The sequence below is a fragment of the Magallana gigas genome, chromosome 2, assembly GCF_963853765.1.
Source record: "Magallana gigas chromosome 2, xbMagGiga1.1, whole genome shotgun sequence".
Classification (NCBI taxonomy): domain Eukaryota; kingdom Metazoa; phylum Mollusca; class Bivalvia; order Ostreida; family Ostreidae; genus Magallana; species Magallana gigas.
Genome location: NC_088854.1, coordinates 49,265,016 through 49,337,104, shown reverse-complemented (window position 1 = coordinate 49,337,104; position 72,089 = coordinate 49,265,016). Strand labels below are relative to the sequence as shown.

The 72,089-nt window shown below is 32.0% G+C and overlaps 1 protein-coding gene across 1 annotated transcript; it reads left to right on the top strand.

Annotated features, from left to right (window-relative positions):
* Positions 1–23,351: 23,351 nt before the first annotated feature.
* LOC117686226 (uncharacterized) lies at positions 23,352–62,177 on the top strand. The gene is made up of 7 exons (XM_034460940.2): positions 23,352–23,404; positions 40,564–40,757; positions 56,687–56,829; positions 59,901–60,015; positions 61,249–61,408; positions 61,507–61,696; positions 62,009–62,177. The coding sequence occupies exons 3-7, from the start codon at positions 56,736–56,738 to the stop codon at positions 62,062–62,064; spliced, it is 615 nt and encodes a 204-aa protein (XP_034316831.2). The 5' UTR covers positions 23,352–23,404; positions 40,564–40,757; positions 56,687–56,735; the 3' UTR covers positions 62,065–62,177.
* Positions 62,178–72,089: the final 9,912 nt, after the last annotated feature.

Sequence of the window (72,089 nt, the reverse complement as noted above, 5' to 3'; positions counted from 1 at the left end):
TGCTTCAAACATAAAGGGTGTACCAGAATATCTGATGCCATTTAAAATTGGTATTAATAAAACAACTTCTAAATTGTATTTTAAACAAAAAGTAAAGTCATCTTTTATTTCTACAAAAAGTTTAGATAAAAACATTTTTCCTGTAATCATGGTCAGTCCTAAGATATTTATGCAGCACATTTGGCCGCTTTTAATAAAAATACACATACATGTGAAAGAAGTGCAATAGAAATCGATGAAAAGGAAATTTTCCAAGATATCTTCATAGACACCATATCATTTTCACTCGGAAAAATTATCAGGAACGAATACAGAATTCTAGCAGAGATTAATAATGGGGAAATGTTTACATCTTTTCTTCATTAGGAAGTCACTCGGATTACCACGCGCAATTTTTCAGCGTTATCATCCGGGTTTTCTTCAATACAAAATCCCCGTAGACATCACATTTTTAGCCGTGTATTGAGACCTGATAAGCTAAAGGGGGTGTTTCAAAGCAGAAATCTTGGAAGTTTTTCATACTTTTGAGGAACATCGATTGAACCCTGAGGTATTCATTAATGTCGAGTAAATAAGCAAAATTTGCATCATATTACTTTGGTTGAAATTGATTATATTCAAGATGAATCTGTCAAGAAAACAACCATATTCCGTTTTAAAAATGTTATAAACAAACACAGAATTCAGTCATAATTGTACAAATTAGGCAAAATGAATACTCTGGGGAAATACAAACTCAACTAGCAATGTTCAGATTATATAATTCAAGACCCGTACAGCTGCTGCTGTAAGGAGTTTTACTCATCGACTTGACATCGTGTTTACGTCTTTTGGAGCACTGACGTTATATGTTTTTTCATAGTTGTTCAATGTGGTAAAAACTTTGGAATGTTTCTGAAATTTGTTGAGTAAAGATTTACATTAAATGCATCTATGAAAATCCTTTTGTTTTCTTTATAAATAATAAACGTCATCAAAAGTTATTTATAAGGACAATTGTATTATATATCACGGGATACCATGAACAATGCATAGGATATTAAAATAGATTCCATAAAATAGAACACATATTTAATTTTTATATGGCCAAGTGACAATTTATCTTAAAGTCTACAAGATGAAGGTAAAACTGTAAGTTTGTTAACGGACGAAGCAAGATCAACGGTAATGCTATAGTAGGTTACTGGAGGGACTCAAACGACCTTAAAAATAATATATCAGAACAAAATTCAATATTTTATACATTTTTGCTATGTGGCTATATTGGCCTTACCCAAGGGCCTATATTCGGGCAAAACTAAGTTGCATTCAAAATCGTTTCTAGTCCCACGGCAGCCAACCTGGTACTGTCCAGGTGCAATTTAACAGGTCTACCTAGCTGCGCATTTGCAGAAAATTTTGGGTAACCCGTATACACAAATTAAAAGGACAGTAACCTTAGCCTAGTACAAGTATACAAGTAATTGCCACACGATTCCTCTCAAAATTATGAAATTCATTACACCATTGCGTGGATTCTGGTTGTAGTTCGGAGTTGTATTGGTTAAATTGTGAAAATGAAAGTAAAAAAATTCCCCGAACAAGAAAAAAGAGGGGTTTAGCAGACCAACGGGTACGCTTACTTACGTGTACGATACAAATTAGAACTGCGCGAACCAGCTCACATAACTTTTCTCGTTTAGCGGTTGAAACTTGTACCTGTACATGTAGATGTCAGTTTTAAATATAATTATAGATGCTCTCTCCTACTTATCTGAGAATTTTTAAACACAGTCGAAAATTGAGAATTGAATGTTTTATTTTTTTTAACATCATTGTTTTATATATGTATATTTTTTTTTATCACAGATGAATAAAATAACAGCTAGAGCCATCGCATGTTTTAAAGGAAGAGATACGAGTAATAAAACTCCAAGAACATTAAATTTTAATGAAATTCATGTTGTTGATATCAGTATTCGCATCAAATATTCACACTTAAGAAAAATAAACATTTTGTTTAAACAGATAGCTAACAGGGAAACATAAGCTACAATAAGTACAAGTTCGACCTTACGGGTACTTTGCATTTTACACATATGTTCAATTGGTACATACGTGTAGAAATAGTCATTACACAATCTGATAATGTAATGCTCATATATATTTTCCTTTCTACACGAACACGTTGGTTTGCTAATCCTCTATACAAAGTCTGAAATATTTGGATCAATTATCAGGGGATATGTTTGATTGAATACTCAATATATAGATTGAGTATTAATAGTTATTATAAATGAAAATGGATTTATTAATAATTTCATCCGCTCTAACAAACAATAAGCAATCCAATTACCAAATTTTATTAGACAAGGTATTTATATCCAGAAATGAGAATTAATTTATATTCACAGTTAAATGCTTTTAGATTTCATAACCTTTCAGCACTTTTGACTTTGTGCACAACATACTAAAATGGTATACATTTGGAACATCTATACTACTATATTAAAATAATAGATTCGAATTTTTGGTCTTTAATACCGAGAAATCGGAAGAATACTGTCTTTTGTTTTATATATTTTAAACATCATTGGTACTTGAAGATTACCAATTTGTTTTTATGTTTTCTCAATTAAGCTTCGCTAATTAATAATTAACGAAAATTCCTCAAAAAATCCCGGAAATCACCTGAATTTTTTGGATTTTACAATCTTGCGCTTGCGCAAAACATTCACGCTAACGGGATCTTTAGTTTATGTTTCCACAATATCATATCTGCATGAATAAACTCAGAAATGGTAATACAAATACGGGCAAATTTTCATTGGACTTTTGCTATATATTCTGTTCTTATATATAAATGATTTCTTATGAGAGAAAGTATAAAATATCAAATATACATTTCAACTAAGTACTTACTTTTGTCTTCGTGATGACAAAAATGTTTGATTACATGCAAAAAAAGTTACATATATTTTTTAAGGAGAGTGAAGATAGAATACGTTTTATCGTAAAAATGAATAATGTCCTAATGACCCAGTTTTACAAAGAAAATACGTGTACGTTGGTAAAAAGGTGTTGAATTCTTCCATTCAATGGATTAACAATTTTACTCGAAAGGTATTTGTAGTCTCAAAAAGGTTTGTTGCGATGAATTTGACTGTTATTTTCAAGGCAACTTCATTAACTTTCTCCAAAATCGTTCCGGAGCGATTCTGCAATTTTCTGCTACATTACGGGTATAAGGGTATAATTTTAACTGTGGTGAGGGCCTTTCCCGAGACACATATTATTCAAACTAAGGAAAGTGTAGTAAAAATTAATAGCATTATTGTACGTTTATAGCTTTGTTATGTAAATGTCAATAATAATTAAAGTGTTTCGATGTACCTATTTCGTAAATGTCCGATAAGCAATGTCAACCCGTGCACGCACGGGTCAAAGTCTAGTATTGTATATACTTTATCTACTGCATTCCCTCAAAAAACTTCTTTGTTGAACTACTTGAAAAAAAACGGAAGCGTACAGGTTTTCAAACTTTAAATGTATTTTCCAACTTTAATGTTGAAATTTCCAACTTTAATTTTAGAATTTCTAACTTTACAGTTGATTTCTCCAACTTTACAGTTGATTTTCACAACTTTAAAGTTGATTTTCACAACTTTAAAGTTGATTTTTATAATTTAAGTTGAAAGTTTAAACTTTTCTAGGAATTTTAACTTTAGTTTTGGAATTTCCAACTTAAATCTTGAAATTTCCAATATTAATCTTGGAATTTTTAACTTTAAAGTAGCGTAGTGGACAATGCACTCGCTTTTCACCGCTGCGGCCCGAGTTCGGTCCCCGTGATCGACAGTGGTTGTATGTGATAGGGTATGGCGGTCGCCCGCTTGGACACGTGGGTTCTCTCCGGGTACTCCGGCTTCTTTCCACACCAATGACCCCCTCGCGCTAACATCCGTGCCAACGAGAGATATTAATATAAGTTGTAGAACTTGCTTTTCAATCGTTGTAAAATAAATAAAGGTCAGTTTTTTTTAACTTTAAAATTGACTTTTCCAACTTTACAGTTGGAATTTCCTTCCAACTTTAAAGTTAGATTTTCAAACTTAAAAAATGGAATTTTCAACTTTAATATTGGAATATCAAACTTTAAAGCTGATTTTTCCAACTTTAAAAGTAATTTATTTTATAAGTGATTTTTAATGAATGCCATGTAGATACAAATTCCAAGGCTTTTTTGTTTTATCTTAATTGTCGCCTTGTGTACTTCTTTTTAATCCCGCATTTACGACACCCTTAATAACGACACCCTCTTGTTTTAAATTTTAAGGTGGAATAACACATCATCGCAAAATGGCTGACCTCTGATCGAAACGACATTTCTTTTTATCACAAGGATTTTATTGACGGAAACATGAAACTTACTCCGTAGCTAAGTGGATAAAGTGTCGGTCTTCTGATCCGATCATCCCGAGTTAGAATCCCTCAGGGGCTTTTATTGTTATTTACTGAATTGAATTTCTTAGATAATATCATTCATTTTTTATGCCGAAACTGCACATTTTTCGCTTATTTGACATGTACAGTTTATTTATCATCATATCTTCCATAATTAAATAATTTATCGTTAATTTGAGTGACTTTTTCCAGGTGTGTTATTCCACCTTAAGGTGGCTCTATACACCTCTTTTTGATGACGCAGTACGCACAAAAGTAAATCTGGAAGCATGCAATTCCGGTACTGGCTGATTTAAACTGAGGCGAATTGTATGGGGACCGCTCTTTTGAAAAATTTATTAAATGAATAGATTTAATTTGGTATGTGACATCGTCACGTTGTGTGGTATCATTCATCGAAATAAATAATAAAATCAAGTATAATTTTTTAAATAGTTTCTTTCCCATCATCGATATATAACACTGTATTTAAATGCACATTGATATCGACACCTGATGGGGATGAGAGGGTTGCTTTGAATTTCTTACAGGTCGGGATACATAAATCCTATTAACCAAGTCAATTTTCCCCTTTATTTGTTTGACTTCGCATCGAAGCAAATATATTTACTTATTAAAGGCATATAATATAATATGTATGTATTTATCTTTCCAACATTATAATAAGGAAATTTTCTTCAACTCAGAGAAGAAAAGTCTCAAAGATATTTGGGCCTTGGCCAGTTGGGACTTAAATACGATAACATCAAGCAACTTTTTCAGATTATTTGTCAACAGAATAAGAAAATACGAAAAATTATGTTTTTGGGAAATACTTAAACATTGCAATAATAGCATATTGGAATGATTAGAAGTGTTAAATTTTGTTTATATGTCCGAAGGAAATATCCATCATATGATAAAAAAATTTCTCTCAATTTGTTAATAGCTGTCTTTTTTAAAAAAAAATATTTTACAGAAACAGGAAAGAAAAACATTAAAAGATTCTTTAAAAATTCCTATAGTATCCATATCATCATTTTAATATTTGATAAGTATATGTTTTGTTGTCTTCTATCGAAAATTGGAATAAACTGTGGGTGTATAGAGCCACCTTAAGATAACATTTATTTGATTCAAAATTTCAATATTTGATATCTGATACTCTGATACATCTGAACGTTTTACTCATATATTTATATGAAAGCTTCTAGTTCAGACAAATACAACTATAAGTTTATGCACAGTTTGCCTGTAATATAATGTATACTGTTATATTTATATTCATGTATTTTATTCAAAATTATTTCGATATTCAATATCTGATACTGAATGTATTTAAACCTTTTAATATTATATGTTTATATGAAAACTTCTAGTTCAGACATATACAACAATAAGGTTATGCCCAGTTTGCCTGTAATATTATTTATACTGTTACATTTAGAAGAAATGAATTTTAAAAAAGAGTTGGAAATTCCAAGATTTAGGTTAGAAGCTACAACTTTAAAGTTGGAAACTCCAAGATTAAAGTTGGAAATTCCAACTTAAAAGTTGGAAAAATCAACTATGAAGTTAGACATATTCACTTTAAAGTTGGAAGTTCCAAAATATGAAATTGTTTTCCTTAGAAACGTTACCTATGATGCATGATATAATGAGAGTCTGTTCAGGGGGGAAATAAATCTTTGACGACATAATTCATTTTAAAACGTTTAAGTTCGGGAAAATAGACTTAGACAAAAATTTTAGGGAAAATAATGAAATATTTCTCTTTCACAAGTATCATGGCGGTTGAATCGGTTTTCAGTTTATGAAATGCAAATACTTGATAATCTCCCTTAGCGCATCTGTCAAAATGTTCACTGCAAGGGGAGTTTCTGGTGCTGGATTCATTTTTCTGTTGGCGATGGACGCGCATGCGGGCGGTAAGTTTTCTGGTGTTGAATTAAAATTTGCTCTTGTAAATATTTTCTTAAGGTTTGGTGATTGTCGTTGGCTATGAAGTAGGTCAGATTTTTATACCCGCACTTTCAAAAGAAAGTTCGGGTTTATTGTTGTTACCCTGTTCCGTCTGTCTGTCCGTCCGTCTGTTACGTTTTGCTTTCTCAAAGATTTGGATTTCATCCAGGGAGTCAAATAGTAGCAGAAAATTGACGTTTATCACTCCAAAAACCCCTTACATTTACACTTTTCTTAATTGTCGAATGGTCTATTAAAAACAAAATATAATAAGGGGTCTTAAAAGTTTTAGAAACTGGTAAAAAATGTTTTCTAGAACAAATAAATCCCATTACACGTTGCATAATTGACAAATGATCTATTGAGATTTGATCAAAAGTCATATTTCTTTCTTCATAAAAACATTTTCATGGATGTAGTAGGACATCTTAAGACATTTTAAAATATGGCCCCTTGGCTCCTACTTTTGAATAATTACAGAGTTGTTGCCCCTTTTGTACGAAATGCTTGTTATCGCTACTCCTCTGAAACAATAAGATATAGAGACTTGGAACTTTTACTTATGTCTTCAGTACACTTAGAGGATTTTTCAATCTATTCATACCGAAAGGATCTGAGGCCCCCTTCTTGCAGATATTGCCCCTGAAACTTTTTAACATTCAATAAAACACTTACAACTTTTTTGTCATACCTCATAGAGACATCAGACCACTTGATATGGTCAAAGATCAAGGTCATTTGGAAATCTGTTAACTTATGAGTTATTAAATCTCTTTTGTTTAGCGTGGTAGAGAAGAACTTGTTCATGGATGTAGTAGGACATCATAAGACATTTCAAAATATAACCCTTCGACCCCTACCTTGAAACAATTATAGAGTTGTCGCCCCTATTGTACATAATGCTTGTTATCGCTACTCTTCATAAACAATAAGAGATCGAGACTTGAAACTTTTACTAATGTATTCAGTACACTTAGAGGGTTCTTCAATCTGTTCATACCGAAAGGGTCCGAGGCCCCCTTCTAGCAGTTATCGCCCCTGAAAGTTTCTTAAGTTTGTCTTTAACACCTATAACTTTTGACCCTACATTGTTGGGTCTTCCAACTACTTCAAAATGAAATGTTGACGTTTTTTCCATTCAATATGACATAATGGTCAAAGGTCAAGGTAAAAAAATAGCATATGTAAGCTTTTGACTTTTTTTCTTAAGTAACGAAGAATAAATGTTTTATTAATTAAAGTGAAACAAAACATAAGAAATAATGGTGGAAAGACCTCTAATTTGTGTTCGAGAACAATTAGTCTACTAGTTTTAAATAATTTCTTTATTGCTCTTTTTATCCCAAAGCACATTTACACTTTTGAAATTGCTAAATTTAATTTCTAAGATAAACAAAATGGTATATGCATGTGTATTCGCCTATTTTGGGCAATTGTAAATGTCTCCTAAACAAAGCAGGGTCATCATTAGGATCAAACACTACTGGCGTGCCACCAGTTCTTGCCAAGTACCATTTCTCGTCAGTGCATTGTTACGTCATGTTTTGTATATTATTTTGTATTGATAAAATGACGTAAGAATGCATTGGCGAGAAATGGTACTGTGGTTTTATCAATATTCGTTGAATACCAATTTTTGTAGATTTCGTTGTTAAGTTTATCCATGAAGTTGAATGTTCATTGAAGTGCAATTTCTACTAATAATATGTATTGATAGAGTCATTGACCACGAATTTATGTATCTTTGAAACTGTGATTTTCACTTTACCTACGAAAATTGATACCCTTGAAAATTAATAAAACCACAGTACTCGGCGAGAACTGGTCGCACGCCAGTACATATGAATAAAAAAAAATACTTTATCATTTCCAGTTCTAGAATATCAGGGTAACTCCAAGGGGGTTTTACCTATATACCATTTGATGCACAATGACACAATTCATAGAGCAAGAATAAATACGGTTTAGGGATGGGGATCTCAAAAATTATCAAAATACATAGTGTATCATCATTTCCTATTTCAGAAAGGGGGATGTTAAAGACAACACCTGGGGTTATGTACTTTACACCATTTGATGCATCACAATGACATAAGTAGATATTTTGCATTTTGCAGTTCATGGGGTCAGAACAATCCCATAGGGTCATGGCCTACATCGTATTTGATGCATTATAATACATTAAGAGAGAAAGACCCCTTCCTTCCAATAATATCTCATATAAACATGATAAGTCTCTACACTTACTTACATGTAATACACAAATGTAAAACAAAATTGTAACAGGGCAAACTTGAAGATGGGGTCAACTCAATTGTGTAAGTCTGACAAAGGAAAAAAATAACTTTTGCAATTAAAATGGCAGAAACTTTAAAAATGCGATAGGATAGGTTACGATAAGCTTATTTAAATATTAAAAGAGGATGTTATTATATTACCTATTGAATTAAACAATAAAGTATAAATATAATATTTTCCCCCCAAATAATGTTACCTTACAGTGAAACGCAATGGATTAGAGCGTTTATATGACTATGAGGGCATTGGGATCCGAGGTGTAATTTTGGTAATTTTACTACATTATGTATTGATATAAATAAATAATCTGTGCGCACGTTGATGTACATATAGGCACACAGAAGCAAATCTAAAGCAGGCAACCGCCGAGGGGAGGGGGTATAATTTGATTTTGTTTGTAAAAATCATATAGACCATTATACTTTCTTTGACATGAAATGTTAAGATTATTTATTAACTTAACATTCACATGCGACCAGTTTAATTCCAATTTGTACATAAGGTGCCGCTCATGTGTATTGTCATATGGTAAGGGGTCTCATCCTTTCTGAAAATTGTAATTTTTAAATATAATATGTTTCACGGTGCGACCGTCGGGGCGAGCACAGCATGTGATCAAATAAAGAATTATGACAAATCAATAAAAATAGAATTAACAACGTAAATGAATTTGATTGCAAAATAAAATAAAACATATCTATTTCCATCAAATTTTCATTATTCATAGTTTATAAGATTTGTTATAATTTTTTTATTTATACATGTATGTAAAACAACATTTTAATCTCAGATACATTGTTGTTTAATAATAAAGATTTTAATACAAATGTTCGTTGCACTGTATCTTCTTTTTTAAAGTGATTGTAGCGTCGGTTCATCCCCTTTTTTTGCAGTAGACATTTTTTCTTAAACTTACACATAAAAATTGAATCATTATAGAGCATCCCGACACCCCCCCCCCCTCCCCCGTTAAATTTTTTTTTTCAATTTACACATAAAAATCGACTTATTATGGATTTGCCACCTCCACTTTTTAAAATAATAATTTTTAATTTTTTCTTTAATTTACGCTTAAAAATATTTGCTTATCATATTAAAAGAACATGGAATTGCGCCCCCCCCCCCCTCCTTTGGAATTTGGAGCATGTAATAAATGGAAGTGAAAATAAAGAAACCATTGAACTGCTAAAGACCTGAAGGATTAAAGTTTTCATGATTTTTTTCTTTTTTTTTTTTGATGAGGCTGCCATTCACCCACCCACCCCATTAAAAAAAAAAGGCGATGCTACGTGTAAGTTCCAGGATATTACTGTAATTATAGTGAATAAAATAAATGTGAGCATTCATTCAAATGAGTGCAAGTTACAACTGTTTCCTGTATCTGCAGAAATGTTGTCATTCTTAAGCTTTGCAAGATTTTGATGGAATTTTGGTAGTTTCAACAGATTTACAATAACTTCAATTAGAGAAATTTCCCCTTATTGCGATGTCAAAATTCACGATTAAGTGTCGTCTGACTCTTTAAAACTCCCCTGAGAAATAAAAGTACGCAAACTACACTGTTTTATTTACTTAAAAAGCATGATGTTCTTAAAATCACACATCTTATAATCTTCTCAAAATTTTTACTTTGATTATCGCGAGAACGTGAGGTTGGAAACCATTGGTACTATGAATTGTGGCTCAAAATTTACTGACGCCGAAAAAAAACTATCGGATCAATGTGTAAACCATTGTGACGTCACTCGATTGTTTTTTTTTATTGAGAGTGTACTGATGTGAACTTTAGAGGTAACAGAGACTGTATGTCGTAAATTGTTATTGTTTTTATACTGTCTCGTGAGAGTGTGAAGTGATAAAAATTGTCATGATTACAGGGAACTACTGGGACTATTAAAACAATGCATTACTGGTCCGATTTACTGACGCCAAAAAAATCCGTTGAACGAATGTCCAACTAGTCCGAATTATCTATTCACACACTCCTTGCCGGTAGAGCTCGCTGCGCTCGCTATTATCGGAACTTGCATGTGGCTTTCATTTTTACATAAACTGGTACAAAACAGTGTTATTTAGGGGCAAATACTTGGTGCGGGTATTACGGTCTCATGACAGCATATAGTTTAAAGCAATATGAGCTGCAACTTTCATGTTGAAATTTTTTAATGAAAATGTTATTTTCTGCAAAAATGACAGACATGCTATGGCTTTTAAATTTTTATTACCCTTTTTTGTAGTAAAAGCCGTCAAGAAGCCTTAATTGTTACAAAATTGAATCATTGTCGTCCTGTACAAATTTGATTAGCTATATATTCTTTAAAAGAGAAATCTTTCTTTTGACAAAACTTAATGATTTGTTCAAATTCCATTTATCATAAAAGTAAAAGTTAATAGCAGACTTATCATACTAACAGATTTTTACGGAAGCGTATTAGTGCCACATATACACTTCACATTATTTATTTTCTTTATTTAAAGTGAAAATTTTACACTTTAATCTGTAAAATTTACACTTTAATCTGTAAAATTAACACTTTAATGTGTAAAATTCACACTTTAATTTGTAAATTTTACACTTTAATCTGCAAATTTTACACTTTTATCTGTAAAATTCACATTTTAAAGTGTCAAATTCACACATTAATGTAAAGTGGCACTAATACGCTTCCGTAGGTTTTGCACCAAAAAATACAGCTCATATTGCTTTAAATAGTTGCTGAAGTTCTTAATCCCGCTCAATGATAGAACAATTCTTTTTAGCTTCTTGATATGTATGAAAATGTTTGGAATTGTAAGTTGAAACAAAAGGCATTAATCAATTGTTTTTTCTGTAAGATCTCATCTCCGTTTTTTATCTATTTAACTATCTATAAATATGTATCATCTCTAATGTAAACATGAAATATCGACAACTCCTTGACTTTTCCTACAAAAAAAAACTTACAGAAATCTCATATACCGTACTTATGATTTCTGCAGAGGTGAGCTATGAAGAAATCATATAAAATTATTACACAAAACTGACGCATACATGTATGTATAGTTTAACAATATCAATAAGAAAACAGCTATAATGAAGCGGGCCGGTTTCAAAATGGCGCCCTCTCTTGGTATTTTCCTCCGATGAACTTGCGTTTTGTACACAGAGCCCTGTGCATAAACATCTATTTTTCTCTTTGAAAGATAAAACACATTTGTTCAGGCTATCATTAAAAATGATGGTATTTTCATTAACGACCCTAAATTTTGAAGCTGGGTAGGTAGGTAGGCAGGTGAATATTTTTTCTCCTAGGGCATAATTGAAAATACATTATAGATCTAAATTAAAAATGAAAAGAAAACAATCAATTCCATAGCAAATTACAAAACTAAAAAAAAAATATGACCAGGATTAAAACGAATTGTTGTACTTATTGAATGTAAAACAAATTTAATATAGATTTCACAATTTGATATTGATTACCTTAAAAATTTAAACATGTTTGAATCAAAGACGAGATGTGCATGAACGGATCATTTACATGTATCATTTGTATGTTGGTGCACATGTTAACCTATATTTAAATATCCTTTCAATGATAATGTACATACTTCAAAGTATCAATTAATTTTTCAAAATCTGGCTAATGAAATGTCTATAGGCATATTGAAAAAAAATATTTGATAAACTTAAGGTTATATAATAAATGTTAATGTTTGCGAAGTCATATTTAAAATTCCACAATATCAAGTTAACAAGAAATCACTACACTTGCAGAGAATATCCTTTTTTGACAAGGAAATAGGTACATGTCTTCACAAAGAAATATTTAAGGTATCCGATCCATAATTCAATAAAATTTGATGCCTGGAAAGCATATGAACGTTTTGTTGGATATTGATGACCACCCTGTAGGGTATACAAAAAGTAGGTCAACAAGGGTGATAACTCATCAGGGGAGATAACTCTGAACTTTTTCGAAAATTCAAAATCGGCTACTCTTAATTCATTATATAACAAAAAATGAATAAAAACATAAGAAAAAAAATTAATTATCTTGTGTATTTTATTGTAAACATGTAAATACTTCAAAATACAAATTATTTTTCGGCAACTAAAATTATGCAAAAAGCAAAAAATTTGGATATACAAAAAAATAACTTTTTTGGTGGGTTTGAATAATTTTTATTTCGGTTACATATCTGGAAGCTATAATATTTTTTGTGTTTATTCAACAATGCTGCTATTATAGTTTAGAATAAATAGGTCATCGTGGACGACAACTCACAAAGAGATAACCCATGGCAACTTTTCGACAAAAAAGTTTTTTCGAGAGTTTGATCAAAATATTGTCAGTACTATGAATGTATTTCGCTTATTTTTTATGCCAATAAATAACAGACATATTTGTCTCCACAGTTCATGTACTTCAAAACAAACACACAAATTTCAAACTTCGATTAAAAACACAGATTAATAAAATTCATTTGCTAAAATATGCACACAATTTTGGAATACATTCTCCTAACACTTTTTAACTGATGTAACTCTTGGATTCCCTAAACTATTTTTCATAGAAAAAACATCTACTAGTCCATCTTCACCACTTCTCTTGAATATAAGTCTCAGGTGTCCCAAATTAAGTCCAGATCTAGCAATATTTTCTGTTGTGCAGGATTTCATGATTTTTTCTCCGATAAGAGGCCGAAGGGAAGCGATGTTTGTAGACTTACAAGAATTGAAATCTTCATGAAGAAATTGGCATTCTGTATTATAAGAATGTTTTTTACAGTCTTAAACAGATAGAAGTGCAGCTTGCATGATTTCATCTAGCATGATGACATTATCGAGAGCATTAGGTGCCTTGTAAGTATGACCACAAAAATGCTGTGCTAGAAATTCTTGCTTATACTTTTCAAGTTTTGGGAATTTCTGTCTAAAAGAGTAAGTGAATCACAAAATGCTTAAATTTTAGAGCAAAATCTCTCTTGCAAACCACGGCTACGAAATGCGTTGCATAATGCTCGAAAATCAAATGTTGTGTGCTACAATAACTACGGTAGGAAATTTCTCCAACCAAGAAATCCACAAGTACAGTCTTTATTCTCACAAAATCAACAGGCTCACCATGGTACCAAAGAACTCCACCACTCCAGGAAATGTTGGTGACTTTTTCAGCCATTTGTGTAATAGGCAGATCTGGAGCCACATATCTTGAGAACTGCTCCTTGTTATTGCTGTTAACAGTAGCTATCCGAGTGATGTGGGGCATAATGCCATACTTAACTGAAAATATATAGATGCAAATGCTGATACTAATATTTGAGAAAAAAATATTTACTCAGGCCGGTGGTTTCCGGATCTAAAATAACAATACTGGGTGCTGAGCAGTTTTTCAAATTTGAAGAGGAGGAAAAGCTGGGCTTTGGCACAGGATCTAAATTTTTCTATATCCTCTTCTTTCACAGAAAATAAAATTTCTAAAACAGATATGGTATAAATAATATACAAACTTGTTCATACTAAAATAATTGTGAAAAAATATCTGTAACTGTCAAGTGACAAACCAGATTGATAAGACAATCCTTCAATTGATTTATTTCCTCCCTTCGAGGTAGACCTTTTTTCCTTCAATTATAGTCTTGTTCTTTGCTCTCTGGTAATCTGGCCTGATCCTTCCTCTTCATTCTGTCAGCATCCATCTTCTCTGCACAAGACTCAAAGAAGTGTCCTGGAGATAGGCCATTGCTGACAAATGTCTGAAAGTTTACAATAATAAAATGCATGAGTTCACAACATTTCATGGAATTAAATTTTAAACATTTAGGATCTCTAATGAATTAATTATAATTATTTTATTTTCCAACATATTCTGAGTTTTCTGTCTGTGAGTCATAGTGTCATTTTAACAATAATGCAAAAAATGTAACATCATCACAATGTCAAATCAAAAATGTATTACTTGCGAATTAATATTCACAGCATATCATTGTAAACATGTTGATGTTTACAATAAAGAGAGTCTATAATATCAATGCTTCAACAATACGGAATCTGCAGGGTCTGAACAAGTAAACACAGAAGGGCAAAACAAAGCAAATTAATCAATGACAAAATTTCAACTAATGCAAAAAGAAATATCAACAGCAGAACAGAACAGATCTGCCAAAATTCCAACTTGTACCACAGGAAATATCAACAAACAGAGCAGAAAGAATTGAACATTCATTATACCTCTGACAAATACTTTCTACTCTTATCAATATAAGCTGCAGTCGCTTAAACTCTGCAGTCTAAGCTCTCACTTTCCCCATAATGGAGATGCTTTGGAACTCTTAGACATGTCTCTTTATTGGCATGCTCACATGCCTGGCTTGACCTTAATTCTATATATGAGGCACTTTTGGCAATGATTGGAGCAAAAATATCATCGAGGCTCTGGCGTAATAACGGATCCTGCAATGGTACCTTATATGGCAAACTCCTATGAACGTAAGTTTCGTTAGGTTTGAGTTTATACCCACAAAATCTCCCGTGACATTTGCTGTGATCACCGAACTGATGTGGAACAAAAGCTAACAAATTTTCTCGCATTCCTTCTTCATCACATTGATTCGTTGAAAATATGTATTTAATGCATTTTGACAAATGTTGTATTATCTAATTGGATATTTTCACTACTTTAAAATTACGAAGATCGTACAATCTTTTTATGATATTTTTTACACAATGATTTTTGTCCAGTCTTTTCACAACTGACAGACCACACTGACTCTTTAGACGGGCAATCAGAGTGTTACCCCCATCCCCTTCAATAATCTCAACTGCACAAGAGCGATGCTTGATGACTGTCTTTAATACTTTGTTCCTTTTACTTATCAGGAAGGAATGTCCTATTGCAAATACATACATGTTATTGTTACAGACTAGATATACATTAGCATCATAAAAATGTTGGAATAGTTTGAAAAAAAAAACCCTGTTAAGCTGTCATAACCTCCCTATTGCCAAGCATGATCAGCTGCTACAGTCATTTCTGATCGGATCTTTGAGGGGAATATGATTTTCTTTTTTGTTTTGGTAGATGTAGGTCCGTTAACATCAACATGTTTCTCTACTGGCATGGTTTTGGCAGGAGGTTGAGGGGATGGGTTATTACTAAAGGCTGTTTACAACTCATATATTTTCATCTATTTCTTGATTATAGAAAATCAGTTTAAACAGTACATTGATTCATTTACCTCGCAGTCAGTAGATCAAATGCTCCTGAATTACATTTTTCAATAAGTGATGATTCTCTACAAACAAAACAAGATATCGGTTTTGAAAATTAAATTTGATTTTTAGTGAATATTAACTTTTATAATCAAGTACAATATGCCTAAACTTTAAATATTTACCCTTATATTCATCTTCAATAATTGCCACACCAAGTTCTTTTTCAAAAGAATCAGCATTTGAATCCATCTCCTGTGCTGCAACTTCTTTGAAATTTGACAAGCATGTTATTGATTGCAATAAAAATAATGAAAGAAAAATAATTTTAGGAATACAAAAAACTTTTAAAAAGTATGTTTCTTTGATAATAACATGTTAACAAATACACACACACACCTCATTTCATTTCTGAATGCTTTTTTACTTTCATTTGTCATATTCTCATCTGCAAATTTCTCAATCATCTCACCAGCTCTGCGTTCCATAACTTCAAGATTTTATATTATTAACTGTTGGTAGATAAATTTGTTCATTCTCTGTAGACCACCAACTGAATCAATCATTGCTTAAAAAAACCGGTTTTTTTTTAGAAATACATGCTTGTATATGGTAGAGTTATACACAGTTGCAAAGGAAATATTCAAAAGAAACTTGGTTATTCTTTATAGGAATGAACAACAATAACTACCTGCACCAAGCTTTGTATTTACGCAGAAGCTGGGCATTCCTCTCTGTCCTGTCACCTTCTTCTGTTTTTCCCATAAGGTACTCTGTTCACACACCGCAATATGTACACTGTACATATAATTTATATCCCGCACGCCCCACTTTCATTTCTGCTTTCACAGTTTGTGGAGATAGATATAAAGGACCACACAAACTTTTAGCAAAGGATGACTGCACTTAGCGCCGGGTTTTGGGCCCTTTTTGGTCGGTTCTGTTGCGTTTATTTTTAAACCTTATATCACTTTTGTTAATTTTTTTAAAGAGTCTAGTCCTAGTCAATTTCCAACAGCAATTAAGATTTTAGACTGTGATACAATAAGTTCAGTCTATGTTTTTCTTCTTACAACTTTTGAAAAAAAAGGAGAATTTTCTCTTATCTGACCTTAATCAAACATAAGATTGATATTAATAGGCATGAGAGGTGGAGCTGACATTATCAGAATCGTACTAAAATTAGACTAGCATGAATAACAATGCCATGTATAAAGTTTATGTAATCACTCTTTCGCCATAACATTATCTATTATATATGGTACAAGTATACTATACTATTGTTTCAACAATTAGACCAAGCCCATGTTAGTACAGAAAACTTTAAATCAATGCTTGACAACTTAACTTGTTCGAAAACATTTTCCTATTTAGCAAATAACATGCTCCCTTACACGTCACGTGATAGAATTTTGTATTCACGAAGTCACCTGAGCTGAGATATCACGTGGTGAATTATAATATTCAACATGCATCAGCCCTTGGTTACAACAGGGAAAGCGAAAGTAAGAAGAAGCAGCTTTTTCTCATTTATACCATGAGCACATGTTTGTCTATAAATCTCACTTTAAAAAATAAGGAATCATTTCGGGTTGGTCACGTGATCAAATCCCATAAAGCCCGAAGGGCTTTATGGAAGATTTGATCACGTACCAACCTGTATTTATATCCCGATATACATCCAAATATGATACCTATTTCTTATATTAACATTGGTTGCAAATTAAGACAATAACAGTGCTCCATAATTTTTTTGTGATGACTTAGAAAGCTGCTTCGATTAAGATGACGTACAAAAAATAGTAGAACAATGTTGCAAGTATTTGATTATCATGATAAATAAATATGACACTGCTTTTGTCATCCTTTTTTATTACAATAAAGTAAAATAGAAAAGAAAATTTACTTGTACAAATGAAAAAAAAACGATTGAAGCTTGGCGGAATAGTACCACTTCTGTTGAAGTCGCAGAGCGGTTGGAAATTTGAAAACAAAACGGTTGAAAGATAGTCTACTTAGGTATTTTCAGGGGAAAGTCTATCGCAGAATCAGATTCAAGAGCATAATGATTTTCCTCCGACATTATAGAGGAAAACAATTTTAACTTCTAAGTTCTTTTAACGGAAAAAACGGACAGAGAAGCATAAGGAGTTAAATCTGACCGTGATCCGTGAATGGAATTAAACACGAAAGGTCTGTGATATTGCGTTTGCGATTTTGATCGAGGTTTGTAATAGGAATGAATTTTTAAACTGAATGAGCTCCTTTGACAAATTGCGATTATAATTTTTTAAGAACGCCTCATTGATCCATAAACATTATTCTGTTTACAGGCCTATCTCACGTGAATCATTTATCTCCGCAATTAATGTCATATTTGTATGAAAATGAATAAATAAAACTTCATATAACAAAATACAAATATTTTTATCTTTCATGCTTAAGGTTTTCCAAACAAAAACAACCAGTGAAATTCCACCTTTACAATACACAGATGATAAAAATAATGTTAAAACAGCGTTTTCTGATGTTGATATGACAGAAGTGCTTAACAAATATTTTTCATCTATTTCGAATATTCTGACTACCGGTAAGGTTTTACCAGAATTGTACTTACAATGTGATGAAACCTTAGACAACATTTTTATTGAAGAGTTTGAAGTGACTGACATTATATCTGTTTTGCCAGTCAACAAAGCTATTGGACCTGATAGTATTAGTCACAAAATGTTAAAATCAACTATGTTTACAATATGCAAGCCTTTATGTTTACTTTTTAATAAGTCTCTTTTAGAACGATCATTTCCTAATAGTTGGAAAATGGCCCATGTTCTACCTCTTTTTAAAAAAGAGGACCCATCACTCGCACGTTTCTTTACTAAGCTGTGTAAGTAAAATAATGGAGAGAATTGTTTTCAAACATGTTTATAATTATTTCCATAGTAACAATTTATTTTATAAATACCAAGCCGGTTTTTTACCCGGTCATTCAACAGTGTACCAGTTAATTGAGACATATCATAGCATTGTTAAGAATATTGATGAGGGTAAATCATGTTGCATTGTTTTTTGTGATCTATCAAAAGCCTTTGACAGAGTTTGGCATGAAGGGCTTCTTTTTAAATTACAAACTTACGGTATTTGTGGCAATCTTTTTCAATGGTTTAGCAGCTATTTGTGTAACAGATCTCAAAAAGTGATGTATAAAGATTTATTATCATCCAGCTTACGTATTAATGCTGGAGTGCCACAAGGATCTGTACTTGGGCCCCTTTTGTTTTTAATTTATGTCAATGATGTTGCACAAAATATGTTGTCCTTTTGTAGATTATACGCAGATGATAATTCAATTCAGTATGCGGATAAAAACTTAAGAAATGTCAAAAATGTGTTAAATCATGACCTTAGAATATTAGAAAAATGGTCCAATGATTGGTTACTTAAATTTAATCCTAATAAAACCAAAGTTGTATTTTTTAGCAAATCAAAACGTAATATAACCCCAGAACTGTTTTTTCAAGATTATCAGTTAGATATTGTTTCTTGTCATAAACATCTAGGCCTAACGCTCTCTGATGATTTGAAGTGGTCTGTGTACATCAATGATATAGTGAACATCGCTTGTAAAAAATTAGGACTACTTAAGAAACTTAAATTTACTTTAGGCAGAGACAAACTATCAAAATTATATATAACTTTTGTAAGGCCAATATTAGAATATGCTTCTGTTGTATGGGATGGTTGTTCTTCCGCAGAAATTGAAAAGTTAGAGAAAGTACAACTACACGCTGCAAGAATTGTCACGGGACTTCCAATTTTGGCCTCAAGGGAATCATTGTATTTCAAAACGGGTTGGGACTCTCTATCTAAAAGGAGAGAAATAGCTAAAATGACGAATATGTACAAAATTCATTACAATCTTGTGCCTCAATATCTTAGTGATATTGCTAACATTTTTAGGAAAGATAATTCTCGCTACAATACTCGTTATGAAGACAATTATATACCTCCTAGAGTTAAGTATGATACATATAAAAAATCATTTATTCCAGATGCTATAGGCAAATGGAACTCTCTAAATTCGGATATTAAAAAATCAACATCCATCCGCCAGTTTCAAAGAAGCATCTCTAATAATGGCAGTGATTCAAAAGTTCCAAAATATTTTCTTCATGGCAAAAGAGTAGCTAACATCATTCATACAAAATTAAGACACAATTTGTTTACTGAATTATGATTTACACAGAAGAAATATTGTTGATTCTCCAAATTGCATATGTGGAAAGAAAGAGGATGTATATCATTTTTTATTTGTTTGCAAACTATTTTCTAATGCAAGGAATACCTTATTTAATGAACTATTCCAAATACAAAATTTAGGTATTATTAATAGATTCGCATACTTTACTATGGGGTAATGACAACCTAGATTATAAAACTAATGTTAGAATTTTCACAGCTGTGCAGAACTTTATAATCAATCCCGCAGATTTACATAATGTAAGTATACTATTTTGTTCTTTACCATTTTTTTTTTTCAATATATGTGTATATACCTGTACCATGTTTTATGACAATTGCAAATTACTTGTAATTGGGTGAGAACCTAGTAAGTTGCAAGAACTTGTGTTCGAACCCTTTGTATATTATATATACAATAAATTATGTTCAAACCACAGGAATGATGATATTCAAGATTCTCCCTTAATCAAAATTGGATTAGAGCACGTTAATGAAAAATAAAACCACTTTTAGAAGTTTTAAAAACTTATCCAATCAATTAAATTTAGTTTATTTGATGTATTCATACATTTTATACATGAAATGTTTTAAAATTGTGGTAGCTTAATGACAAATACAGGCACGTACATGTAGCATCAAGGGGGGGGGGGGGGGGCTGCCCCCCCCCCCCCCCACCCCACTTTTCTGTGACCATGTAAAAATTGAATAGAAAATAAGGAAATAAACAGTAGAATGGATAAAAAGTATCCTTGCGCCCCCCCCCCCAGTTTCTCTGTACTTCTGTGTATTTTGGAGGTAATAGTCCAACCTTTTGACCCATGCAGTTACAACCGTTGTGCAGAGGATCATTTTAATTTTTAAGATAACTGTTGACATATGTCTTATGAATATTTTAGCAATAATTTGGCAGAGTTATTAACTAATTTCAAGTTACCAACTAATTTTATATCAACACTAAAAGAAATAAACATCGATTGTAATTTTCAGTGCACAGCAGGCTATACATGTATGTTGCAATTGCATCACCCGTATTTATTACTCATGAAATAATCATTAATCAATAGTGGTTAACTGAGGCTGTGGAAACGTCTTTAGAATTAAATGATTACCATTTTAATGTCTTTGGGGTTAATTTAAACGATCGTGAGCTCAGGTTACAGGGCTATTTCTGGCGAAGTTACCGATGATAAAGCGAGTATTTCTTCCATGTTGATGATCAAGGCTAAGAAAAAAAGATTGTAAAACGAAAAAGATATGGGTCTCCTAAAAACGATCTTGGGTAAAATTACGTTTCTTTAAAAAAATGATCTCTATTCTATGTGGTTAAAAAACTTTTCGGTCGGCAGGATTTAATTGGGTCGGTCGCGTTAGGGAAAACATATGTATTTTTAATTTTAACCTCATGAAACTAAAATTACTAATATATACAATACGATTAATAATATAGTATTAAATGTTTATTTATAAATCCTCTTGTCGACAGATAGGCCCCTATTTGTCGCAAGATTTGCGCATCCTTTCGTTAGGGAAACTTTAAAACCAACAGTCTAAATTGCCGTTTTTGACGGCTAGAACACCCGCATGAGGCACAAAACATCATCAGGTCCCGTTATCGGCAATTAGATACGTGATAATTAGTTAAATTGTAGTTTAATTCAAACTTTTATAAGATGGCTAACAGCACTTTCTCGCTCGAGATCGCATGACGTCACACATTTTGGCGGGTAGATCGAGAGAGAAAATAGGCATATCGCGACATTTGAATGTCATCGCTTTCAAACTAATGATTAGCCAAATTATTTTATGCAAACGATTATAAACATTATTTTCAATAAGTATAGAATGATTTTTTTTTAAATTCCAAAAATTGAAAAACATGCGATATGTCCTTAAAACCGTTCAGTTATTTAATTTACCCCAAAACTACATTTCAAGCATCATAACTAGGGTAGTGCAGATTTATAAAATCGAAAGAAGACTCTGTACGTCCACTGTCGTAAGTAATTTAGGAAATGATGTCATTTTGGAGAAAACTCAGGCAACCAAAATAAACTATTGCAAATTCATGACTTTTGGAAACACATGGCGACACATATATATATACACCATCAACACCTACAAGACACCTACAATCACATTAATTTTTAAAAGCTAAAACAATGTAAGAGTTAACATGTTTATATACTATATACAAAAAATTTTTTTTTGTATTAAGATAGTTTATATATTGCTGATAATGACTGTAAGTCTTATTTTATATGTTGATGGTCCATGCGTTGCATTTGGGATACTATATAAACTTCTGAGAAGCAAGAAACGTGGGGTAATTTAAAAAACTCTTTACCCTACAATACTGTATGTATATTGAACAAGTAAAGATGCTTGTTTTAAGACTTAGGTTTTTCGTGTTAAGACTTACATTAGGCTTTACTTACTAATTTCAAATTTTTATACTGTTTAAGAATGCTCTGTTCTACAATTGAATATTTAGCAGAAATACCTACAATATCATTTCAAAAAGCAAGTTATTCTAGCCCAAAGTCGAATTTGTAAGCACTCATTGTTAAGTTTGATGCCGGAAGATTATTCATTTTGACTGTATTGTTAATTAATACATTTTCTTCATCTTGAGACATTATATATATATATATATATATATATATATATATATATATATATATATATATATATATATATATATATATATATATATATATGAATTGATAACAATTTACATTTTACATCAATGATGCATATTATTCACATGCATTACGTGCCAAAACCTTTTTCTATTTTATCAAATGAGTTTTTCGAAGGAAAAATCTTTCTCTGAATGGATAGTGTTTACCGATTTAAGGTTGACAATTTGGTTATGGATACTGTTCACCCAAAAAGCGCCTTGCCATAACACTGGCAGCTTATCTCTTGTTTTAAAATTGTCCTAATGCATGACTATGATTATCTAACAATATGCTTTACAATGCCTAGTTGAGTCAATACCATCTTTCGGATTTCGAAAAATGGTCAATCTCTCATTCAAATGATATTGTGTAATTTATAAAATAAAAGTGGTTGAAATAATCACAGGAGTTTATAACTCTCAGTTGGCAATTATGTCATATGGTCGATTTTGTTATTATTGCAGGATGCTTAGAAAATGGTAACATCGTTCTGTTTGGACTTCACGAACACAGTCAATTAATAAGCTATGGTGACTGCACTCCAGAGACTTTTGCAACAGGCCGAAACTACCACCGAATTCTAAAAGACTGTGGACAAGGAGAGGTGCAAACTTTTTTTTAATGTTAAATAGTTAAATGTTTAATTAAGGGTACCTACTTGAGTGACGTCAACACTTTCAATTAGGTAATTTTAATGACAGATTCTGTATAGCATCGTAAGGTAATAATATTGCATTTGTAGCAGACAAATATATAACTTTCTACATATTTAGAGGGTTTTTTATCTACTTAACAAATATATATACGCTTTAAAATATTGTTTTTTACCATGAATGGTAGTATACACATGCACTTTTTACAGAGCTTTTACAAAAATATTTCTCTTATAACCGAGCTAAGAACTCATAAAATAATGATTTTACTTTTTATTTAAAACATTCAAACAAATTTACTAAGCAAATGTTGAAAAAAAAGTTAACTAGTGACACTTTCCCAATGTCAATTCTCTAGAGCGATATGGAAGCATACATATTCTAAAACTTGTAGAAAGAATATAAAATGTTAACTCTTACATTGTTTTAGCTCTTAAAGTGCAACGAATGTAAATCATTCTACAATTCTAGACAAAAAAGTCAACATACAATCCAATTCATATATATGTTAAAATATCTCGAATTTGGCAATATTTTCATTTTTTACATTGGTTTTTTACCCCTACAAAATGTCTTTTATCAGTTTATCAATAAAAATGATAACTGTCATGTGTTTTTCCGCATTTTACCGGATTTAAATATAATAATTTGAAACGGTTTCATTGAAAAATGTCTTTTTTTTTGTATGTATTTATTAAACACAGTACATTTTGATTCGAGATAATACCTCCGCAGAGGCTCTCTATATATACATCACCTGGGGTGCCAGCGGCCCCCTGGATCTGTAATGCTAATCAGCGATATAAATGAAACAGTATTTATAATTGTATTTTTTAAGCGTAAATAGACTTAGATATGAAATAACAATATTGTATATACATTTGTAGAGCATTAGAATATATTGTACAAGGTATTTGTTTTCTTCAATATGTATAATTGTATTTTTTTTAAAGCGTAATTGGACGTAAACATGAAATAACACATTTTGATACAAGTAACAGTAAAGTAAAATAAGAGTACTATTCGGGGAGGTATCAATTGATATAATATTCGTATCAATATTGTATACATATTTGTGGAACATAGCTGTTCAATAAAATATTTTTAGCAATAAATATACAATCGGAACATAAAGTAAATGCAATGCGGCAGGACTAACAACAGCATCACAGTCCAAAATTGCCTACCGCATATATGTGAAGAGGGACAGGTCTCCCTCTTGTATATTACAATAGTACATTAATAAAGTTTATAATATTTCATTTATCATATACTATTTGATATTTTTTCAAGAATGCTGAAGTTTAACTTTACACATTTTGATTTTTTTACAGTAAGATACAATTGCATTAGCGCATTTTTTAAAAAACAGCGCATATCTTCAGATGACACATGTTCGTTTAAGATTCTACGTTTCATTTTATATTTGTAAATTTTGCATGCAATGAATGACAAAGTGTTGTCTAAGATAAGAGTATATTTGTTGCTCGTAAAAATAAAACCAATGACAATCAATTTCCATGTAACATCAATATTTAGTATCAGAGAAATTTTCCGCCAAAGTGGCATTGTCAAGTCACACTCGTAGATTAAATGTTTTATATTTTCTGGCGTATTGCAATTATTACAGTTCCCATTAATGTTTTTATCCCATTTACTAACCGATAGATTCGTGGTCAACAAGTTGTGAAGTAATTTATAATTAAACTCTGATACAGATTTATCAAATAATGATCGAATCTTGTTCTCGTAGATTACATTAAAGTAGTACTTGTCTATTTGGAATTCCTTACACCATATATTTTCCATAATAGGTTTTAGAGATATACTAAATCAGCTATGTAAATTTTATGAGAACTTATATTCATCGCAGGGCATTTCAGATGAAAAGATTGGCGATTACTTACGGGATATAGAAATAAACACTAAGTTAAGTGACGAAGACAAAGAGTTCTTTGATAAAGCTCCAACAATACCAGAATGCTCTGAGGCCGTACTTGAAATGAAGAACAATAAATCTCCCGGACTTGACGGCTTGCCTGTTGAGTTCTATAAAATGTTTTGGAAACACCTAAAGCAATACATGTTCGATGCGCTAATAAAATCTTTTGAGGATAAGGAACTAACAAATACGCAAAAATGCTCTGTTTTGTCTTTGATTCATAAGAAAGGAAAACTAGATGAACTTCAAAACTATCGTCCCATAAGTTTAACAAATTGTGATTACAAAATTATTGCTTGTGTTTTTTCTCGACGTTTAAAAAAAATTATAGACAAAATAATAAACCCCGATCAGTCTGGATATATTAAAGGACGTTATATAGGAACAAATGCTAGACTTATTTTAGATATTTTTGATTATTGGGAAAAAAACAATGAATCAGGAATTCTCTTATTTGCTGACTTTCAGAAAGCATTCGATTCTGTTGAATGGGAGTTTCTGTTGCAGTCAATGATGAAATTTAATTTCGGCGACAATTTTGTTAAATGGATCAAAATTTTGTATACAAATCCTTATTTCTATATAAAAAACAATGGTTGGATCTCTAGAAAATGTCATATGTATAGAGGTATTAGACAAGGATGTCCTGTCTCAGCTATTTTATTTCTATTCGTAATGGAAATTCTATCAACAAGAATTAATAATTCTGATAGTGTTAATGGATTTAAAATAAGCAACACACGAAATGAAATTAAATGCATACAACATGCAGATGATAGTACTTTCCCTGTTAAGGACATAGAATCCCTTGAACATGTTGTCAAAATTATTGAAAACTTTGGATCTGTATCAGGAACAAAGTTGAATTTATCAAAGACGGAATGTATTCCTTTAGGGGCGCTTAAACATACTATGGAAGGCGAAACAACTCTTAAAGGTATAAAAATTAATTTTGAAACAATTAAATGTCTGGGTATATATATGGGGCATAATAAAACCGAAAATAATGAAAGAAACTGGTTATGTAAACTTAAGGAATTTGAAAAAATACTTGACTCTTGGCGAAGTAGAAAATTAACTATTTTTGGAAAATGCCAGCTTATTAATTCTCTTTTAATCTCCAAGGTCTTGTACACGGCTACTATTTTAGAAAACCCTGAACAATCCTTCATAAAGAGTATTAATAAAATAATTTTCTCCTTTCTTTGGGGTAACCGAGAGAGCATTAAGCGTAACACCTTAATTAGAAACATAAATGAAGGCGGCATTGGTATTACAGACTTTGAATCAAATCTCAAAGCTATAAAAGCTTCTTGGGTTTCGAAAATTATTCAAAATAGAAGTAGTCTATCTTCACTCTTAAACGCTTGTGTAGTAAAATATAATATCGATATTCCATTTTTGATCAATTCAAGCATTACAAAATACGAAGAATTTAAATTAAACTCCCTTCCTGTGCTCTATAAAGAGGTCCTTGTGGCCTTTAACGAATGCAAAGATATTTCATTAACCAATTTTGCTAATCAAAATATCTGGTTCAATAAAAACATATGTTTTAAGGGTAAATCTATATTTTTTTCAAGTTGGACAAAAGGTGGTTTATTACTAGTAAGAGACCTCTTTAATGAGAATGGCTTCAAAACAATAAACGACATAAAAGAATGATTGGCATCAACAAGCAATTTTTTATGTGAGTACTTTATAGTTAAAAATGCAATAAAGTCACATTTCTATTTTGAAGGAAAGCTAGAAGATACTTCAAATAAGAAGTCTAAATTTTTCTACAATATTCTTATAAACAAGGGATGAAAAATGTCTTTAAAACTACATGTTGTAGAAACCAAAGTTGGCGTCAAACATATTAGGATAAAAGGGGTTTTGAAAATTATTTAATGTGGAGATTCTGGTAAATAAAATAATTTAAAAGGGTTTTTTTTTATATATGTTTTAACCACAGGTGCTTGTGGACTGGACCGTGCACTACCCCCCCCCCCTTTTCTATATTTTTTTTCAAATTTTTTTTTAATTTCTTTTATTAATTATCATTAACAACCCCTTATATATGTCTCCAGCCGAAAAATAAAAGAAATATCACGACTTGGTAGCATTTTATAATCACACTCGTTTCCCCTATATATATAAAGAGAGAAGGTAAGCAACTCCCGTTTGTTTACATTGAGGTACCACCTGGGAAATTCAAACGATTACTATAAAATACTTTCCCGAACTTTTTTTCGGGCCTCTCGTGCGTTACCCTTTAGTCAATGACATTCGAAACACGGGAAGAGTTATCGTTCTTAGCATAGATGTCGCTGTGCAGCTTTCTTCCGTAGCTTCTACTTGGAACGTTTCAAAATATCGTGGTCGCGAGTGACAAATGTTTATTAATTGGATAGATTACGGTTCAGCGTGCTAATTTTTATAAGTTTTCAGATAGAAGGATATGTGTGGAAGTGAGAAAAATAGATGACACCAAAGGTATAGCGATTTTTGATATAGTAATCGTTTGAATTTCCCAGGTGGTACCTCAATGTAAACAAACGGGAGTTGCTTACCTTCTCTCTTTATATATAGGGGAAACGAGTGTGATTATAAAATGCTACCAAGTCGTGATATTTCTTTTATTTTTCGGCTGGAGACATATATAAGGGGTTGTTAATGATAATTAATAAAAGAAATAAAAAAAAATTGAAAAAAAAATAATAAAAAAGGGGGGGGGGGTAGTGCACGGTCCAGTCCACAAGCACCTGTGATTGAGGACACAATGTATAAACGACTTTTTTCAGTTATTTCCCTTAGTAAAATATCATTACGGGCCGCCGTAAGGCGGTCCGTTATTTGATGTCATTTAAATATTGTTACTGCGTTTCTACGGAATAGTTCTTTGTTATTAGAAATAATATTATGCTTATTGTCATGAATTTAAAGTAAATTTGCATGTAGAAATATGTTTTATGCCTTTAAAAAAATCTCACATATTTTTTGTTTTACTCGTAAATAAAAATTAGGTCATACTTAGTAGAGTGTTGTGTTTAGCGCGTTTTTATCGAGAATATAATCTATTCGGAAAATTTCGGAGTTTTCTATTTTTTCAAAACAATGCATCGGGATCGGTATGCGGGACATAATGAAGACCTGAAATACTAAAGACCTGAATGTCATTAAATTTTATAAATGACATATTTGAATTTCTATGTGCCGTGTCAAATAAAATGGTTTTGTGTGTGTATTTATTATATTTCCATGTAAAATGTGGTAGAAAATATCATGAAATGACATCCACATCAATTATTTGCGCAAAAATATGACAGAAATGGAAATTTGAATTAACTGGAGAATTTAAAATAATCCATTTTTATTTTATTATGTGGTCCCTTGAAATCATATAAACTAATGCATTATGTCTTTATTCAACACAATGCAACAACAACAAAACCAAAATGGTTTGAAAAACATAATCTCCAAAAGAACAATGATGATTGAACTTTGTATTAGAGTAATGTACAAATCAATGTGTTCTCTGTTACTTTATACTATGACAATGATCATACAATTACCGTTAGAAATGCTTACAGTAACTAACTCAATTCTTTATGATAATAGTAAAATGTTAAACTTTAAAACAACTTGCTGAAAGTATTTTGAAATTTACCTTAAAAATTAGTTCAACCAACTCTTATTTTCTTCTTTGTGGTGTGTTTTTATGTAATGATTTATACAACAATTATATTTTTTGCGGCCCATTTGACGATTGCGTTAATATGATTTTTTGTCCCGTTATGTGTCGCGGAAAAAATCCGCAATTGTAACCGTGACACTAAATAAAAAAACGCCGTAGCAACCATACAACATAAAAATCTTGCTAGCAAAGTTTTATTATATGAAACTGTATAATATATTTCGTTCATGTATGATATGGATAAGAGTCAATGTAATAAAGATACTAAACGATTGATTTCTTCTCCAAAAGACGTCAAAACCGATGCATGGAATGATTATATTCGCGAGTGGCCACAAGTGGAATATGGCGATATTTACAACTACTTGATTTGATTTTAAGCAGAGCTTGTAACGGCGAGAAATGAAAAATTACAAATCATTGGAAGTTACAATTACTTTAAAAGCGGTTCTGTCGGGAAAATTCTTCATTTTATTATTCACGATAGAGTAATTCTAAAATCAGAAGTGCGCCCGTCACAAAAAGCAAATTCAGAGTTTCACAATGGGTGTTCTGTGGTATGATCGGCACAATTCTAAACGGGCCTGATTGTTCATGCATGGCTGGTACAGTAAGACGGGTAGCCATGTAGGCGTCCTTTTGTGGAAAATTGAGCATGCTGTAAAGCTAGGTCCTACGTACGGTAAAATCATGTACAGATAAGCAGATGCAATTAAATAAGGGTGCGACAAGAAACCTTGAACTAGGTTCTTGAAGAGATGGACTTTAAAAAACCTAAATATGGCAGTGAGGTCAACAACAACGCTGAAAAACCACAAAACACAAAGTTAATATTCCCAATGTTTGTGTCACATCAATTTTTCAAACATTTTGAAGTAAACTCAGAACTTAAAGATTTTTTTTTTAATTCACTTTTAAGTAAATCTGTGCACGCAAATATAAACAAATCTCTTTTCAAACCTTCATCCGAGCCCCATACTGACTTACTGAGCATATAGGTGAACTTTCAGGTAAACAATGTTGTATGTTTTATAAAAGGTACATAAAACTTAATGATTATTATCAATTGCAACAATTTCACAAAGTGAATCTGAATTGTGGCACAGCAGTAGAAAGATAAGAATAACTGGCATTAATCCTCATATACATGATCCACAAACGGAGAGGAAGATGAGGTGCGTCATATTTCTTTTCTAAATTTTTTTTTTAGGTTAATGGTTTTACCATATCAATCGTACACGAGTTACAAAAACAAAAATATTTACAAATATTTACATTCACTTTCTTTCCTCTTATTAAATTGCATTGATAGATTTGAGTGATATTTACGCATAACACAGAAGACCCAATCTCCAAATCTGGTGCGGATGAATACATTCAGTCTTCCTTCAGAACATGACTGACTCTTCTCCCGACTTCAAACCGACCTGATATAATACTTGGGCTGATTAATATTTCATGGATGTAAATATTTTTTAAGACTCAAATGAATTTAATTGATTAATTTCTTAGTATATGCCAAAAATAAATTCATCAAATTACAGAATGAAAATAAAATTGGGTTATTAGAATTTAAAACTCTGTGCACTATTTTTGTCAGCATAATTTGGCTGTTGCAATGGCTCTTCCGTTAACTGCACATTACTCGTTGAATAAGGCCGAGATTTTTTTAAAATAAATCATATTTGCGGAAAGAAAACTAATGTTAAAAAACGTAAATATAAGCATTGACTCATTATTTTTTGAAAGATATGGTCTCATAACTGCAACGGTGTGTGCAAACAAATTTTCATAACGCGCTAGCGCGCGTTATTCAATTTGTATGCACACACCGTTGCAGTTATGAGACCATATCTTTCAAAAAATAATGATTCAATGCTTAAATGTACAAAAGCATAGTCAAGTTAGGAAGCTAGAGTAAAGAAATTCAATAAATCAAGCAAATATTGTTTTAACAAATATGGACTATTTTTTTAATGGATCAATATCTATCATATGGTATTCATAAGGTTCCCAAATTTAAAAGTGTTAACATTTGATGAGTATTTTTCTTCGATTCATTTGTTGCGGAATAAAGAAAATGTCTGACATTCCATAAGATAGTGGTATTCGTCCCCCAAAGGGTTTTTATTACATAATTAAAAAATTCTATGACATCTTTCTATGATACTCCATCTTCCAGTTTCAATTGGCAATGTATGATTATAGGTTCTAAATTTTGTAAATATGACTCTTAAATCGTTTGGAAAATTCTTAAAATAAATTTCCTCTCCAAAGTTTTTTTTTTTTTTTTTTTTTGTTTCAAGGTTTAATTCTAATTCGAATAAAACAAATCAATATTCACTTATAAACAGATAATGAATGTGTGTCAATTTGAATTTAAAGCACATATATGCAGGTATTAATAGTTTTAAACGGTAGTTTCACTAGAAACATAAGCATGCGTTGTGTTATAATTATAATAGATGCGTCTTTGTAACTGCAAACAGAGTAAAAATTCAATTGTTTGAGAGTAAACGAATCTGATGGAATAAACAACCGGTGTTTGAATTCTTTAGGGTTCTTTTTTTTTTTTTTTTTTTTTTTTTTATTGGGTTTTTCATTTCACAACATATGTACATATGTAACATAATACTGATTGAAACATTTTTATAAACATATTACATAGTCTTTATACTATTTCTACTTAATAGTACAGTTTTGTATATTTCATATGAAGTGAAGCTGATTTTGAGAGAGAGAGAGAGAGAGAGAGAGAGAGAGAGAGAGAGAGAGAGAGAGAGAGAGAGAGAGAGAGAGAGAGAGAGAGAGAGAGATTATGCAGGTGGATTACAATACAAGTATAGACTAGGCTATACTGGAAACAAATGAAATGATATGAGGGTTCACATCGATCAAAAAAAACAAACTTATCTCTATATCTACAATTTTTCACAGATATTCTGCCAGTGGCTTTCGTATTCCTTATAATTACATCTTTTCAACAGCAAATATTTTTCAGTTAAGATTCTTTCTGTTATGACCTTTTTCAAGGCATGTATATTTGGTGTCGGATTACTTTTATATTTACATGAAAAAATATATTGCTTCACAATAAGAGCTATCAGGTTAAAAAAATTATAACTTTCTTTATTTTTGTATTTTCCAAAAAGAACTGATTGAATATCAGATGTAATCGAGATTTCAAACTGTGTAAAAATCCACTCTCCAACATCACACCACAATTCTTTTACTATATTACATTCATAAAATAAATGACCAATACTTTCTTCATCTTTATTACAAAAGGTGCAAACAGCAGATTCTGCTTTTTTTATATTAAAAAGATATTTATTTGTAGGGACAATCCTATGAAGTATTTGATATTGCAGCCAATGTAGTTTTGATTCCTGTGTACACTTAAAAGGGAGTTCAAAAATTCTACTCCAAGAAGTTTGTGAATAGTTATAACCCTTTTCTCTCCATTTTGATATCGATGTACATATTTCTCTTTTTTTGTCTAATAGTATGTTGTACATGGGTTTACAACCTTTACAAGTATTAATAAACAATAGAATATGATTAGGGACAATTGGTCCATATTGTAATGTGTTCTGTAGGTTTGGTAAGTGTATATCTTGTGTATGTAGTCTGTTTGTAACTGCAGTTCTTAAACTTGCATACTCTATGAAATTTGTCTTTGGATTAATGTGTTTCAATTCATCAAAGTTTCTAAATGTTCCATCTATATTAAGCAGATCACTAACAAAAATAAATCCTTTATTAACATAACTTTTGATAAATATTGATTTATTGTCTATGGTGATTTTGGGATTGTGCCATATATTATCATTTATAATTTGGGGTCTACTAAGTGGCGTTTGTTCAATTATTTTTAACCAGCTGAGGAGCACTTCTTTCCAAAAAGAATTTTCTAATTTTTTACATAGAAGGTACGAATAATTAGGACCATTTCTCCATATTTCAGAGATATTAATTTTCAAAATTGATTCTAAAAGCTTTACCCATTTTGTATCAGTTTTAATTAACCTTCTCATCCAAGTAGCTTTGAGTGCTGTGATAAAATTTCCATAATCAACCATTTTGAGACCCCCATGATTATAATCTTGTATAATTGTACTTTTCTTTACTTTATGAACTTTACAGCCCCATAGGAAATGAAAAATATCATGTTCAAAAGTTTTTAGGTATTCAGTTTTTGGGTTGGGTAATGCTAGTATCAAATGATTTAGCTTTGGTATTATTAGTGTCTTGATTATCGTAATTCGACCAATTGGTGTTAATTTTCTTAACTTCCACTGATTTATCAATCTTCTAATTTCAGACAATTTTGGTAAATAATTTAATTCTTCCATTTCATCTAATTTAACTGAAAATTTGATACCTAGAAGCTCAAAATTTAAATTGTTCCAACTAAGTTTCCATCGTGAATGATGAAATACATCCTTTGAAAATTTTTTGCTACCAATCCAAACCATTTTTGTTTTTGTAAAATTTATTTTTAAGCCTGATACTTGTGCGAAAAAGTCTAAAACCCTAAGAATGCCATCATATGATTGTGGTGTACCATCCATTATAATTGATGTGTCGTCTGCATATTGAGATATTTTGTATTCTTCTCCATCAATAATTATACCTTTGATGTCTTTTTCATTTCTTATTAATATTCCTAAAATCTCAGCGCAGAGAAGAAAGAGATATGGAGATATTGGGTCACCTTGTCTACAGCCCCTTTCTGGATAAAAGTATTCTGAAATTATACCATTTTGAATCACACATGCCTTAATTCCGTTATAGAATGTTTTTATCCAATTTTTGAAGGAGGGTCCAAAATTAAAAAAGTCTAGTGTTTTTGAGATAAAACTCCATGAGATGGTGTCAAAAGCCTTTTCGAAATCAATTAACATTAAAAGGCCGGGTATGTTGTAATGCTCTGTATAATACATAAGGTCATATATAAGTCTTATATTTTCCCCAATAAATCTTCCCTTCAAAAATCCAGTCTGATCATTATTTATCAATTTATCTAGAATAGTTTTCATGCGTTCAGCTAAGCTTCCTGAAGCTAGCTTGTAAATAACATTTAGTAAAGTAATGGGACGCCAATTTTTCAGAAATTGTTTAGGTTTTCCAGATTTGGGAATGCATGTAATAACACCTAGTTTATTTATTTCTGAAAAGTTTCCTATTTGAAAAAAAGTTTTTCTTCAAGATTCTGTGATTTAAACATTTGGGTGAATTTTCTACATTTCTGAACCATTCTTGTAAAAACTGATTTATGAGCATTTCTTAAACAGTAGATTTTAGCCAGTTGATACTAGAAAAACTTTGATTAATCCAGACATAGGAAAGACCACATGAGTTAAGTATATCTCTAACATATTTCAATCATCATCTATAGTTTAATAGGATTGTCGGGTCGCCTTTATTTTTGTATATTGGTTTAATAATACATATAAGCCATTCATCAGGCACTATACCTGACTCAAAAATCAAATAATAAAAATTAACATACCATGGCAAAACACATGATACCGATGCACATATACATTCGTTACATAATTTGTCATACCCTGGGGCTTTGTTGTTTTTTTAGATTACTAACAGCTTGTAAAATTTCGTTTGCAGTGATCTGACCTTTCAAAACAGAGTTATGTGTATCATCAAGAACAATTTTACAACCATTTATATCATTATCGCAGTTTCCATCATTGACCTTTTTCATATAATCAAACAATTTCAGTTTTACATTTATTTTTCGAACTGTTAAGGTTATCCAGTATTCTTTAAGGTTACCTTTCTTTACATATTTTTAATTTAGATCTGACAGAGACATTATGTTCGGTAATACATGCAATCATAGTAGTTTTGTATTCTTTTCTAAGGGATCTAAGTTTTTCACAGTTCTCTTGAGTCCTGAATTTGTTGTGGATACGCTTAGCCAGGTGGAATTTTCTTCTCGCTGTTCTGCATTGTGCGTTGAACCATGGCTTTGTATTATTGCGATGGTTTTCGTTTAGCATCTAAAGTCACATCTGCTGCGGATAAAAACAAGTTACACAATTAACTAGAATGTTATTAATAGGGCTCTTCTGTAAAATATCAGTTGTTTCTATAACTGTAAAAGAATCTGGGGGAATAAGCCGAGGCAAAAAACCACATATGTCCATTAAAGAACTAACATTTTTTTTTCTAACAAATTTCACTTTTGTTTCATTTATTAAACATATGTAATCATATACATTCAGTGCTGCCATAACCCACAAAAAGTAACTTCACATTTAATTGTTATTAAGACAACAAAATAGGTATATGCTAATTTGGCAACACAATGATATAGAAATCGGATGTTCAAATTATTTTTTTTCATAGAGTGGGTCATCGTACCATTTTTAAAAGAACGAATATTGATAACACATTTTAACATCTATCTTTTTCGATTTTCCAAAAAATGGTACGAAAACCCACTCTATGGTAAAAAGTCAGTTTTCTTCTTTTTATTTTTAAGATTGGTCTTTAAGTGGCTAAGTCCAGTTGTTTGCGTAATACTGATAACAATACAACCAGCTATATTATACTCTCTAAACAAGCGAATCGGTGGTGTAGTGGTAAGCGAGGAGTTCTTTGAACAAATGTCACTGTAAAAGCGGGTGTTCGAATCGTAAGCGGTTTTTTTTTTTATCTTTTTGTTTACATTGTTAAAATGTAATTTTCTTTTTATACTTAATAATATACATTGTTAAAATGTATTTTTCTTTTCTTTTCTTAATAATTAAAAATTTGCTAATAATAACCTGAAATTATTTGATATGCGTTTTCTATGAAATATGAAATGTATGTTATTTTCTTTAAGATTGCACGATTTCATATTGTAAACATGGTTGTTGTACATGCAAGAAACTATTAAATGGCAAGATAAAACGTTCCATCTCTGAATCCTTGAGAGTCTTGTTAACACAACAGGGACATACGCTGGACAAAAGCATGTAATTGTGCTCAAAATGGGGTGGGTGGGCGCTAACTTTTTTTTGTTGCAAATTTATACATACCAAAGACCTTTTTTTGCTTGTCAATATTTTGTACAAGTCTAGCCCCCCCCCCCCCCCCCCTACACACACAGAGACACTTTCAATTTGATTTCGGCGGCACACATTTGGTTTTGGAAAAACTTGTTTTAAATACCTACAAAAGGTGTTACCTAAATTCCTCCTGTTTCCGAAGCGGAAAAAATCGACTACTACAAACTCCCCCATACTATTTGTCGACTCCCCTGCGTTAGGGGTTGTTTATGATGACTGAGGTAAATTAGTAAATAAAATAGTTTAAGAAAGTAATCAACATTTTTGTATTCAAACTCTTTAAATGAGTACGTGATTGTCATTTCAAATTTGCCAGTTTAAAGTATATGTAAATACAATAAAATTTAAGCACAGTTACGCCTTTTTGGACATTTTCATTTGGACAATACAGTCCACCGTTTAAATGTCCAGTTAACTCGTACGTTTATTACTTCTTATTAGAGGTATGAGAAGGTCGTGGGCATTTGCAACGGCTTATTCCCCCAGATTCTATCTGTCTGCAATTCGTTCAGTTTGTCTGTATCAGTGGTTTTTTTGTATTTTTCTGCTTTTTCATCCCAGTTATTATGATTTGCTAAATAATCATCAACCTTCATTTAATCCTGTAGTTTACCCACACGAGCATTAAAATCACCTAAAAGACACACATACTGTAAATTCCTTATATTACGCGAGTACTTAATTCCGCGATCCCGCTGGTTTCTACCAAATCGCGAGAATATAAAATCGCGAACGTTGAACTTTTCTCCTTATTTCTTATAGTTTTCAACTCTCAGAAAATAATGGCGAGATTTTAAAATCCGCGAAGAATGCTTCTCGCGATTTTACGCGGATATTAATTCCTCGCGTTTAATTAGGAATTTACAGTATTCAGTTTCAAGTAAGAAATTTAACAATTGTCTCTCTATTTCTAGAAAACAATTTTTAAGTGCATATTTTGTATTTTCTGGGGGTATGTAAACAGATCAAATAAAAATATCATTCGGGAGATTAAACAATGATTTAACGAGTAAAATCCAATAAACATATTGGGAAGTAAAATACTTAACGAAATTTGTTTTGACAGCAATAATAATACCTCCAGATTTAACTTTTGCATATCAAATCTATTTTTCATAAATACACAGAAACCTGGTAAGTCGATTGCGTCAGTGTTATCTGTTTTTTGTTTCAGTTAGACATAATATATCATAACTTGAAATAAAGTTCCAGAACTCAGGGTATTGTAATTTTCGCCGCAGTCCCCAAACATTGAGTGTCAGAAATTTGAGTTTTATCTGCTCTCTCTCTCTCTCTCTCTCTCTCTCTCTCTCTCTCTCTCTCTCTCTCTCTCTCTCTCTCTCTCTCGTGTCCCTATCCCTCACGGTCTGTGGTAGATGTCTGGGGCGGGCGTGTTTTTTTTGGCAGTCGGTCACCGGTGACTGTACATCTGACTAATCACGCGCGGACCCATCAGCGTCTGCGTGAAAACTCACCGTCAATAAATAAGGTAACACGAATTAGTTTTACTTTTTTGCCATCCTTTTTCGCTTTTCTCATGATTGGATATAATTTTGTTCTTTCATCTTCTATTTCGGGAGGGTACTGCTAGTTTATCCAGACACAAGATCCGTTAGGTGTCCTTGGTGTACGTGTCCTTATGAATTCACGGTCTTAGAAGAATGTTAATTTGGCAACGATATTGCAGGGGCGATCGTTTAGTTCCTTATATTTACCCATCCGATCACTCTCTCGAACAAGATCTCATAATGCGGTTTGAATTTTCGTTGGATTAAGTCTTGCAAAATTGCTTCCGTATTTTCACCTCTCTGCTCTTCAGTTCCACTCAATACAAGGTTGTCCCTCATTGATCAGGCTTTTAGGTCAGTGATTGAGTTCTGCAAGTTGGCGGTGGTCGCAGACAGTGTCTTAACATCATCAATGACCTATTGATCCCGCTGTTCCCCTGCCGGAGCTCACACACCTCGCTTCGGAATTCGGCGATTTTCTTCGTGTTGGAATCCGCTGAAACACGTCTCCTAGCTTACTCACATTAGCTTCCAGTTTTCCGCGATCTTTTTTAGCTGTTTTAATTTCAAGTTCAACTTTATTGACCCGGGATGTTATGCTGTCTAAATTTTCTCTGATTTGACCAATTGCTGTAATTTTCTTTTCAATTTCTTCTAGAGAGTTATTTTTGGTTTCTATGATTGTCAGTTTTAAATTCGTTTTGGTTAGCAGTGAGTGTATTTGTATCAACGTAATTTCATTATACTCGTTTGTGCCGCCGTCGATCACATTGTGACTTTCAGTAAGGAGACTGGGGATGAATCTGACATGGACATTTTATCACAGCATAGGTGGCAGGAGATAGTTTCGAACGAAAGACCCGGTCAAAATTTTGAAATAAAGGGAGAACCTGAGGTTTGGCTGGTTATTTGAGGTGTATAAATTGCTAGAATATTTATTGCATTCATTTTGTGGATAGAGGAGCTTATGTCAATTTCATTGATATATGACACTTTAATGCTGGTAACACTTTTCATCAGATATGGAATTTTCACTTTCGGTTTTGTGCTTAAAAAGTAGGGTGGGTTCAGAACACGAAATGTCACTCGAAAAGAAGGTGATTGACCTCCTATCAATTATTGATTATTTGCATGGGTATACATTAAGCCACCAATCCTATGGTAGTTTATGGCAGTTGCTCGGGACTGGAGCGTGGTGCTGGACCCGTGAAAATGTGAAAAAAGGAAAAAAAATTGGAAATTTTTGAGACCATCCCTGGCTATTCTATATAGTGCTATTTGTAAGTTGTACTTGTTTTATTCTGAAATGTTTAAAAATTCTCAAGAGTCGGGACCATGTGTCCCCTGCATGCAAACCAATTTTAGCAAATTTAAAAATCCACTGAAAAATTAAATCACATATATGAGCACTATCTGCCTCACATTTCCTCGACCAAAAAAGACTATCCCCTGCCACCATACGTGTTCGTTAATTTATTGTATTATGTCCCACTGGGTTGCTTAATGTTTCTTAAAACCGTTGACTGGTGTCCGTAACTAGCATAGATCACAGTTCACTGTGTACACATTATACACAGTACACACTATGCAGGCGAGTTTCGTTCAATGTTTAATTTTAACCTAAAGTTGCCGATCCAAGACATCTGCCCGATGCATGATGAATTCACCCTACACTTTCCGCAATAACGTCAATTAGTCAACCCACGTTTTAGTTACCCCGTTCTGGAACGTTATTCCATCGTAAACTAAAATCGCGCGCGCGTGCGTGTGTGTGTTCGTGTGTGTGTGTGCACAAACAATAAACAAACTCCTACTGACTCACCCCTGCGAATGTTAATGTCATTTAAATTTTAGACCACGTGCTTTTATTTGACCCTTTAAGTTTCGCAGTAAAAATCGTGCCTTGTGTTTATAGTCTATTTTAAAGAATCTAGGTACTTGTAGTCAAATATAAATTCTAGAGGTTTATTATTTTAAACTTTATCTTTATTGATTGGTTGATAAAATGTGTTCTAGAAATAAATGTGACAATACAAAAATAGTTTTTTCTGCTGTTGCGACAATTAACATGCGTAGTAGAGATCCCCCCCCCCAAGAATGAATTAATTTTCCATCCGCGGCTGACCTAGTTATAACATCAATGGTGAAACAGACTGTACTATTTTATGCAGAATGTTCCTTAAAAATGGCTCGATTCACTAAGTTTTTATGCAAAACAAACAGCCATTATTTTTTTTAAAATGGTATTGCACACCACAAACATCAAACATGGCTATGATTTTATTACGAAACACAATGTTTATATCATCAACCACTCTACACGTGGTTGAACACGAACTTTAACTCTGTTCTGAATACCATCGCTTCATTTAAAAACCGCTAGATGGTGAGACATAAGACATACATCTTAAAAGATTTTTATGTTTTAACATAAATCAAAGTAGAATATGATATGAAAATCGACTAGTACTTACGTATTTTGAGAATATTATCCGAACTTCCGCTCAAAATTTCACAGGAACTGAACAAATCTCGGTAAAGTCTCTTGAACTTTCATTCGAGCACCTCTGGATTTATTACATACTTAGCAACGATAAAGAAAACATTCCGAGCACATTCGCAGGGGTGTGACTTAATTTGCATAAGCATGTTAAACACCTTACTCTCATTTAAGGTATTTCGGGCTAGTTTATCGAAAAAAGAAGGTTTTTAATTAATTTCACAACCATTACTTATCAGGCGTAATTCAACACTAGCTTACGGAATCATCTTCCATGAGTTGAAATATCAAAGGTATAAGCGGTTGTTCATATAGATGTTGACATGGTAAAAATATGACATAAATGTATTTTAGTATCAAAATAAGATAAAATTATCACAAAACAAACATGTTTCTTTTCAGGGAGACTTTACAGTAAATATCACAGTTTATGACCCAGACATCGATGGATCAACAAAAAAACCCCACAACAACAATAACACCAATGCTAAGGATCCGTTGATAGGAGGACATGGTACTCATAGTTTTACTGTAACCTGTGAAAGCATCCCACAAGAAGGAATTAATAAGACTGTTGTTCACGTATTTGAAGGAAAGTATGTTCAGTATTATTTTAATACATATTAACATACTGTAAAAAACAAAAAAAACTACATAATTCTTGATTTTATCTTGATAACGTTTAAATTTCTTTTTAGCGAATATTTTCCGAAAGAATGTAAGTTTACGTAAAAAGGTTAAGTATTCAGGAAACTACACAGATATGAATATATTTTTTATCTAATACGGGTGGTATATGATACAATATAATTGGAAAAACATTGTATCATACCATATAATACAATATCATCTGATATAGTTATTTATCTCTTACGTGTGGTGTATATTACCCGTGTGATAAATCTTTATTAACCGGGTTTTCCAACGGAAAAATCCGGTTATTAAAATGGTGAAAATGGCGGGCGGGCGTCCGGCTGCCAAAAGGGTACCCTCGTTGTACGGATAACTCCTCCTACAGTTTTTAAGATAGGAAGTTGTTCTTTTGCAGATCAATTGTACATATATCAGAGGTGTGCATATTGCTAGTATTTTGATTTCTGATAATTTATAAAAAAAAAACAAAAAAAAAACAAGCTTTTGAACTTAGTCATATTTTGGCAAAATTTTGCATATAGGGTACCCTCATTGTACGGATAACTCCTCCTACAGTTTTCAAGATAGGAAGTTGTTCTTTTGCAGATCAATTGTACATATATCAGAGATGTGCATATTGCTAGGATTTTGATTTTTGATAATTTATATAAAAAAAAAATACCAACTTTTGAACTTAGTCATTTTTTTGGCAAAATATTGCATATAGGGTACCCTCATTGTACGGATAACTCCTCCTACAGTTTTCAAGATAGGCAGTTGTTCTTCTGCAGATCAATTGTTCATATATCAGAGGTGTGCATATTGCTAGGACTTTGATTTCTGATAATTTATGAAAAAAATACCAGCTTTTGAACTTAGTCATTTTTTGGCAAAATATTGCATATAGGGTACCCTCATTGTACGGATAACTCCTCCTACAGTTCTCAAGATAGGAAGTTGTTCTTTTGCAGATCAGTTGTACATATATCAGAGGTGTGCATATTGCTAGGATTTCGATTTCCGATAATTTATGAAAAAAATACTAGCTTTTGAATTTAGTCATTTTTTTTCAAAATGTTGCATATAGGGTACTCCATTTCACTGGATATGTGTTGACATGGATTATGGATACAGTTCACATAAAAGAAAACCCGGTTTGCTGTCACAATGACAGCTTTTCTCTTGTTTTATCAATCGGGTGATGCTTAATCAAATATTTCTGGTCCGAACAATTTTTGACACAGCCCTTCAACGCTTCAGTGACATATTTTCGAAGATTTTCTTGTATTTTCCACATAATTAAATCTACTACGGTCTGTACCAATGGATTTTGTCGAAGATTTAAATTATAAATATAAAGGAAATCACATAACTTCGTAATTTATATAACTGCAAATCACTTTTATAAGCTATCAAGGAGTTCATCCTGAAGATGCAATGAAAACAGAACGCTTTGGTTGTGTTTCTATACAAGAACTTACCGAAATAATGTCTCCCAAGACTTTAATTTCACCACCAGTAAGCATCCTTATTCAATGTTTTCAACTTAGAATCATTAGGCAAAGTGTTTGTTTTATAAAACATCAACAACTGTTCCTCGTTCGAGTCAAATTAAACTAACGAGCATTCGCAACTTTGTGTATGTCAACACACTTTATTATTCAAGTCTTCTGATCAGTAGTTCCATTTAATTGAGTAATTAAGCTCTAACAGAAATTATTTAGAGATTAAAAATTATTTCAAGGTTTATTTTAGTGAAACAGTTAGAATTAGATTTATCTCCAAAATGACGTTCTGAATTGTATTGCGCAAGGTCACAAAAATCGCATAACACAACGTTACATCACAACACAACACAACATAACGTTGAAAAAAATCAATTCGGGTCAAACAAGGACACCGCTAAGCGGAGCATCCCCTCGCGACATGACTTGTTGTAGGGGGAAATGCATTATTTAGGGAAATACGTTTAAACTTATCAAATCAAAATAAATATGACACAAGTGTTTCTTAAAACTGCTTTGAATTCATAACATCTATTTTATCCCAATCTCCAAGTTTGGTGGTGTATAAATTGTGGGAGGGGGGGTTACATTTACGTGGATGCAGTTTTCCAATTCCTAGCAGAAACTCAACACATACGGTTTAAAGTTTAATAATTCAGTTTCATTTACTGATTTAGTGACATTCATTTTTATATTAGCATACATAAACGATCCGTATACATTATGAAACGTAGCTGAAGATCTAGCGATCTGTACAGCTGCTGAAGTCTGCTCTGATGGACAATTCTAGTTGCTTGTCGTATGTCAACCCATAGTAGTAGATATGCAGCTATTATTAATATGAAACAATTTTCGCGAGATAAATGTGCGATATCTGTCAAAGTCTTTTCTGAATTTTAGACTAGTTTTATTGTAAGTGACACGGGAAAATTTGTCCGAAAGTCGACTGCTTGTTGCAATGTAAATCGGATGACTTTAATCTCTTGCCCACTTCAACTTTTAAGTATGGGCAATCTTCTAACCCTCCAATACTACAAAAATTTGTGGGGTTTTTTTACCTTTACTAGATTTAAATTCCCAAAATTGTCAAGTTGTTGATTTTAACTGCATACGGTAGCGATTTACTTCAACTCGTACATAACATTACCGGAAATGTCTATTGTCAAGTCGTACATAAAATTCCTGTTTTAACTTCGTTTTTTAATGACAATTTAAAAAATATGGAATCATTTGGCTTAGAAATCAAAACGGTTTGCCCTTTTACCATGCCAAAGAAGTACATACAAAGTTTGATGAATATTCATTGGAGGGTTTTCTTGGAATTTAACTAAAGAGCTGACCATGGACACACACATACATGTACACACACATACACACACACACACGCACAGTAGCGATGCTACATGTATATACCCTCGCAGCAGTTGCGCGAGGGGATAATAAGGGGCTGTCTCAGAAGCTTCATATCGCAGAAATGTTAAGGCTTACTTTGAAAATATCAGCGGATTTAAACGTTCATGAAATGATGCATCTGTTATTACAAAAATTCAATGTAAATTTATTTTATCAGATATAAATGTGATATTAAATGAAACAGTATAGTAAATAGTTTCCTTGGTTTTTGTCTTCTAAGTATTCAATGTTTATTGAATCCAACGGTGACAATATGAGAAAAATGTCAGGATAAAACGTCTGGAAACATTTTCTGATGAACAAACAAAGTGTACAATTGTGAATCAATGTACATTACTTAAATTTAATTTGTTTTAACTTCGTATTTATCTCATACGTGAAATGTAAACTAACCGTGCGATAAACCTTTGCTTTATGAATTGGTGACGCTTTATCAAATACACATGTACCTCCGGCCCGAACTATTTTTGACATTCCCTCGCAGGAAAACCCCATAGTTCACAGTGTAGTTTGTAAAATTTCGAATCACGTTAGCTACCAAGGAGTTCATTCTGACGACCCGATGAAAACAAAACGGTTTGATCGTGTTTCTATACACACGAACTTACCGGAAAATGCATCCCAAAACTTTCATTTTACCACCAGTTTACCAACAGTCAGCATCTTCAATTAGTTTTTTTAACTTCGAATAATTAGTATTTGTTTTCTCAACAACTGTTTCTTGTTACAGTCAATTCAAACTAACGAGCAGTCGGAACATTGTGTATGCCGACAAACTTAACTATTCAGGTCTTAAGTATTGTTTTTTTTTAGCTCTGAGAAACAATATTTAAAGATAAAAAAAAAATATTTCATGGTCTTTTTGAACGAAAATTGTATAAGTCAAAGTTGCAATAACCGCATTAAACAATGTTGCATATCATAGATAAGGCTAAAAAAAATCATCGCTTCATTTAAGGGGATGTCTCAAAGGCTTTTATCTATAATCAAATCAAAACATTTTGAGAGTTGAATATTGTTGAGTACGTCATTCTAAACATCTTTTCTTCTATACTGCTTATCAAAATATTTTTCATTAAGCAGATATAGATGATCAAAGTTTTAAACTTCTGACCCCTAAAAATCCATAATTACGTAACATATGAGAAAATCATTATATTGTATGGGTACATCGCAGTAAGATAAATATTTTTGCTTCTATGATATATAACAAAATAACTCTAAGAAAAGAGCTACAAATAAACGATTATAGACCCATCTGGGCTCCTAATTTTAGGGGCCAGCCCCTTTTTCTAGGTATGTAATGAATGGTCACTTAAAACGACACACATTTTGTTCAACGAGTGTTTACAAATTCGTTATCGTTCTTGAGATATTTGAGAAAAAAGTTTTAGGGGCCGACTCCTTATCTGTTTATCGGGGCCGTTTAACGAAATTTTGAGAGTTGAATATTGTTGAGTACGTCTTTTTAAATATCTTTTCTTCTATACTGCTAATCAAAATATTTTTCATTAAGGAGATATAGATGATCAACGTTTTGAACTTCTGACCCCTAAAAATCCCTAATTACGTAACATATGAGAAAGTCATTATATTGTATGGGTACATCGCAGTAAGATAAACATTTTTGCTTCTATGATATATAACAAAATAACTCTCAGTAAAGAGCTACAAATCAAAGACTTTAGACCCATTAAACGAAAGCTCTTATAAATATAAACTTTTTCTGCGTTACAAGTTTTAACAAAATAATTTTAAGAAAAGAGATAAACAAAGAAAACCACAAAAAATCATTACTTTTTTAAAATCCCAATTTACGGGTACAGGCGAACTTTTAGGTTCTTTGAGCTAGACAATTTTGATTGCCTTTAGAAATATCTTCAATCATTCGTCTATCATCCCTGAAAATTTGAACTCAATATCTTTTTCCATTTAGGAGGAGTTCAATGGACAAGCAGACCCTCAAAAAATCACTATATCATCAATATCTCAATAACGGATATGATGTCATCAATATAAAAAATTTCCAATAAGGTTCAGATCAACTTCTATCAGATCTAAAAGTTTCATAAAAATCGACCGAGCCGTTTCCGAGAACTCGCGTGCACAAAATTTGTAAGAAAAAAAAAGAATAGGGAAAAAAACCGAACGAATACAATAAGGTCTTCCGTTGGAAACGGAAGACCTTAATAATAATAATAGGGAAAAAGAAACCTAAGAAAAACAATGAGGTCTTCCGTTGGAAACGGAAGACCTTAATTACGTTTAAAGAGACAGTACAGCTGAAAACACATGTGTGAAGAACTTCAGATTTACCTATTGTATCGTTAGGAAATAACGGTGACTGTAAAAGTTGAAATACATAAAAATCCCCTTTACTTAATTAATTAACGTAATTATGAGCTTCCGGAAATTCAAGGGTCGTACTTTTGTACCACGTGGACTTTGATTGACAGTTATTGACACGTGCTGAAAACTGCAAGATCTTCGTCCGACTACGGTCATCATGATATACGAGGTTAAACGGACTCTCTAAACGAAATACACCTTCACTTACTCGATAATTTATAAATGTTTAACCAATTTCGGTTCATTTTAAATTTAATAGACATATAAACATGTCAAATAACTCCTCAAGGGGTCTCATTTACAAAAATGAATTTAGGTTGTAGCAACTCCTACGATAAACACGAAAAATACATGCTTACAAATGCCCATTCGGTTTAGTCGTTAAATACAATTTTGAATTAATTTGTTCACAATTAAATCTATTTAAATATATTATAATACAAGTTTGCAAAAGCATAATTTCTAACTATATTCAGTTTTTAATATATTTAGCAAAAGATAAGAAAAACAAATATTTGAAAATTTGGTGGTATCGAACCCATAACATGAAAACCCTTAGGCTAGATATTTAAGGTTAGCTTATGTCAGGTACTCTAACCTCTGAGCAATTTCAGAAACAACGAAGTGGGCTTTTTAGATACTACATATGTAGGTGTGACTTTGGCCACGAATTTTCGGACTTGTATTAGTTTTCAAAACATTCAGTTGATGGGATACAAAATGATATTTTTAATGCATAGTGGATCATCCCTCCATGTTTTTGTTGATTAAAATCGGATTGTTTTCCATTAGACCTTATTTAAACTATGAGAAAAATATGGAGCACAGACCCACTCTACATGTATAAAAGAAAATGCCCCGAAGTTCTAAAAAATGACAGTATTTGCAGGTTTTGATACGTATACACCTGTTTGAGTCAACATATTCCAATTATTGAACATATTTATCGGTTAAAAATCAATTATATGTTAGATATATATTGTTTTAAATGATTTTTTAAAACAATATCATATTTTTGATATTTTATTTTTTCAGTACCTTGTCCGACCGTCTATGGGCATTTTACACGCATTATCCACCCATCTTCTTTTTATTCATAAAAGTAGGAACCGAAAAAAAATACAAAACAACAACAAAAACGCACTTGATATACATTTTTTTTTACTTGCCAAATGATTAGAAGAACAAGCTTATATCTATAAAAAAAACAAAAAAAAAACAAAAAAAACAAGAGGCCCATGGGCCACATCGCTCACCTGAACAGCAGTTCCTTGTGACATTCTATTTCGTAGCATATGCTTTTTTCTATTTTTAAACATTGAACCCTTTATGGGGCCCCAGTATTGGTCCGAGGTTTATAGTTGGCTTTAACAACATAAATAGTAACATAGGAATGAAAATGTGTAGCACTGTGGCGGGACCGCACGTACAAAGCCTGAAAAAATGAACGTAGAAGAGTTCCACATCAAGAGGAATAACTCTCAGACTGTACAGAACAACATCAAGAAAGATAAGTTTTGGTTCCACTACATTGGAGTTTTCACAATTTGAGGATCCTTGCATTGTAATCTCACAAATTGTAGCAGTATAGTTCTCGAGAAAAACTTTTAAAAACATTTTCAATATATCTTTCAGGGTAAACTTTGAACCCATCTTGGGGCCCCAGTATTAGTCCAGTGCTAAAGCTTTATTTTTTTGGAATGTACATTATTTAAGGATGCTTGCATAGTAATCTCACAAGCTGAAGCATTATAGTTCCCTAGAAAAAGATTTTTAAACATTTTCCCTCTATATCTCTATGCTAAACTTTGAACACCTCTTGGGGCCCAGTATTAGATCGAGGGTCACGGCTTTTATAATTTCGAATCTACACTATTTGAGAATGCTTACGTAGTTATCTGACAAATTGAAGCATTGTAGTTCTTGAAAAGAAGATTTTAAAACATTTTCCATTTATACTTCTACATTTAACTTTTAATCCAGCTTGGGTCCCCAGTATTAGTCCAGGGGTCACTATTTTAAAACTACAAACCTACATTATCCAAGGTGTTATGCATGCGAGTAATCTCACAAATTTAAGCATTGTAATTCTTGAGAATAAGATTTTTTAAAACATGTTACCTTTATATTTCTATAATAAATTTTGGGCCCCAGCATCGGTTCGGGGGTCATGATTTTACCAATTAAGAATCTACATAAGCCAGGGATGCATGCATAGTAATTCCACAAACTATAACATTGTAGTTCTTGAGAAGAACATTTTTAAACGTTTCCTTTATATCTTTTAAAATGTTTAAATTTTGAACCCCCCTTGGTGCCCCATTATTTGTCTGGGAGTCACGATTTTTCAAATTAGAATCTCCATTATTTAAGGACGTATGCATAGTAATATCCCAAACTGTTGCATTATAGTTCTTGAGAAGAAGATTTTAAAACATGTTCCTATATATGTTAAAATTTTAACCCCTCCTGGGGCCCCCCTTTTTTCCGGGGGTCACGATTTATACAATTTAGAATATTCACTATATGTACAACCTTTTCTGTAAATATTTGCATTTTTGGTGCAGTAGTTATTGAAAAGTTAAATTTTTAAACATTTTTCCTATGTTAATTCTATGTTAAATTTTGAACCCCGCCTGGGGCTCCAGTTTTGGTCCGAGGGTCACGATTTCTACAATTTAGAGTCTTCACTATACATATCAAAGGCCGGAACGCCCACAAAGGCCTCGAGCTGACATTTTCTTTAAGATAGGTATCATTAATTTAAATTTCTGTACCAATAATCGTATATCAATTAATATCAGAATAAAATTATTTTGTGTAACTAAATTCGTACATATTATAGTATTTTTTGCCAAGCAGACATCATACAAATACACATAAAACATGGGTTCTTCAACAAGAGTTCACAATAGCCCTCGCCGTGCACCGGGACACATCCGTCCTCGACCAGGGAGCCCGCGGAGATCCGTGCAGGTGTCACTACAGTATAAAATTTTACAATATATTCTTGCCAAAGTTGCACAACTTTACATACAGATTAAAAATTCAAAACGATCTTCTGGAAAAAATCCTCTTGACATATTTTTAAACAACGCTTCAAAATACACACGTGCATCCAGCAAGGCGTGAGACTTTGTTTACCTCCAAGTTACACATGTGTTTAAAAATCAAGCCCGGGCCTTTCAACCCCCCCCCCCCTCCGGAAACAACACGCATCAACAATTCAAATGACCTCGCATTATTACAAAACTGGGATAGTTAGACCTCTTACACATAGTTTTTCATCTTATAAAAAAATCAGCTCCTGTTGCGTGCGGAAACGCCCCGAATTCAAAGGAAAATTCGGGAATTATTTTGCCTCAGCCATGTTAGTGAAATACTGTTATGACACCTGCACGCGCTGTCTGACTTAGGTCGTACGTACAATAAGTCCATAAATACCACAATATGCAACTATATTTTATATGCAATTTTAACATCACCATGTGACTGTATGCTCAGTACATTTCCTTATAAAATACGTAGTGATGCATTTGTAATCGTAGAATCATAACTCATCATGGTTACAAAAATCGAAGAAATTTCAAAGTTCATAATATAAATAAATTATCTTCTTTCTGCTTTAAACACTCTTTGAACAAATTTTACGGGTTCATCAATTGTATACGAGGGTAACACATAAACAGTGTTTCCTTAATTATAATAAAACATACTTGTTTTTAAATTGAATTCCCGTGTAAAACAAGATTATCTATGGTATGGTTGTTTACAAATAAATCCACACCACGTGATTTGATCTGCCGTATCTATAATGCTGAACCAAACTAGCTGCAATCTTGCAACAAAATCACAAGAGAAATTTATCGCTTATAATTATCTTGGAGACCGTGCCCGATAAATAATAATTTTATATGTTAATTTTTATTTTTATCGGGCACGGTATCCAAATAAAATGTAAGCGATGATCTAAAATAATATTTAGTGAATTTTTACACCTTATCGTATTCATCCGTCATTTCTTATTTAAACAACCTTTTATGCTTATGCAATGAGTTGTCAATAACCAGGGAGACACAGTTGGCTTTTTTGATGCACAATTTAGTTGAATAAATGGAACAAAAGTCATGTAAACATTTTTCTTATGTATTTGTATGTTAAACTTTGAACCCCGCCTGGGGCCCTAATTTTGGTCCGGGGGTCACGATTTTTACAATTTAAAATCTTCACTATATATACAAGCTTTTGTATTAATATTGGCATTTCTGGTGCAGTGGTTCTTGAGAAAAAGATTTTTTAAACATTGTCCTATGTATTTCTATGTTAAACTTTGAACCCCGCCTGAGGCCCCAGTTTTAATCCGAGGTTCACGATTTTTACAATTTAGAACCTAACTATATATACAAGCTTTTGTGTAAAAATTGGCATTTCTAATGCAGTGGTTCTTGAAAAAAAGATGTTTAAAGACACGCACCCTATACTCACTTTTTCGCAATTATCTCCCTTTTGAAAAGGGCTGTACCCTTTTTTTTAACAATTTATAATCCTCTTCCAATAAGGATGCTTTGTACCAAGTTTGGTTAAATTTGGCTCAGTGGGTTTTGAGAAGAACTCGAAAATGTGAAGAGTTTACAGACAGACAGACAGACAGACAGACGGACAGACAGACGGACGGACAACAGGTGATCAGAAAAGCTCACTTGAACCTTCGGTTCAGGTGAGCTAATAAGTCATCTCAGCACAAAAAAATGTGTTTTAATTTTTAATTACCCTTTTTCATTGTTCGAAGAAATAATATTGTAAACAAGTAAATCTTTATTGCAAAAATATGAAATAAATAGTATGATAAGATTTTTAGGTAAGTAAATCGTATATCTTTTTTTTTTTATATGGCATCGTTTTCAAAATTGTATAGGTATAAACCAAGTTGCATTAGCACACAGTGAATGATGATATATACATAAGGTTAGTTCAGGCTCCATTTCACATTTTACAAAGTAACCAGCAAAAATACCGACTTTGTTTTGGTTGTAAAGTTACATTTAAAAAAAAATGTTTACATCATAAAACCTCGCATTTCGTAAAAAATGTGCTTAAAGACATAAATATGAACATGCGGACTTTAAAACAAAATTGTAAATACTAACTTTACACATGCCTTTAATACATAATCAATTATAATACCCCTTACCTATGATTTAGAACCCCATCAATCGAAGTAAAACATTCCAGTTTCTCGTCATATCATTGCACCCTTTCTCTCGTTTGATATTTAGAAGTTGAAATATACGATTTTATTTAAGATCGTCAATTCTTACGGTATTAATTTATTCTTATTCCCTTCCTCTACAAAATTAAGTCAAGATTAGTCAGTTAGTTTCCTGGGAGGAGCTTATACATAGATGATAATACATGGGAAAATTAGAGTTCCAAACCGGCATATTTTCACTCAAATGTATTCTGACGTGTTCTGTGAAAAATGTCAATGTCATAACGTCGAAGTCAAGACTGTAGATAAGCATGGATTAGATGGAAAAGATTAGAGGTATTCCGAAATCCGTGTAAAAGGTGTAACAAAAGGTAAAATAAATAGTGATGACACAGGAATGTTATGAAGGCGCGTGCCTTTGTTCATATCAGAGGTGAAAAAACCATGTATTTTACTCTATGTATTAATAAATATAATAATTATCCTTTATTATGAAAAATTAATATCATATCAGTTATTGCAAATTATTGCCACGAATAGTCCGCCATAAACATGACCGGAATGTAAAAAATTGGGGAAAATCTATTACATAGAAGGTTTTCTGTGGGGGTAATCTGGCTATAAAAAGGGGGAAACCCCACTATATAGTCAGCTTTCCGTGGGGGAAAAACTGCTATATAGCCATTTTTCCAGGGGGAACACTGCTGTATAGCCATTTTTCCGGGGGGGGGGGGTGGCTAGGGGAAAAGGTACTATATAACACCGGCTCGCAAACTGTCGCCCAAGGCCGTGGGCAACAGTTTGCGAGCCGGTGTAATGAAGAATAATGACCCCCGTAGAATAATGACCGGGGGTCATTTTTCTACGTAGAATAATGACCCCCCGGTCATTATTCTACGCAGAAAAATGACCCCCCGGTCATTATTCTACGTAGAAAAATGACCCCTTTGCCTGAAGAATAAGTGTCATTTTCATAAAAATGAGCACACTCCACATGAAGAAAAGTGACCCCTATAGAATAATGACCCCCTTGTAGATTAAAGTTTTTCAGTATATTTTTTTTTATTATTTGTGAAATAGTCTTTACACTATTGTAATTTTTATTGCTGCAGTTTACAGAAAGTAACAGAAATTATAATTCATATTCAAATAAACTTAAAGTGAAAGAAGCGGTGTATCTTAGAAAATAAAAATCCTTCCGTTATAACAAAGGCGATAGTGCGAAGGCGAAGGAGCAAAAGTGCGAAGATGCGACGACGAAGCGCGAAGGTGTGATGCCTAAAGTGCGAAGGTGCGAAGGCGAAGGAGCGATACTACTATCGCTCCTTACCAACTTCGCACTCTGGCCTTCGCATCTTCGCACCTTCGCCTTCGCCTTTTTTGATTGCATTCAGCAACATGTAACATGTAACATATATGCTTACCAGTCCTAGCTATGCCTAATCATTATCTACTCCATACAAAATGTAATGTCCGCCATAATGTGTACATATGCACTTCCATACTCCTGTCACTTACCAGCCGTCTGTTTACCATCGACCAAACACAGTAACAATCTAATTTCATTATGCGACACTTCTTGCTCATGCATGGATCTAGAGGGGGAGAGGGGGTCCGTCCCCCCGGAAAATTCAATATTAATAATTTCACGCAGTAAAACGGGAGAGGGAGTCCGGACCCTATCCCCCTGAATAATTTAATTTTATAAATTTTATAAAAATAAAATTTCCAAAATATGCCTAGGAACCCTTTAAACGATGGAAATTAGCTCTGCAATTATGAAACATAGGTAATCACAGATTACAAAGCTCACCGAGACGAGGCATCACCTTCATGAGGCATCACCTTTATGAGACCACCTTTATCAAATTATATGAAAACCATCCTTTATAATCTTGGATATTCATGGATTCTGCATTGACACAATATCGTATATCATCTCTTAAAAAATTGTATGATAATCATTTGTTCATATGTTAATCAATACAATAATATAAAATTAAAATTAAATCCTATCATTCTTACAACATATATCATAAAATACCATAAAATACCCGTAAAAAATTGTGAGATATGATATTGTAACGTATGATATGACATTGTATTGTGTTATACATTATTGTATTTGATCAAATAATACAATATCATAAAAAATAATACAATATAGTATTATATGAAACAATATAATATTGGAATGATACATCATAACATAGAAACATATGATATTATATTGTATAATGAAGCATTGAATCATTATTTTTTGAAATATGTGGTCTCATAACTGCAACGGTGTGTGCATACAAATTGAATAACAAGTGCTAGCGCGTTATGATAATTTGTTTGCACTCATTGTTGCAGTTATGAGACCACATCTTTCAAAAAATAATGATTCAATGCTTATATTTACGTTTCTTAAACATGTATTTTCTTCCCGCAAATATGATTTATTTTTAAAAAGCTCTGTCTTATTCAACGAATAATGCGATATTAACGGAATGGCCACTGGAACGGCCGAAATATGCTTATAACACAATTTTATTTTTCTTTCTGTAATTAAATGAATTTACTCTTGGTATACTAAGAAATTAATCAATTGAATTCATTTAACTGTCAAGATATATTTACATCAATGAAATATTTATCAGCATAAGTATAATATCAGGTCGTAATCCGGTTTGAAGTAGCAAGAAGAGTCAGTTCTTGTTCTTCTAGAAATACCGAATGAATATTGAATGTATTCATACGCACCAGATTTGGTGATTGGGTCTTCTGTGTTGTGTGTAAATATCATTCAAACTAACCAATGCAATTTAATAGAGTGAAAAAAAGGAAATGTAAATATAATAGTATGTTATTGTATTGTATGATATTGTATCATATTTGATACATAATATGATATTGTATTATATGATTTGATACAAAAATGTATCATATCAAATGATACAATATCATAGAATAAGTGAAATAATATATCATAAAATCATTATGCACATTGCATCATATGATACAATAATATATATTACAACATCATAAAATACAATTTCATGTGATATGATAATATATCATATAAACCAATATCATATAATATACAATATCGTATGATACCATAATTTTTAATATTACAATATCATATATACAATTTCATGTTATATAATTCTATATTACAGAAAGCAATATTATATTATACAATACTGTATGATACAATATCATAGAATATACAATATTATATCATAGGATGCAATATTACATATTGCAATATCATATGTAATAGTATCGTGTGATTAAAATTATTTAATAATGCAATATAATATTATACAATATTGTATCATAATATACAATACTATACAAAATAATCATGATACAATAGCATATCATAACATATAAAAAAAAATTGATACAATATTTTATCGTATCATATAACGTTTTACAATAAAACATATTGTATTATATTGTATCCTATTAAACAATAGTGTTTCATATCATACAATACTATATCATAGGAATCATGTTGTATCATTTAACAACAACCACATCTATCTATTAAGCAGGTTTGAGTGAGGTAGGAGATTTCTTTGGCATCCTTGATAATGGAGATCAGGCTCTGCATATAAAGCAACCTCTGCGTTTTATTTATAATATAGTTAAATCAACTATGCAAGCTATTATCTATTTCATGTTATATAATTCTATATTACAGAAACCAATATCATATTATACAGTACTGTATGATACAATATCATAGATGTTTAGAATATTGATGTTCATGTTATACGTAGAAGAAAACAAAAGTAACGCAGAAGATTTTTTAAAAATCACTTTCCCCAAGAAATGTAAATAAGAAGTATTCTTATTCCTACGTTACCTGCCCCCTTAGTCTTTTTCCATAAAGATATATACATGTATCATTCTTCGATTGACAATTCATTCACCAATGAATATTGCTTTAATTATTACAACAATTATTCTTAAATGATTATCGTTAGTTAATGATCAAACAATATCCTCATTGTGTATGAATTTTTCTTTATTTGCGTCATTTCTCGCCGTATGTCGACAAGAAAAGTGAAGTAACTATTAACAATCAATTTGTGGCAATGTAAGGGTGTTTTGCGTGTACTTGCTACGGATATGACAAACTATATACAGCGATTTATTTACAAGTTCGGTGTTTATAACTTCAAAATCAGTTGAACAGAGTAAAAAATAAAGTAATTTCAAAGTCATATCTTGGATACGGGGTAACCAATTTCTATTCATGTTTACGGGGGGGGGGGGGTCATTTTTTATGGGGGTCATTTTTCTTCATGTTAAACATGAAGAAAAATAACACCTGGGTCTTTTTTCTTCAGAAAAATCCAATTATTCTTCAGCTAGGGGGGTCATTATTCTACGTCGAAAAATGACCCCCGGTCATTATTCTACGGGGGTCATTATTCTTCATTACACCGGTCCCACAGTCTAACTGTTTGCCCGAGACACAGTCAACAATTGTTTTGTTATACCCCTACTAATTTATCTCGTTTTAGCGGAATATGACGTCACCGGTCAACAGTCTTTTTTTACAGTCGATTTTAACAGTTCCAATCTAACAGTTCCAGTCCAACAGTCAAAATACGGAACCCTTTTTGTATAGAGCTATATAGTTTCTGTTTTACAGGGGTATTGCATTTTTATATTATGGTTTCCCATACGAAAATGCTTTTTCTTACCTGCTGTATTTTTTTTTTTTACTTTTTAGTATGTAATAATTATTTATAATCGTAAAAGGTTCGATGTTTTTTATATTTTTAGATCTATCTGAATGAATAGTATCCTGATAAGTTTACTATGATCGCATAGGTACTTTTCCAGTTTTTGAGTGAGAATTCAATAAATATTATATACTTTGACGATTTTTTTTAATTTAGCCAATTTAGCTCGATTTGAAATTTTACGTCACAAGGTTCACGCCATGAGAGAAGCGTTTTTATTTTTTCAGAAAACTGTTAGTTCCTTGCATCGTTTTATCGATAGATGTACATGTACATTATTTTATTTACCTTAGATTTTTTTAGTTACTTATATACTCAGAATTATCACATTAGTTGGTAAAATAAGATATTCATTTTCAATATATTTGTTTATATTTTAAAAGGAAACAATATGATTATGTAAAATAACCTATTGTAATAATAATTGGACAAAAAACAATTAACGTTGATTTTTAGTCATTTCCAAGTAGCAAGTCAAGACGCAATTAGACATAATGTAAAATTTGAGGTTTTTGAAATGCTTGTACAGGCATATATACATGTAATACCCAACACAAAAAATTCCAAGCTTAGTGAAAACAACAGATTTAAACCAAAACATGTGTTCTATTTAAACAGAAAACTAAAAATACAATAAATCTGCAGTTGATTTGTGTTTTATACAGTGAATTTAACGTTTTGGCAAAGAACAAGATAGAAGTGGACGGCGTCGAGATGCGATTCAAGGCTGTCAATGATATAAACTCTCCCGATATCAACACCATATATGTCGGAGATGAATTCTTTATGTTTCTCGAGTATAAAGGAAGTAAGTGTTGTTTATGTTTCTCTGATCTACACATATACACCGGCAATCTAATGATGATGGGTATAGTTAACCTAGTTTGAGGAGGCTGAATGTTACCCGATCTCCTTATAAAAATGTAATTTTGCATTTAGTTTAGCCATGCGTGTCAATATTTTGGATATATGATTATATCCGAATATATACATGTATTTCAAAAAAGAGGTTGCTTTACACTTTAGTGTTTTACATGAAAATAACGAATTAACGAACACAAATAATCTTGATCTTACAACACCAATCCTATACCACAAGATCAATGGTTAAAAAACTAAGCTTGTGTTATCTAATTAGAATTGGTGTTGTCAAATCAAAAGTAATTGTGTTTCTTAATTCGTCACTTTCATGGTGAAATGCTTTTTGTTGTCCGCCTGTCTTTAAACTTTCACTTCCATGTTTTAACATAAATGGCCAAAATCTTTCTTACTGGAAAATAAATAGGAAACGATAAAAATAGGACATATATTCTCAACCTCTAACCCCCCCCCCCTAAAAAAAAAAACCCAAAAAATACTGCACCAGAAATACCAATATCTAGATCATAGCTCCTCCAATTTGAAAGTTTTATCTAAACAATAAAATAGTTTCTTTGGTGATTCATTCGGGATATGAAGGTGTCGACAATGTAGAAAAAATACCGCTTCCGCGGGTTATGTAATTTTTTTCTGCAATGATCGCCACCTTCATAACTTGCATGAATCATCAAATAAAGCATTTTATTGTTTATGTTTACAGCTTTCTTTTAACAAATTAATAAATTGATTGTAAAAAGTAAGTAAAATTCACCATATTACTCTTAATGTACATATGTACGTTATCTAAAAGAAACAGCCAAGATGTCTCCTATGGGAATATTTACATTGTAAGTCTGACATGATCATGATTATGTCGTGCAGTCCATGAGTTTTCTTAGGTCGCTGTAGAGTTTTGACCAATCAAAAAACGGGGCGGGTAAATTTCAGTCTTAGTCTATAGAGCTATGAATTAACTATGTTTTCGTAAGAAATAAAGGGAACCATACTCTGTAGAAGTAAATATTAATTGTTAAAACCGTGACAATTAAAGTACAAACATAAAAAATAAAGAAAATGTTTAAACATCTTCTAAAGAACTACAATGCATCAGTAAATTATTACTATGCAAACATCATCAGATAGTTTATATTCTGAATTGATCAAACCGGTAAATTTTATGGATTCATGTAAGCTTTATTTTGTGTTATTATCGTCATTGTGGTCATTAGCTGTAAACATTTTTTTTAAAAATGATAGAATTTTTAAAAACCTTTAAAAATCTTTTTTGCAAAAAGAATTTAAGACATCTTCAAGTAATATAGATTCCTATTTGAAAAAATCATGATCTCCGGCCAAAACGGAAGGGGTTATGGTTTTATAGGAATGAAGGTGCACGATACATTTTTAAAATTATTTTTATTATAAAACCGTTCAGTCAAAATGCCGAACGTTGAAGTGTGGTGCCACAGCAAAGTTTTGAATTTTTACTTGCAAATAAACAGAGAATTTTTTTTTTGAAAATCTTCTCGAAAATCATTTGGCAAAAAAAAAAGCCGAAACTTGTACATCCTCAGGTAGTGTAGATTCCGATTTGTTTAAATCATAATCCCCGTTAGCAGGTAGAGTCCAAAATTGGGGAGGGGTTTACATATGAATGAATATACAAATATTTTTTAAACATAAAAACAAAAATGGCTTGATATTTAATACTTTTAACAAGATACTACTTAAATTGTATACATTTAATTATCATGCGATTTTTCTATTTGATACCATTTCTCTGATTCGATAAGAGTTAAGACCAGTGTAGCTCAGGTGAGCGAAGTGACCCCTGGGTTCCTTTTTCTAAGCTAATGAACTTCATTCATTCTTTGGATGAGGCCAAACGGATCATTTATAAAAATGTTATTTTTAAGTCCCCATGACAAAAAGGGTATTTTTCGTTGAGAGTGAGATTCTAGAAAATATAGAAGATTTAAAATTAATTTGAGAAATTTAAAAACCCTTGACAAGCACAGAAGGGAATGTGCACGGTAATTAAAAAGGGAAAAAGGGCAATTTATTTTTAAACTATTATCAACTATATCTTTTAACGGAGGTATTGTCTATCATTTTTAATTAACAATAAAACCCGTGAGATACAATTGACATATTTCTTATTGATCAGTTGTTCAGTTATGATCACTTCGCTCATGGCTTTGTGGATTCGATTTACCGAGACCAGTAAATTCCATATATGAATGTGTAGCTAGTAAGAATCATCTGTTTGTACACCCTTTTAATTACCGAAAGAGCTCAAACTGATCAATTGCAATATCGATTTGCTATAACGAATGGAGGCTTTTACAGTGTTTGTACCATCAATAAAGAAGTAAGCCACCGTAGAAAGATACATTTCTATTTTTTTATACCATAATATCCTGGGTCAGAATTATTTAGGGATTGTTCTTCTACATGTAAAACATATAAACAGAAAAAAAACTAAAGTAAATAAAGAATGTCATTTGTAAAATTGAAATATGAGCACATTATTTAAAATTGACCCCGCCCACATATAATAAAGGTCAAGATTGTACACTTTATAATAATCCCCAAATATGTTGCTTAATTGAAAAGAATTTATACAAGAATTATCAGATGTATGGGTAAGTGTAAGAAAAACATTTAAGTTCAAATAAACATTATACATGTACCCATAAATACAAAGAAAAATTATTTGCAGAATCTGATTTATAACCATTTTTGAGAAAATGTAATTGTTAAAAAACAAAACTAGTTTCAACTCCTAAGTTTTTGATTAAGATATTCTTTGATTTGAGTGAAAGCTATGTGCAAGTAGACGTATCCTTGTATTGCAATTTTAAAAGTTAAGGTACTTGGCAACACATTGTATTAAAAGTGTTGCTACGCCAGTTAGCTTATGCGGCTAATGTGTCTCTTGTCGGGATCCTCTGGATCATTTAATAAAAAGTTAACATAAACTTGCATATGCCCTTTTCAAAAAGGTTTTTTTTTTTATAGCGAAAGAATATAACTTGATACCATTGAGGTGTACGGCGTATAGTGGTACTAGTTTGAACCCCACCAGTCAAACACAACAAACACAAACGAAAGTGGAGTTATGGAATCGGGACAGGTGAGATAGCGGGAAGCAGAACTATTAAATGTTCACAAATAAAAGTAATTAAAGTGACTACCGGTATGTGCTTGTTAATTATGTTCAAACAGTAGACTTTTATCAGATATAATTTTTGTATCAATATATATATATATATATATATATATATATATATATATATATATATATATATATATATATATATATATATATATATATATATAAAACGATAACCATTACAAGTAAAATCAAGCATGGAAAAATGTATCAAATTAAATTGGCGGGAAGTCTCTTTCTAATTATATATTGTGTCTTTGCTTTGGGTACTTATTTTGATAATAGTGTTTAGACGAAGAAAAGCAGTCTTTCTATCTTGAAGTTGATTGTCTTTATTCTGTAATTTTTTTTGTATCTTATGCTTAGTAAAAACAAGTCTAGAACAGCTTTAGAAATGAATAAATGTCATTTACTTAATTAATGACGTAAAGTTAAAATTATACTACTATAAGGGGGTCGGCATAGACTATACTCTGTCTCGAGTTTTTGCTTCCACCACTTTTTGCTTAGTATTTTGATAATCATAAATATCTTTGTGCTCAAACAACGTTCATCCACTGATATGAAAAATGTCCATATTATCTGTTTTAAAATGCCCCCTCTACCGCTTCAGGTTTTAATTCACATCCAAATAGAAAGTCTACGGGGATTTGGCATCAGCCATTAATAAGCTCGGATGATAGCGTTGAAATTTTGCACGAGGTATCCCGAGTACTCCCGAATGGAGAAAAGATGTAAACATTTCCCAGTATAAATCTCCGTAAGAAATTTGTTTTCGTTCCTGTGAAATTTCATGAGTAAAATTGATAATTGTTCAATGAAGATATCTTTGGTATGTTCCCTTTTATCGATTTCAACCGTATTTCTTACACAGGTATGTGTATTTTTATTAAAAATCATCAAAATGTGATGGAAGCAATAACTTGGTTCAGACTATAGAACAACAAAAATCTTGATCGAAGAAATGTTTTCGGACGCTATTTATATACATGTTTAAGTTTTAATTTGAAGGAGATTTGGTAGTCACTAATCGATCAAACATCTTCAATTTTAACGAGATTTTCTTCACATACGATAGATTAACACATTAGAAACCACTTTAACGGAATATATTTTAATATTATTTTTATACTAATTTTGAATTATACTACAAAACTTAATTGTGTATTCATAGCCAAAAACCTATTTATTTAGCAGCACTGATTGCACCCCAAACGACGAACTCCTCCAAGACTTCAAACCAAATGTACCTTCGAAGCTAATTTATGCAGAGATGTTTGGCTTTCGATTTTCCGACAGTGCCTACATAACAATTCAGTGTGAAGTTGGAATTTTTTCGAAAAATACAAAAGAGGTCTTTGTGACATTACAGTTTTCTCGAATGTGATAATGATCAAAAAGATGATATTTGAGAGCTTTGTAATTATTAGCAACTTTCCTTATTTTTTGCAGCCACTGTGTAAACAACCTACAACTTCATCTTCAACTACACTTTCAACCTCAGCTACAACAGGTTCAGGAAAACGTAAAAGACGAGGAATTGAAAACGTTGAAGTTAAAACCAAGTTTGCTGCTTCTAAAATTAGAGTCTATGACAACAAAGACATGTATCAAATGGAGAACAAAAGTCCACAGCAATCATGTAAATTATCAATCTTGTATTTTTATTTTATAGACTTAAGTACTATCGATTAATACTGTAAACCAACTTATTTCTCAATTCACCAGAAACATACTAGTTCACAGCGATTGAATATTGCGATAAATCGGTAGATTATCTGGGAAATAGTTAACGAAAGACATTTGATCACTAGAACTAGGCGAGAAATATTCGCATCGACGAGGCTCTCGCTTACTTCGTGAAAATTTCCCTCAATTGTATAAAAGTTGGTTTACAGTATCTTATTACATATTCAAAAGCTTACATAATCAACCTTTTCATCACTTTTTTCAGTTGACATTTCTGTTCGGATAGTTCTTGTAATTGGAATCTTGATGAACAGATGGTAGGAAAACATGGAGATTCTTACCAAGAAACCAACGATATCAGTGCTCTGTGAAATATGATTGTTGTTTTGTTAGGAAAGATGAGGATGGTGTTATGTAAAAGCATTGCTAAATAATTATTTTTCTTATTAATTCATGCCGTCTACAATATATTTCATTTTTCACTTTTATTTTCTTGACTTGTAAAAGTGATATTTTGATATAAATTACCCCTGCCCTCTTCCGGCATAGTGAATTTTAAGACAATTCTAGTTTTCTGAATATAAAACAAAAATGATATCATGGAATTTATTTGCAAATTTAATTTTGTGAATTTAGAAATGATAAAACATTTGAAATCAATTATAATGTTGGCATGATCTACTCGACAAAATCATAATAAATTTGTTTTGATAACTATTGATTGAAGACTTCAATAATGTTTTATTCTAAATCTGATCAGAATATGATAACACAAAACATTACCTAATGACAATTTTCTTGAAAAGAATATACATCAACGTTTACTTGTTCTCTGTAACATATTGGTTTGGCATTCAAAGGGGACACCTTTAATATTGAATTACGACTTTTTTGACGATTTCTGCTTTCCCACATCAAAAATACATGTAGCATCGGTTCTATGGATTTCTATTTTACTAAAAAGAGTGATTGTAAAAATATTTTTAACTAAGATATTGAACATCTACATGTCCAAATATTAAAGACGTTATAATTCAGCATATTATATAATTTAAATCAAGAAATCTAAAAAAAACAACAATTCACCCGAATAAATCATCCTTCATAAAAAACAATTTGTTTTGAATTTTTAGAGCCTTCGTCCTTTTAAATATATGGAATACATTCTTCATGATATAGTCTGCTTTGTATATTCCTATTGCAATCAGTTACTTCCATTTAATCAATAAGTCACTTGATCAGGATTCAAAATCGCAACTTCTCGATCGTATCAGGAAAATATCGAATGGCAGTGTATTATCCTCTGTAAACTAAGCTAAATTTCACTTACTGGTATTTCAGTTACATAGTAACCTTCACTACACCACGAAGACACATGAAATGTTAGTTTTCTAGCCAATTAAATAGATGGGGATCAACTATATTTCATGTTAAATCTTAAAATCCAGTAATGTTGAATATTTTTATGTTAATTCAAATCTTTGCTAGTAAGTCCCAATAGTTTCGAAAGCAATAATTTTGCTCTATTAATTCATGAATGTTATCGTATCATTGTAAAATGTTTGGTTTTTGATTCATTGCTTCCAATAAATATGTATAATCTACGTACAAGAAGTGCTTTCATTGTTTATTTTGTTATTTGTTTTTACTTGTTTTATTGATTCCTGTGGATCATGGTTTATTAAACTTTAATCTAATCTATCCGAGGATGCTTTCACACAGGTTTTTTCTGGCCGATCGGTTTCTTAGAGAATATTTCCCCTTAAATTTTCCTATGTAAAAATTGAACCCCCACCCCCACCCCCCCCCCCCCCCTACTGTGACTCTACTTTACCTCTGGGGATCATGATGTAAAAAAAAAATACTTGAATGTACCCTACCTGAGGATGCTTCCTGCTACCATACAAGGTAAAGATTTTCTGGCCGAATGTTTTCAGAAAAGATTTTTATTATAGGTAAATATATATATTCCTATGTAAAAATTCGACAACAGTAGTGATATTTGATAGCTTCCGTCATGTATGAAAAGGGGAATAAAAAATGAATTTTTAACATTACCAGTATTAAAATTGATTATGAAAAATAATTATTCAGTGATTGAAAATACGCACAATTAATATTTGAATTATGTTGAATGTTTGTGAACTAATAAATTACACGAAAATGCATGAGCAGCTCCAAAACATATTAAATTTTCTTTTGGCTATATTTACTCAGGTAATTCACTCAATTGGAACTTGGTGCATGAAAACTCCATGGAAAACGAACTCCATTCATTGTCAGCGTATAATAGCTGCCTTTACAATCCACGTTCCTACTCGTCTGATCATAAGGTTTTCTTATACAATTATAAGTGTTAAAATTAAATTGACCGGAGAACTTCATCAATGCGCATAGAGCATTGATAAAAAAAATTGCCGGTCATTTTTTCCTTTGATAGGTCGATCAATAGAAAAAAGTATTACATTCATTTCTTATAATTAAATAAAACATTTTCAAATCATAAAATGTGAAGTGTCATATAATATTCAAAATGGATGCGCCTTCAGCTGATGCCGAGCTATTGAGCTGAATTTAATGGATTAAATACAAATAGAGAGTTGAAATCTGAACCAGCTGAATTGAAAGCGGAAAGGAAATACATGCAATTTATTCACTGTGCAGCAGGGTTCGTTAAAACTGGCTTTAATGTGAGTATAAGATCACTTGAATATGCAACTTTGCATAACCGTGCAAGAAGACGCGGTCGTGGAGGAAAATAGTTGACTTGTCGAGAAAGGATAGTATGTATGTGCGACTTTTGTAAATGTTGTGGTAACAATAGATATAGTCTGTCCCAAGATATCTTGGATTCACGTTTTGCTTAATTGCTTGACATTTATAAATACCTCTGGGTTCAAACGATGTTCATTCAAAAGTATAAAAAATTTCCAAGATTTCTCAGTCGAAACGCCCCTGTTAGCGTATCAGGTTTCAATACAATGCTAAAAAATGTGATGTCTACGGAGATTTTGTATTGCAGCAAGCCCACATGATAACGTTCAAAAATTGCGCGATGTATTCCGAGTGTATTCCGAATGGAGTAAAAATGTAAACATTCCCCATTATAAATCTCCGTAAGGAATCTGTTTTCGTTCCTGTGAATTTTTCTGAGTGACAGTTGATAATGTGTCAATGAAATTATCTTGGAAATTATCCCTTTCAACTATTACAAGTGCACTTCTTTCACAGGTATGTGTATTTTTTTTTAAATCGTCCAAATATGCTGCATAAATATCTTGAGACAGACTATAGCCAGTGATCAGGTGCATGTACATAAATGATATACCGCTTAGAAAACGCCAAAGGAGTTGATGCACTTCTCATAGCTTTGCTTTACGATGCTTATTTTGATGACTAATCATGTGCGTGTGTTAATTTAAAACTCATTGGTCAACACATTTGAACAGCATTGAAAGTGTATAGGCCTATATATTCGTTTTAATTATTCCTGGAATTGGAACAGCCAGCCTTGCCGTAAATGTTGATCGTTGATCCAAAGCAGACGAAATTGTGAAAAGATGCTTAATTTTCTATTTTGTAAATTATATAATGTGTTTTGTTTATTTTTGAAGTTAAAACTTTCAATTTTTCATGTTTATAAAGTTGCAGTTTGTTTGCTGAAATTAAACAGACACAACTTTAATTTTTGTTGTCACTGTTTATTTTGGAAACTCCCCTTCTATAAATAGTGTTAGATCAGAACAATTAAGGAACGTAGATCCGGCAAAATTTTATTGATGCAGATATCAAAGAAATTATTTGACCAATCAGAAGCGTCGATATCTCGTCAAACGAATAAATATTAAATGGTTTACATAATGATGGATACCTAATAACTGTCCTGGAAAACAAGTCATCTATCTTTTATCGTCTTTGTCATCAGCGTCTACTTCATCTTCATCATCGTCAGCATCCCCACTTCCAGGAGCTAATCCTCTGATCGGTGCTGGGGGCTTCTCTCCCTTCATGTTCATTTTTTCTCATCCATAATTAGTTTTTAGAAAGGATTCATTTTTAAAACTTAAATTCACTTAAATCATTGTATTAATGTTTAATTTACAGGGTTTGTAAAACTTAAATTCACTTAAATCATTGTATTAATGTTTAATTTTTAGGGTTTGTATGGGCAAATGATTTCTTTATATTTTCAATCAGCAGCTTCACATTCACTCTGAAAATAAACACACAAGAGAACTTGAATACTGAACAGATAAGCTAGCTGAGCCACATGGATGAGTACCGTAGAAACAGAGAGGAAGGGAGCATTACCAGAGGTGTATTCAACAGAACGAGTATTTGCAAGTGCTTGCCAAATTTCCCTATACCTGCAATACAAATTTTGGTGAGTGTTTGCGAGCACTTGCTCTGCTAAATACGCCTCTGAACTGCAAATGACAGAAGTGAATGCAAGCCCTTTTTGTAGCTTAATATGCAGAAATGCATAAAGAGGATTAAATAAGATGAGCAAAAAAAGCAAAATTTGGTAAATATTTAATGCACTGTGTGCAGTTTTACTTTTAAGTTGGGAAAATCATCTTTAAAGTTGGAAATTCCAAGATTAAAGTAGCAAATTCCAACTTTTAAGTATAATATGCCAACGACAAGGTAAAAAGAAATTTCTGTTTGAGTACTTGCAATTGCAGTTGATTTTTCTTTGATTTGCAGGTAGCATTTACTGGCTTGGTGGCTGTTGTTAGTGGTTGCTTAACCTTCAACCTTTTTGTCTGTCTATACAGACACGACATCTATCTATGGGAAAGGATATTTTCCATTTGTTATCTGTAAATATTTATGTTTTATAGATTTCTTTCACTTTATCGTTCTATCTCATATGTGACAATTAATTTATCTATCTATCTATCTTTTGCAACTTGAAAGTTTTTTTTAACTTAAAATTTGGAATTTGCAACTTTAATCTTGAAATTTCCACCTTTAAAATTGATTTTTCCAATTTAAAGGGACTTACACACGATTTGACTTAAAATTTTCTTCTGTAATTGTATTGACTTAAAATTTTGTTAAATAAGCATTTAATGCTTATATTTATATATTTTTTCAAATTCTTGCCTTGTCTGCAAATGTGATTTATATCTCAAAATTGCTGTACTATCCTAAGGGTAAGTTCAATTTATGGAAGAGCCAATGTAATAGCCACAAGCGAGAACTCTGATTTTTGCTTGTGACGTTACACCTCGACGGTTGTGACGTTATAATAAAACTCGTCATTGAATCTAAGTGTTTTCATAGGAAATTGAACGTCGCAGATTTGCAATGCAAATATAAGGGAAATATATTTTTGTTAAAAATTGAAATTATAAAAAGGTTTAAAGCTTTATAGGAACCAAATACTGCACGTATAAAAAGTTTCACATGTACCTGAAATCATGTTTGGTGCATACCGTTTCACGAGTAAATAAAAAGTTTCTTCCTCATGAACCAAACTATAAAAGGTAAAACTTTAATAGAGGGACGGTCAAACACCTAGCATATGGTTTTTCATCTCATTTAGAAACAGTGCCTGACGCAGGCGGAAAAGCCAAAATTGTTAAAAGCGAACTATTTTGCCACAGCAATAAAGTTATGACACCAACAAGGTTCCATTTAGCTCAACTGCATTGTCATTTTTTAACATATGGGTAAAATGTGGACGATTATATCCCTTATCTTTTAAGTGTGCGTCAAACATCACTACGATAATAGACCTATAAGGCATTCATTTCAGTTTTGGGCTGTAGGGATACACGAGGTGGTACGACAGGTTTGGGCTCATTTCAATTATTTATATCTCCTTCGATTTTGATAACAAGAACCCCAACAAGGATAAGAAGACTCTTAAAGATTAAAGTTTTCAAGCTTTTTTTTTATTTGTTCTTTCAAACCAGAAAAAGATGGTACATGAGGTACAAAACATATAATTATTACCAAAACAAAAAAAGTGACGTCAAGGGGGACGTGAACACAAAAAAGCAAACGAAAGAGAGTGTAGAGAACATGAATATATACATATAATTTTATACAAACATAAAACAAAAGAATTTACGGAAGGGGGACAGTGCCACTGATTTTTTTAAGATGAAAATACAGAGTTTATTTAAGTGTTTCTACATTTTTGAGGACATAATTTCTTGAAATATTAAAACAGTTGGTCTTGTATAATATTTACTATCATACAGAAACTCTTTCCTAATATTTAACATTGATTGACATTCTAATAAATAATGATATTCATTTGCAATTCGATATGTTCATTACAAAGTTTACATAACCTTTCATTATAAGGATTATTTGACCATCTGCTGGTTTCTATCGAGAGGCAATGATTAGTTGTACGAAATTTAAAAAAAAAATCACTAAAATGTATTGGCAATTTTTCTATATATGTTTCTAGAACAAAGTTTGTCTTAAAAAATCATATAAAGAGTACACCTTGATGACTGGAAAATATTACTGGAGCATTTTTGAATTAACTGGTCCTGTAGTCTTTGTTTAACAGCACGTTTAATTCAATTTTCCTTTACAGTTTCATCGTCATTAAAAAAAACAATAGAAAGACCACTCGTATTAAAAATATTTTAAATACATTCAAACCATGGACTTTAACAGTATTAGAGTCTGTAGTATACATTGTGCACAGTTTTACATAATATATTTACAATTTTGTTTCCGTAAGCCGACTTTAATTTGACTCAATGTAAGACCATTCTAGTAAATACATTAATATAAAGAGGGAAACGACCAGTTTCTCCATACCCATATAGGAAGGTGTACCGCAGAATGTGCTTCAAATATTTTTAATGAATGCGTTCTATAATTTGTAGAGTGTACCCCCACACTTGAAATACAAATAATTAAAGGGTACCTGCAGTGCCGGTCAATTTTTGATATAATGGAGATCTATGTGTAAAAACATCATCCTGAAAATTTTACAGCGATCGCATAAGTAGTTTTCGAGATATTTGGGGAAAACCCGATTTCACACCTGAACGAGTTTTGAATCAAGCCGATTTGGCGCGAGATGAACTGTGACGTCACGGGGTCAACGCCGCTGTATGAGAAACAGGAATATCGTATGAAAACTGTTCGTTTTCTTGCATTGTTTTATCGATATATGAACATTTTTTCTGTTGTTTTATTTCCTTATCAACCCTGGATGACTAATTATACTGTTGTTTGAGTTTAACCTGTATTTTATCGAACAAAAATGCCGAATTCGGATAATTGTTTGCTTCATGAATTTCGTCAAATGTGTAACACATTTTACATATAAATGCACACCATATGTAGCAAAATGACAATTATTCAAAGCATTATTGTTATAAGAAACATATTTTGTTAATATTGTCATTCTTTCGAATGATTTCTTAGTGACATTATTAACTGATTAATAATATTGAAAATACATAATGATATTTCGTAAAAGGTAACTCGGGTTCTATTCCTCGTATAAGGCATAAAATTACAAATGATGTCGCCTGATTATTCAATAATATTAATATCGGACCAATAAAAATCAAAATAGTGTGCATTCTTTAACAAACATACACGGGATTATTAACGGATCAAGGCGAAAGTCCAAGATGGCTGCATAATTAAGTCTGTCTCATATTCTTTTAAAAATACGATAATGGAATTTAATTTTACATTTATTTACATCCTTTGATGAATTGTAACTTTGGTCATTATTAAAGTGATAAGATAAGTAACAATAAAGGCATTTACTTCGAACATTAGTTTTACTATTTAATAGTATCATGCATGATTCTTTAATCACTGATTGACGGACTATACACATGTTTTAACTGACGAATGCTTGATTTTACACAGTCTTATTTATTTTTTCTGTTTTATCTTTTAACAATTGAGTAGCAAATTATACACAAATCAATTTACCAGTCTAGAGGTGTGAAACTCTCTCTTTGTTCACCAGACTCGTGTACCTTGTGTATACATACCCCAGATACACGTGTGTCTGGAGCAGTGGCTTCGTTAGTTTACCTGTTTACCTGTGTCATTGTCTCGGATCACTCGTGTGTGAAAGATATTATGTAATCAAAAAATGAATATAAATCAGCCCATGTAAGCGTTTTAAGATATCGTATTCATCGGTAAAAAGGCGACGAGAATAACACATTTTAAAATCCTTTAAAAAGAAATCTGATTGTAATAAAATAATAACGGATACAAATTTCTAGATCTACAATACTTAAAACAACAAGATACGTCAAAACATCAGACCTATATCGATCATTTTGGCTGAAAAATCGAATTTAATTTGTATAGCTTTGTAAGGAAATTTCCCTCCCGTTGACCTCGTGACGTCACTTCCGCTGAAGCCTCGTTATCGCCTAATTCTGTTTTCTCTTGATTAGATTTCCCAAAGCAGGTAAAAATAGCCACTTTGAAGAGGCGTAACTCCGTTATTTTTGCACCGATTTCGATGCGGTTTTTTGCATTAAATTTTGGTAAATAAACTCTTTAACATATGTTTCACATCGGCTGGGCTGCAGGTACCCTTTAAAGAGGTAAAACAAGTTTGTTAATTTAAGATAATTCTTAACTGGTAAATTGAACTGTATAATGTTTCGTATAACACCATACATTACTTTTTGTGCTTGTTCACAGGGATTTTTTTGGCTTTACTTAAAAGAGCCTGACTTTAAAACATACGATACTTAGATATTGAATTTTTTTTTAATTTTCTAAGACACCTCTATTATAATACAAAACTATTCCTCAGCAATGGACCCTTTGAATTTTTTTTTCAACATTTCCACTGTTTACAACAAACCTCAAATTCATTCAATGCATGTTGAAGATCATAAGCAGATTCAGCCATAATGACTGTTTTATCAGCATATAACAGAGTAGAGAGTTTCAAGTATATCAACAATTCTTCTTCAATTACGTTAGAGACACAATCTAAACCTACAATATCTTTTATTGTAAAAAAAACAAACAAACATGTTAAGATCATTAATGTATAATGGAAAACATGGTGATTAATTTCACCTTGTCTAACTCATATTACATTGAAAAAATGACAATAACAAACCGTGAACCATTTCAAAAATCCATAAAACGAAATACAAATTCAAAGCAGAGCAACACGGACCTCCAAATAAATAGAGGTAGGATCAGGTACCTAGGAGGAGTGAGCATCCTCTGCTGACCGGTCACAGTGTGCTCTTTGTCGTAATCAGGAAAAAAAATCGGAAAAGTCCGTAGACAATTATGTGATTAATTATGGTCTAACAATTAGTATGAAAAATGTCAGTCAGCATGCGACCCATTGATAGATTGTATTTGCTGACAAGGTCGTGGTATCGACCATAGAACTTTCAAAAAGATGACTTCAAGCTAGACTGTTGATAGTCCTGTTTTATCAACTTCTTTGTCAGTAGCTTGCTTCGCCTTAGGAACTGTTCATACGAAGAGCGTGCTCTTGCGTATCCAATCAACTGAGAGACAAAAACACCATATGCAGGTGATGAAGGTAAAGAAATCAGTTGCCATACCATTAATTTTTATCATCGATTTGGTTTCGCTGTACGTATTTTTAATATAAGCAAAACATTTACCTTGAATACCATTGGCTATTAATTTTTATGTTCTCTTTCGCTTCGCTCAGCCGAACATAAATTATTTCAAGTTCATAATCATATAAATAAACGAAACAAACGCATAATGAAGGAGGTGACAACATTAGCCAAATTTATTATCGTTTTTATATACAAGTAAATTTGGTTTCATCCATGGAACAGCCAGCCCCGAATATAAAGTATCCACTGCAAAAAGTTATGCATCCTAAAAAGATATTCTTGCCGAAACCAGGACATCGAGATCAGCTAACTTTTAAAAAACGAGAAAAAAGAAAAACATCAGCAATTTTGCGACTAAGTGGTCGTAGCTAAGTTGTCGAATGGCAATAAAGCCTGGGTCCTGGGTTTAAATACTACAAGAACCGAATAACTCCTTACAAGAAAATAGTTCCCAGCTATAATATTAACTCCTAAGGTAACCGTTACTTATATGAAAACGCGATACAAATTGAACACCGAATAGTCAATACAGCTTGAGCGCGGCACCCAAACCCAAAGGCACCGGGATGGAACCTCAAATGTACAAACCAATTTTTTAAAAAAATTTATGGAAACGAAATATATACACCACAGACCGTTTCTTCACACAGTTTTAACAAAATTTGCAATTCAAAAGTGAAATTTATCAAAAGCAATATACAATGTTTTATTTAGTCTTTAAAACCAAAAAAAAATTCTATGGTCAACCACTGTGAATATAGTATG

Excerpts from the sequence above, each read along its gene's own strand:
- LOC117686226 (XM_034460940.2), top strand. The coding sequence starts at position 56,736 with ATGCGATTCAAGGCTGTCAATGATATAAACTCTCCCGATATCAACACC. Across the intron at positions 60,016-61,248 it reads GAGTTATGGAATCGGGACAG|CAGCACTGATTGCACCCCAA; the intron begins GTGAGATAGCGG and ends CTATTTATTTAG. Across the intron at positions 61,409-61,506 it reads TTTCGAAAAATACAAAAGAG|CCACTGTGTAAACAACCTAC; the intron begins GTCTTTGTGACA and ends TATTTTTTGCAG.